Raw genomic sequence first — 72089 nt, forward strand, 5'->3', positions numbered from 1 at the left:
AGGCATTTTCAACCATAGCCAAAAATTATTTGGTACACATAAAAACTTGCTTTAAACGGATATGCCCATGCATGCATTCAGTAGGTGTTGCGATTGTTAAAAAAGAAAGTATGAGCCAAATCAAAGAAGATGCTTCGCAAGGAGATGCACGAAGCAAGAAATAAAATCGGGAGGATTCTCGTTTCTGGCATCGAAGCAAGCATTGAGCCGGAGAGGGTGAGTAGGTGCAGGAGGCGACAGGCGGACAACAATGCTCAAGGACGATGGATAAAGGCGCATGCGTGTACAATTGTGGATGTGAGCTTTTTTTAGATTTGTTATGCTTACCAACTGCAGTAGCACCGCGTGGATGGTTGAATGATTGCAAGGGTTGCCATTAGTCGTTGGCTTTTATCCATGTATGTTCGACCCTCCTAACACTTTTAGAGGTGGGAGGAGTGAGTTCCTAGGTAGTTGTTAAAGGCAAAGATTCAGGGAATCTCTTGAAGAATTGAACAAAAATAGAGGAGAGCGAGTGGGGGCTAGTAGAAGTAATCATCGATGAAAGTCACGAAGTAAAGGTAATTGCCTAAGGACGGAGTTTGCATGGCCCACAAACATCACTATGTACAAGCTGCAACCTATTGACAAAACCATCCACTAAAAGAATCCTTTCCTCAAAAAGGTCCATTTCATAAAATTGTTTTATTAATTCATATGCTTATTAGACCTACCTTTTCTTGTGGAAGTATTAAGATATTCTTTTCTTTTAGTTTGTCAATGGATCATTCTATTTTATTTGTTTTATTTTATTTTCTTTTTATTTTGTTTTGTTTTAAATCGTTAATGATTGAGCACCTTCCAACCTATTTAAGTAGGGCCCTTGGTAACACATATGTGATTATGCGTTGTAAAATGGACAATACAAAAATGATGTGATTGTAAATGCTAATTTAAACCTTCTTCCAGCAACTATCAACCCCCCTTAACTTTTAGATGCTTTGGTGACTCCTCTCCTAGAAAGCTTCTTTTGTTTTGAAACTCTAGTTGACGAATGGGTCTCTTCATTTTGTAGTCTCAGTTTGTCAATGGGTCTCTTCATTTCATTGCCTTGTTATTTTAATGTTTTAAAGCAGGGTTGCTGGAGCGAGGGCTCTCTGTCGCCTTGCAACATGCGAGGCCTTAAGAGAGGGAGGTTCACAGAAGGTGCTGCGACAAGAAGGGGAACCTTGATTGGCACACCGCCTGCAGACAATGGCCACTTCCTTTTCTTAGACTTTCTTTGTTTTAGAATGCTTACTTAGGTACCCCCCACACGTAGGGAGGTAATTTGCAGCTGCAAGTTTTGCGGGTGACAAAATTTGCGAGGGGGGTAGCATGTGGTTCCTGACAACGGGTTACCCCCTCCCCTGTGGATGTACCCCTTAAACTTGTGCTCGATGCTAAGTTGAGGCACACTTTTCTTGAACACGGCTTGGATTTAAAATGAAAGGATAATTTGCAATTAAAAATATTCCATTTTAATTCAAGAACAATAAGCATTAAATCGCAAAAAATACCAGTTATTTTGAAAAATGTTAATCAACTCACCAGAATGATCATGGTTTGTTTCCATGCTACTCCGAGAGCTTTCTTGAGTGCGACTCTTACAGAGAAATGGTTGCAATATTGCCATCATCGGCAACATCTGGAGTGAGCTCCTACGCTTCATTTAAGCTACAGCTCCATTGGTTTACCAGTAATTGTTTCAAAAGTCTTCCTTCAAGAGGCCCTTCAAGCCGAATTAACAATGTAAGGTGGTTCAAAGGAAATTCAACCTTGACAGCCCTAGGGTGTCTTTTGAGGGGAAATCTTGCGAGAAACAGAACACCTAAAGACACATGATCAAGGCAAGCAATACAAAGAGCAGCTTAAGAGTGGACCGAATGTTTATATGCACTTGCATACTCTTCCATATCCACCTGCTCTTCGTCGTTCTAAGGCTAAACAAATCATGTAGGAAGCTTGAAGCTATGACCAAAAGCTTTTGCCAAAGAAAGTAAGGCCAACACAAGTCAGGCATAGAATTTTGGGCTAGAGATGCAATTAATAAGCACTATTGCAGTCTGATAGTGGGCAAATTTCGGTACATTACCAACAGCCATTAGATTGCCCGAGGAAGACACCATCCAAGCCAAGAACCACATTCCTTAATAGGCTAATCCCCCATCAATCTGCCCAACCCAGGACGAGCTAGAATATACTTCACCTTCTAACATGGCAGTAAAGGATGCCCACCCAAAAAGGAACATTTTACAAACAGCCACAGAAGCTACTATGTAATTAAACGATCTGTCCGTAAAGATGAATGCCCTCCATCTTGAAAGGAGAAATCCTGCCTTAATGGGGAAGGAATTCCGAAGGCCTGGGGAGTTAGATCAGCACTAGTGGACTAGGGACAGACAGCTGCAATTATTCTTCCAAGATTGGCTATCTTAGTGGTACCAACCTTGATAAAGCATCACCTTCAAGAGCATTTTCCTCAACAAGATAAAGAACACTACACTTTTCCACGAGAGTTGGAACAAACAACACTCGGTGGACATTGCCGAGAAGTTGGCAACTCATTCACACAAAAAAAAGAGATGCAGCTAGGATACTTCAGAATACCTCCCTGCACAAAGAGGCTTTCTAAGAAAGAAAACAAAGGCAAGGTGAAAAGTAATCTACAAATGGCACATCACCACCATCCAGAGTGGCTTTCATAAACATGGAAACCTCAGAGTTCTCCTTTGGGTAGGATACAAATCTGCAGTTCGAGCCTAATTAGCCTATCCTTCTATAATAACTCCGGAAGTGGAGCCCAAAGGCTGACAGATCAACAAGGTCGCAAGGGTCCGAGTGACCATGTAAATATGAAGAGGACCGTGTAAATACCAACATGAAGTAGACGATGTAAACACCTAGCATAGTTTCTTCACACTTCAAACTCGAACAGGTACAGAAGTATGGATCAGACCACCCGGAAAATTTTATATGTCAGATTCCATACGGCACACAAAATAGTATACATACAACACTTAAAATAATATACAGGAGCACAAAACTATAGAATGCAGTGACACACCATAGAAACTTCAGAATCTAGCTCAATCAAAGACCACCCGGAGGATTCTATATGTCAGATTCCATACGGCACACAAAACAGTATACAGATAACACTTGGCATAATATACAGGAGCACAAAACTACAGAATGCATCCATTACCGTGGTACATACCAATGACCACCATGACCAAGTCTCATTGTAGGAAGTGGGTTTTGTTATCGCTGAGGGAAAAAAACCCCAACCATGCTTCAACAGGACTTGGGCACATCCAGTAGTATGGTCCCCCAGATAGACGAGTCTGAAAGGGGTTATGATAGCTAGATTTAAAGGTAAAAGAGAGCTTAACTTCCTGCACCTTCTTCTTCATCTCCTTGTCAGTGTTCTTTTCTCTGTTCAATTTCCCTTCTTCCTCTCATCTTTAAAAGTTCTAGCTATAGATGCACGGTTTTTTTAATCATTGGGGAAGTCCGAAAAACCCAATCATACTTCAATCACACTCGGGCCCATCTGCTAGTACGGTTCCCCATTCAGACAGATCCGGAAAAGATTATGAGACCTAGATTAAAAGTGGAGAGGTTAAACTGATCTACAAAAGGAAGTCCTAGTTATAAATGTATGGTAGTCATCCACAGGATGAATTGTTGACCACCGGATCCAAAATGTGCACTGTAGAATTAAACTGCAACATCCCCATTAACAGGCTCAATGCACATGGAGGGTGTAGGATGATGTGTCAATATATTTCCCCACATATACGGCCACTCCCATGCACACTCAAAAGGAACAAAACCAGTACATGTTATTGCACGGTCTAATTATGGAGTTTCTCACATGGCTCCAAAGACGGAAGGCCAATTCAGCTATACTAAAGGAAGATCACAATGTCTGCACAAAACTGCTATAACCCATAGGGCATCTGCAAAAAAGAATAGCATAGACACGGCTACAAATTCCAATCTGGTCCAAAACATACAATGTGTGATGTGCAAGTCCGCTAATACAACTATCTTACCCCCAGATGAATCCAGAAAAATACCAAATTCATCTTTGAAGGAAAGAAGACATTAGACAGGGTCTACTGATCCCAATTTGGTCCAAAACATACAATGTGAGATGTGCAAGTCCACTAATATGACTATCTTACCCCCAGATGAATCCAGGAAAAGACCAAATTCAACTTTGAAGGAAAGAAGACATGCACGGTATAGTGTTCATTCCAGGCTCCGACCAATCGTCCAGTATAGACTGCATTTGAGTGACGCTTAAAGGCCCCAGTACTAGCACGGATACAATCAAATCTGACAATAAGTTCCTGCGGATACATTTCCGTGGGGTTTGCTATATACTAATGTTAATTCACTTTCTACAAAACAAAAGCAACAGCAGAAAATGCTTTCAACGAGGTAAAAGGAAAACTAGCATTTGCTAGAGAGTGACGAGCATGCATCCGTTCCCAACGACCTCCATATCAGTCTATCAGGTACCTATTTACACGGGCACAGGTGATGCCGTTACAACCTCTGTAGTTTGTTTGCTCACTGCATATTTTTTCGTGATAAACCTGCAACCAAAACAGCTCAGGATCGGCGGAAAACTGTACTCTAGCTTTGGGATAGATTCAGAACAAGTCATTGACTGAAACAGGTAATAATCAATCTACCTCTTAAAATCTACTTGCAGGCATGCGCACACACACCCATACTCACATTGCATGATGCAGACGAACAGACAGTAATAAGAATAAGAAGCATCATATATGTAGACACTAAAAGAGATTGTCAAAAACAATGCAGAGATCAAAAAAACTATCTGAAAAACCAAACATAAGATTAACAAAATCCAAACATGGGTGGACACACACACACACACACACACACACACACACAGGCACATTGCAGACTAAAAAAGAAATGATAGTAGGAACCTAACACGACTTCAACAGATGAGTTTTTTTACCAATGACTTCCATACCTAAAGAAGTCTCGCCAAAGTAATTCAAACACCAGCCAGTTCAGCCCATTGTCACTTGAGACGGACGAACTCGATGCTGTAGCAGCAGACACCCTGCAACACGTTCACAAGACAAAACTCAACATAGCTGAAATGTCAGACTACTAAAACCCGTAAATCATATGAAAATCTGCAGCTCTAACAAACTCATTGATGATGCGCACTCACCATTATGAAAATTAGTCCAAACACATGCATTGAGTATCAGCATACCTCTTAACATTCTTCTGCAAATCTTCGAACATGCGCCGGGGGGAGAGACAACCCATTGCCAACCAAGGGGAGATTTTGCAGGAAAAGTTAGAACCATACAAGCTTTCCCCTGAGACAGTACTTTTGGAATTGCTTGTTGATGATTGACCCAAATGCTCAGCTGCAAAACTCTTCAGCCTTCTTAAAGCTTCCACTTCTCCCCCGATCAAGGCTGAATGGGCAACAGAAGATCCATCCTGCAAGAGGTTGCATATCAAATAATGTGCACCTTCACACCAAAACAGAACACGAGCCGAAATAGAAATGGAAAAAACCTTGATCAAATTGATTAAATTTCTGAAGCAGGAAGTGTGCATGTGTCGACTCAAATCATGACACACAAGCCACCAGCTTGTAGGAAAAAAAAATGGCTCAAGTAAAGAGTACAATATCATGTTGAAATAACACAATGGAATAGAAGAGAGAGAGAGAGAGAGAGAGAGAGAGAGAGAGAGAGAGAGAGAGAGAGCAAAGGAGGTGCGGCCAGCCATCCAGTAAGAAAAGAGGGAGGAAACCAGCCTGCTGCTATGAGCTTAGTGTTCACTGTTGAGTACATCAAGAAAGCCGGTCGGAGGTTCGATGGTCCAGAGGCCGCCAGCTAGGAGAGAGGTAAACGAGAAGAAAAGTAGAGTGGTCGATGAACCTGCTGGTAAGGGAAAGCCTTGAGCTACACCAGCCAGCCAGCCACTTTCCGACCAGGAAAGTGCTGGCCACATCATCCTACGCACCTGTCTTCGTCATTTTGAGCAGCTGGCCGGAGCCAATGTGCTAGATGTAAGAAAGAGCAGCCTTTAACCCATCTTTCATTGTGTGACCACAACAAGCTATTGATCACAAAACCTTGGGCACGCCATGTTCAGAGCTCGCTTTCCCCAAACAAGACACCTTCCAATCCTAGAAACATGAACACGTCTTGTTCCAAATCGCACACAAACCTCGTACAAACAGCACACAAACCTTGCAAAGACAGTGCACTACGAACAGAAGGAAGACCCATGAGCACATCAGGTAAAGAAACACGGGAAAAGGGAATGGCCTCTTACAGCCTGGAGCTGGAGGGAAGGGGACAGTCGGGGGCCAATGGGTCCCTCAGCCTGGCCAGCCATTGCAAGGCAACGGTAGGGAACGCGTCCCGAGAACGAGGATGGCAATGGGGAGAGGGAAAATGATTTTAAAAAGTCAATGGCCCTCATTTTTTTGGAGGGTTTAGCCATTGGGGCCATAAGCCATGGTGCATTGTCATGCCTAATTTAAACGTGGGCAATGGCTCCTCCAAGAGGCCAAAGTCTAGGCCACAAGCTCAAGCTCACATCACCGTGGAAAGGTACGTAAGGTACGGTACGTATTCAGTTCGTCCTGTTTTTCTTTTTTTATAAGCAAATAACATACAATATGGTCCGTACTCTCCCTGTGCAAGGCTCTGCAAGCAACTTCTTGTATCTGTTGCAAAGAAAGCTCTCCAGAAAGGTGCCCAAATAACCCAAAAGAAGGGCAAAAGCAAGCATTGGATAAGCCTAGCTGTTTTTGAAATTAAAAATTTTTAAAAAAACAAAGCTTAACAGTACGGATCCATACGGTACAGAACTGTACTGTAGGACGTACGATACCGTACGGATCGGTGCATGCGTCCGCATACAATCTTGGCTCACATTACAGATGTCATGACTCATTGTCAGTGTGAGGATTAGTGGTACTAATCCTATATTTAAGACTAAATCTTCCTACTTAAGATCAAATTGAGACTCAAGAGACTGAATGTGTGTTTGATTGATTGAATGAATGCTTCAAAACTGAGTACAATAGGATCCTTATATAGGAGACGAAGAGACACAAATGAAAAGACGCGTCTCATGGTGAAGAGACGAGACTTTAGACGTAAAGACACATCCTTTCGGCGAAGAGCTGCAACCATTGGACGAAGAGTCACAACCGTAGAGCGAAGGGGTGTGACCATTCGTCAAAGGAGTGTGGCTTTTGGCGAAGAGGCATGTCCCATGAGCAAAAGATCGTGACCATCCAAGCGTAGGGATCCTCCTTGGCATGGCACTTTGCGTATCTGCAACTAGGAGTGGATGTAATACTGTAACATAGACAATCGTGACATTCCCTCCCAAACTCTGAAAAAGCATTATCTTCGAAAATTTTCCAACTTTCAGTTATATAAAACCTTTGTCTTGAACCTTTGCTTCTTGCGAATCCTTTTTGCTTTGACTGCTAAATCCCATGTCATTGCATCGTTCAAAGACTTTTTAGAGGAATCTGGCATAATCAAGTTGACTGCAACAAGAGATTGATCTTCAAAATCCTTCGTGTGATGTAAGACTTCTCGTTCAAAATCTTCCAATAACTGTGAAATATTTGGTGAAGAGGAAATCTTCTCAAGGCATTCTTCGAAGGGGTTAACTTCATCTTTGCTAATCACTCCAAAGGATTTTAGATTGAGACTGCAATCATCTTGTCACGTGCACATATAACTCTGTGTACGTAAACAAGCTACTTCATGACATGGGTTCGGTTCAGTTCAGTCAATCTAGAATAGGAAATGATCTGGCACTTTTGTGAATCTGTTCGCAGATCGTGCATGTCCAAACACTTAAGAGTAGATGCATATCCTCTGGTTGCACACAGCATGATCATCAGATTTCTATCAGAACCCATCAGGAGACAGTGCATAGACCTATTTTCCCTATTCTAACCAATTTTCACTTATTATTTTTAAGTGAATTTTGTTGGAAACTAGGTAGGGCAAATTCATTAAGCAAGTACATAAGCAAACTAGCGCTAGCACTTTATGGCAAAAGAGGCAACAAGAACTCGGTTCAACAGGCACCTCTCAACAGGACCCCCAGCAGGCCTAGCGTTTTTGCATCAGAAGCAAGGACCTAGCGTTTTCATCACACAGACCAGCCTTGGCATTTTTGCACAACAAATCAGCCTTGGCGACAGCAACACAGCAGGTTCCCTAGCGTTAGCAGATTCCCACCACAGCAGACGATTTTCAGCCCTAGTGTTTTTGCATCAGCATAACACTTCTGCGTATTGCACATTCATCGCGACGGAATCCCAAGAAGCACCACCGTTTTCAATTCTCAGCACTTAGACATAGCAAAACAAGTCCCAGACCTCGTAGATCTCATCTTCCCGCAGCATATCCTGGCCGCACGGCCAGATCCAGCGCAGTTTGCAGTTTCAGCCCAGAAAACGCAGATTTCAGCATTGCGTTTTCAGCCAATCGTCATCGCATTGTCGCCATCGACATCGTGATCGACATAGAGTCTGAATTCAGCAGATAAAGATTTGCAGATTTCAGCCCTTAGCATTTTCAGATTTCAACCCGTCTCGTCGTCGTCGACATCGTCGGCAAGTCCAAGCATTGTAGAGATTTGTGTAATCAATAGTAGACCGCTCTCACCATAGACAGTGGAGCCTTCGAAGGAGGGTTTGACAACATGCTGGTGTCGTATTCTTCTCTCTCTATCTCTCAGTCTCAGCACCTTCATTCACAGTGTTTATCCACTTTGTTTGTGTCCATTGCACTCTCTCGCTAAAGGAAAGGAAGGCTCTCCCTTCTGTAAGTAAAAGGAACCTTGAGCACAATTCGGAGCACTCATCTTGAGCAAAGTTCAACATTCACTTCCGCTCCACCTTACATTGTTCTCAGTGTTGAGCGCAGGGAGTGTGTGAGAGCAGGAGGAGATGGGCACACACTGCAGGAAGTAGGATGCGCAGCAGATCAAAAGAGAGAGAGAGAGAGAGAGAGAGAGAGAGCTCAAGCGTAAGAACCCACGATTCTACATTTTGAGGGTTCTTTGTTTTATTTAAGTACACTTAGAAGTTGTCCGGCCAAAGTGGCCGGACACTTAGTAAAGAATGTGTGTACTCACTTATAAGTGAGTTTTAAGTATAAGTATGTGTACACTATACAAGAAAGAGGGCCACAGGGAGCCTTTACCCCCAACAACCTCCCACTTAAAGGCCCAATGTGGTACCTTTAAGCAACTCCCACTAAGCGTACGCAATGCTTATGTTGAGACTTTGCAAGACTTTTAGTGAGGACATCTGCAAGGTTGTCTTGTGTTTTGATCTTTGTCAATGAGACAAGACCATCATCCAAGACTTGTAGTATAAAGTGGTACCGCACATCTATGTGTTTGGTGCGAGCATGAAACATGGCATTCTTAGCCAGGCATACAGCACTCTTGACTATCACAACCAAGCACTGGAGCATGTGCACGAAGACCAAAATCCCTGACCAACCTGCCAAGCCATATGGCTTCCTTAGAAGCCTCTGTGGCTGAAATATATTCAGCCTCTGTAGTGCTCAGTGCGACAATCTTTTGCAACCTTGAACACCAAGAAATAGCACCTCCAACAAGTGTGAAGACATACCCACTGGTAGATTTCCTAGTGTCAAGATCACCTGCCATGTCCGAATCACAATAACCCCGCAGCGCAAGTGTACTCCCACCATAGCATATACATATGTCCTGTGTACCTTTCAAATATCTAAAGATGCATTTCACTGCCTCCCAATGTGGTTTGCCAGGGTTGGACATAAACCGGCTAACAACTCCCACTGCATGAGCAATGTCTGGACGTGTAGCAACCATGGCATACATCAAAGAACCACAGGCGGATGCATAAGGAATCCCTTTCATGACTTGTTTGGCAGCATCATCTTTTGGGCAATCAAGCTTGCTAAGCTTTGTGTGTGGCGGTAAAGGCACACCAAGAGGCTTAGCATCAGCCATATGAAAACGTTCAAGTATCTTCTTGATGTACTTGTCCTGTGAGAGAAACAACAATCGTTTCTTTCTATCTCGCTTAATGCGCATGCCCAAAATATTTTCAGGTGCACCCAAATCTTTCATAGAAAAGGCTGAATTCAGCTCTTTCTTCAATGCATCTAATGTCGCTCTATGCTTTCCTGTAAGTAGCATATCATCCACATAAAGGACCAACACAATAAGGCTTCCATCCTCGGCCTTTTTAGTGTAAAGACAGTGATCTGCATGACTGCGTTTGAACCCATGGTTGAGCACAAAAGTATCAAACTTCTTGTACCACTGTCTAGGGGATTGTTTCAACCCATACAAGCTACGTTTCAATTTGCATACCAAATGCTCTTTCCCTAGACTGACAAAACCCTCAGGCTGCTGCATATACAGCTCCTCATTCAAGTCACCATGTAAGAAAGCAGTGATCACATCCATTTGATCCAGCTCCAAATCCAAGATAGCACATAAAGCAAACACCACATGGAGAGTGGACATCTTCACCACAGGTGAAAAAATCTCCTGGAAATCAATGCCTTCCTTCTGTGCATAACCCTTAGCAACTAGACGTGCTTTGTACTTGGGTTTGTCATCAACACATTTGACCTTATAAACCCACTTGTTAGGAATAGCTTTCCTTCCTTTGGGCAAAGGCACAAGCTCCCATGTATTATTTGCATACAATGATTGCATCTCAGATTTCATAGCAAGCTCCCACTTACTCTTATCTTCACATGACTGAGCCTCTTTGTATGTAAGAGGCTCTCCCTCATCCGTCAACAAGACACAATCCAAAGAGGGCTCAAACCTCTCTGGTTGTCTTCTTACACGTGTAGACTGCCTCATCCAATGATCTACATTAACCGGCAAGGGTTCTACATCATGCGGAACATTAACCCCATCAATTAGAGGCTGATTTTCAGCATTTATACCCTGCTGTAATTGATTTTCAGCATGCTGATTTTGACCCTCATGCTGAATTTCAGCATCCCCTTGCTGTCCATTATCATCTGGCTCAATGATAACACGCTGACCCTCATGACCAGCATCAAAAGGAGCTGAATTTTCAGTAGAAAATGGCTGTGAAAGTGACTGATCGTGCTGAAATTTCACCTTTTTCTTATCAAAGTCACTGGATGTGGCATTTTTCAGCAGCTTAGGTTCATTAAATACCACATCCGGGCTGCGAATTACCTTATGTGACCCCGGAATCCAAACTCTATATCCCATTTTACCTTAACCCAAGAAGATGCCTTTCAAGGATTTCATATCGGGTTTGGTCCTCAAGTCAACAGGCATATGTACATAGCATTCACAACCAAAGACTTTCAAGTGGTCATATGAAGCCGGTTTGCCAGACCAAACCTCTTCAGAGATGGCACCATCAAGTGCACGATGTGGAGATTGGTTGCATATATGCACCGCGGTTTTATGTGCCTCTCCCCAAAACAATTGCGAGAGATTAGCTGTAGACAGCATGCACCGAATCTTCTCACATAACGTGCGATTCATACGCTCAGCCACACCATTTGAAGATGGATTATAAGGGGTAGTGAGCTCCCTTTTAATCCCATTCTCATCACAAAAAACATTAAAATCTTTAGAAACATACTCCCCCCCATTATCTGTACGTATGCATTTAAGTTTCAAACCCTTTTGAGTACAAACAAGGGCATAAAACTTTTTAAAAGCATTTAAAATCTCACTCTTGTCCTTGAGCAAATAAACCCATAGCTTACGTGAACAATCATCAATGAAAGACACAAAGTAACGAGAACCACCATGAGTTTTTATTGACATTGTGCATACATCAAAATGTACAAGATCCAAAATACTAGCCTTTTTAGAGGCTCCATGAGGGTAAGAAGCTTTTACATGCTTCCCAAGTACACAATCATCACAAAAATCAAGTTTAGAGCTTTTTACATCAATCCTACCAAGGGAGGAAAGAGTCTGCAGCCCCTTATGACTCATATGTCCAAGACGCTTATGCCAAAGCTCCATGTGTGATTGCACTTCTGCAATTGCAACAAAACGACCAAGTAATGCCTTGCAATGCAGATAGTATAAAGTACCCTTCTTACTGCCTCTAGTCACAAGCATAGATCCCTTTTGGATCTTCCACATGCCACCACCAAATGTAGTGAAGAAGCCTCTGCTATCCAACTGCCCAACTGAAAGCAAACTCTTCTTGATACCAGGCACATATCTAACATCATGAAGAGTGAGTTCCTGGGCATTATCAAGTGCCAAGTGTATGGTGCCAACTCCCTCAATGTCACAAGCATAGTTATTGCCCAAATACACTTTTCCAAGGTTTCCTGCAGTGTATGAGGCAAAACACTCCAAAGAGGGAGTTACATGAAAAGAGGCACCACTGTCAACAATCCAAGATTGTGACAGGCCATCATGAGTAGAAAGCAAAGCATCTATCACATCATGCTTAGTGATATGTATATCCTCAACAGTCATGAAGTGTGGATCTAAAGATGCAACATAAAGATCACTAGTGTCTTCATTTTCATCAATCTCTTTAATGACAACACTAGAGATCACATTTGCCTTTTCAGGCTCACTATCCTTAGGGATAGAGCTGCCCTCTTTTGTCATTTTTCTTGCCTTTTGCATTCATTTGCTTCTTGCGCTCCTGCTCTTTCTTAAAATACCTGCAATCGGGCTTTTTATGCCCCTTTCTTCCGCATTGATAGCAAGTGATGTCTTGCTGTTTTTCCTTGCTTTTGCTGCGATTTCTTTGCTTATTTGCAACATTTTGCCTTTTTTCATTGCGTCCACGCACATTATAGGCTGATCCACTGCCACTCCCACTTGACTTGCGTCTAATCTCCTCATTGAGGATAGAACCACGCACACCATCATAGGTCAAGTTGGAGTTGTTACTCAAAGAAACAACCAATGCTTCCCAAGACTCTGGCAATGTCATAAGTAGAAAGATAGCCTTGAGCTTATCATCCTCAAAAGCCTGCAAACCTGAATCACTCAACTGACTCAAAATGCCACCAAAGGCATTCAAGTGATCGGAGACAGATTTGGACCCATCAAGCTCTAAGCTTACAAGCTTCCTCATGAGATGGACCTGATTTACAGGAGTCGTATTCTCATAAGTTGCTTTAAGCTTATCCCACACAGCCATAGCTGTGTCAAGTCCCTTGATGTCAACAAGGATATCATCAATCACAGCCATCTTGATGTAAGTAATGGCTTTCATGTTAAGCTTAGTCCAATCTGCATCTGACATACCCTCTGGCTTATTTGCAGACAATCCATCATCACACTCTTTCAAGAAAAGAATGCCCTGTATGCGATCCTTCCACAAATCAAAACCTGTACCATCAAACCTATGGATCTCAAAGAGGCTCTTAGAGTCCGAGGATGACGAAGTGTTAGCCATAATGAGGCAAAACAAAAACTGATAAATTTCAGCCAAGAAGTACAATCACTGTACCGCAAAAGCAAATGCAAATATACACTGTAAAAGTGTCTGCAAGAGCAAATATAATGCTGTAATTTACTTCAAAAGTAGCAAGATGACATATTGAGCATGCCAAACTCAACGCATAGAACAACCTCACATCAAGTACACATCACCAAATGCATTTGCAATGACCCCAATGTTGTACATGCCACAGTTTCAATGCATAAAGTACATTTGGCAATACACATAAGAGGTGAAAGTTGCTCAAATAATCGAATAAACACCTGTAGGCTCCACAAGCCTCAATCTCTCTGCTCAAATTGACCACAAATGTAAGTACATAAGTGAAATTTTCCCGAATTTTTCAAAATTCAGCAAAAACCCCAAATTCTCACTGCTCAATTCTCCACTGTAGCTTTGCCACCTGCACCTGTAAGGAGTAAACTTGGTAGTTTTCGCTGAAATTAGCAAAAGCCCCAAGTTTTGTCGCGAATAATTGCTGAAATTTGACAAATTTCAGCAAAGTGGTAGAAAATCCCAATTCCAAACGTGAAATTGGGTTCCCAAAGTGCCCTGTGACAACTGTAAACTTGTTTTTGTTGTTTTTACACCTGAATATGCAGAAAATGGCCTGTTTTTAGCCAAAAACAGCCCCAAAACACCTGTTTTGGACCTGTAATTCCCTGTTTTCAGCGTGTAAGCAACGGTAGTCGACGTACCGTACTTGGAGAAGAGAGAGAAAGCTGCTGCGCTGCTGTTTCTAGAGAGAGAAAATCTACGCAGGAGAGAGAAACTCCTTCCTACACGCGAGAGATTCACCCAAGGCACGTAACCTTGCTCTGAGACCAGTTTGTTGAGCGCAGGGAGTGTGTGAGAGCAGGAGGAGATGGGCACACACTGCAAGAAGTAGGATGCGCAGCAAATCGAAAGAGAGAGAGAGAGAGAGAGAGAGAGCTCAAGCGTAAGAAACCGACGATTCTACATTTTGAGGGTTCTTTGTTTTATTTAAGTACACTTATAAGTTGTCCGGCCAAAGTGGCCGGACACTTAATAAAAAATGTGTGTACTCACTTATAAGTGAGTTTTAAGTATAAGTATGTGTACACTATACAAGAAAGAGGGCCACAGGGGGCCTTTACCCCCAACACTCAGAGCTTTGGCAGTGTTCTGTATCACTTAAGGAAAGAACCACAGAAAATTTTTTTGCTGGTTGGGGTCGCACGTAACCCAAGTTCACTTGGGAGTGTCGATTCCTAATCGTGTTGTTGAAGAGTGACAGGAAACCCAAGAAAGAAGGGCTTGTCCAGCCTCCCCTTGTTTCTCTTTTCACGCATTGAGCGGATCGTGCACTTAGCGGCCGGCCAATCGGCGTGAGGTGAGAAAAAGCAACCTTGGTGTGAGCGCAAGGCGGCCAAGGGGTATGCCCACGGAAAAGAGTAGAACTCGCGTGAAGAGAAGATCCTTCTCTAACACAGATTGCAAGCTAAAGAAGAACCTCAAGACCCTCAAGACTCTCAAGAACCTCAAGAACTCAAGAACCCAAGACCCACAAGAACTCAAGTTCCTCGTGAACTTAAGAACCCAAGACTTCAGTGTATGGTTATTACCCGAAGCGGAATGGATACTTCGCATGAAGGTGATGCGCATGGCAGTGGCGAAGAAGAATTTTCCCCACCAGGAGGTTTTTTCGACCCTCCCCCTTCCCCATCTACGACAAGGATTGCACTAACTCCTATGGAGGCTTTCGACAAGATGATGATGGACAGGAAGCTAGAAAGCGAAGAAAGAATAGCAGCCATAGAGCGTAAGTACCAAGAAAGAATGGCAGCCATAGCACGTGAGCGCGAGCAAGCACGCTCGGAAGCCAAAGTAAGGCAAGCCGAATTGGATCGTGAGCGCGAAGAAAGACAAGCAGAAAGCAAAGCAGAATTTGATCGCGATAACAAAGCAAGAAAAGCGATGAACGACCGACACATGAAAGAGATGTTGCGACTCTTTTCTCAAGTGCAGGCACAGATGCAAGAGATTCGGGAAAAGGACACTCTCTCCTTCTCTTCTTCTCCCAAGCATGACACACATGATTTGCATGATTATGATAAGCATGATGATTTGAATGATAATGATAAGCATGATGAATTGCATGATCAAGATGTGATTATTCACAAGCATGATGATTTGCAGGAAAAAGATGTGATTGTTCACAGGGATCATGGGTAATCATGATGATTTGCAGGAAAAAGATGTGATTGTTCACAGGGATCATGATTTAGTTGATACTTGTTTTAGTAAAGCTAACCTCATTGCAGATTCGATCAATCACAAAGAACCGATCTTGGCTCTCGAGTCGAGGTCCATAGAACCCCCACAGGAAGATTCGATCAATCACGAAGAACCGATCTTGGCTCTCGAGCCTAGGTCCAAAGAACCCCCACAGGAAGTACTATGTGCGGATTTTCCGGGCCAGTTTTTCCGGCCAGCTAGGGTGCATGTGTATTTGCTGCCCATAGTTTCCACGACCGTGACACGTCACCAATTTGTGACATACCCCCCTCTTGAAAGCATTGTAATCGCCCTCGATTACACCTGCAAAACAGACAAAGGTCATAAATTGTCTTAGTAGACACTGACTATTAGTACCGATGCACTAGGAACATACATCTAGCACATGTACCAATCGACAATCACATCACAGGACAGATAACATTCAACAATTATTCCAATCTCACGCCATGATTAATCGGCAACATATTTAGCAATCGCATCTAGATCCAGTCAGGACCTCTCAAATGCTCGATTGACTAATCCATATTACAATCATTTCTATAGAGATTTATCAGACCGAAATGCTGCAATCATTTCGTCTATCAGTTCCTACACTTAAACAAGTAGTTCTTAAAGTCATTACAACATAATACTGTCACCTCACAATATCCCTGAAACTCAAAAGAAACATCAGTGACCTTAGTATCAAAAATCGCGTCAATCTGTTGACAAAGGAGTGGAGCGACTCCCCTCTTGTGCATACCCAGTGCACCAAATTCCGCCCAAGCTGAGTTCGAGCTTCTATCGGAATAGACTATGCTAAATCGAATGCTTGGAGGTAAAGGTTCACAAATTTTGAAGAGTATCTGCAAGGTCCCTCCATCCACTTTGCATCCAATGCGGGATAGTTCTTGAATTTAACCAAGAACCGCCTTATCACTTTACCTTTGATCTTCCTATCTTTATGTACCAGTATCTGTTCTGGAACGAGTATCTCTTGATTTCCTCCACTTCGGGTTGCTCATCTGGCTCCCCATCATTGGACACATCACCTTTAAGAGGCTTCAAGAGACTCACATGAAAGGCATTGTGAATCCTCCAAGTATCGGGTAACTTCAATCTAAAGGAGACATAATTTATCTTTCGGAAATCTGGAAAGGTCCATAGTATCTCGTGCTAAGCTTTGGAAAGACGCTCCTTTCCCTTTTTCTTTCTCAGGCATGCCTTCTCAACACGTAACAGCACCCAATCGTTCTCCTTTGATTTCAAATCGCGATGATGTCGATCTGCTGCCTTTTAGTGTCTTTCTTGAGATTTCTGCAAAGCCTCCCGAACCTTGGCAAAAGCCGTGTCCAAGTCCCGTGGGTACTCGTCCTCTTCAAAAATCTTATCTTTCGTGCTTAGGAAGGGAGGAACTTTCGTAGCACCTTCAATAATCTCAAATGGCGCCTTCCCCGTCGAAGAGTAAATCGTTTTATTGTAGGCAAATTCCACCAAGGGCAAATACTTTATATATACCTAGATGAATCCAGGATAGGCCCAGATTCACCCTTAAAAGGAAAGTGCAAGGTACAGACCCATGGTAGTCACCCACAAGACAATATAACCATCAGCTCCATCATGCATAGTATTGACTAAATACCACGACATCCCCACTAACGTCGTCAGCGCCCAATAGTGGGTGTAGAACTAGGTACTAACATATGCTCCCAAACACAACACACCACACACACACACACACATAAGCATACATCAACACAAAGTTCAGCGTACTGAGTTTCTGTCATGACTCCGGAGATCAAGGGCAAACTCAGCCATAATGAAGCCTAGCACTAAAAGAGCATTAAATCGAAAAAATTAGCACAAAAATGAGGTAGTTGATAGGGCATACGCACCCCAAAAGATTAAAAGAATTAGCACAATAACAACTGGTCGTAACTCGGACGAAAACTTCACAATGTGAAGTCTGTATGTCCGCTATACGACTAAAAAATATACCTAGATGAATCCAGGATAGGCCCAGATTTACCCTTAAAAGGAAAGTGCAAGGTACAGACCCATGGTAGTCACCCACAAGACAATATAACCATCAGCTCCATCATGCATAGTATTGACTCAATACCACGACATCCCCACTAACGTCGTCAGTGCCCAATAGTGGGTGTAGAACTAGGTACTAACATATGCTGCCAAACACAACACCACACACACACACACACACACATGAGCATACATCAACACAAAGTTCATCGTACTGAGTTTCTATCATGACTCCGGAGATCAAGGGAAAACTCAGCCATAATGAAGCCTAGCACTAAAAGAAGCATTAAATCGAAAAAATTAGCACAAAAATGAGGTAGTTGATAGGGCATACGCATCGCAAAAGATTGAAAGAATTAGCACAATATCAACTGGTCGTAACTCGGACGAAAACTTCACAATGTGAAGCCTGCATGTCCGCTATACGACTAAAAAATATACCTGGATGAATCCAAGATAGGCCCAGATTCACCCTTAAAAGGAAAGTGCAAGGTACAGACCCATGGTAGTCACCCACAAGACAATATAACCATCAGCTCCATCATGCATAGTATTGAGTCTTCTGATCCGAGAAGTAAGACTTCAATAAGCCCAGTACGACTGAATTTGCAATCTCTGATTGCCCATCTTTCTGCGGGTGGAAAGATGACAAGAACTGCAACAATGTGCCAATGTTCTCCCAAATAGCCTTCCAAAACAAACTTGTGAATTGAGGATCTCTATGAGAGACAATTGCCTCCGACATGCCCATTGAGTCTTCTGATCCGAGAAGTAAGACTTCAATAAGCCCAGTACGATTGAATTTGCAATCTCTGATTGCCCATCTGTCTGCGGGTGGAAAGCTGACAAGAACTGCAACAGTGTGCCAATGTTCTCCCAAATAGCCTTCCAAAACAAACTTGTGAATTGGGAATCTCTGTAAGAGACAATTGCCTCAGACATGCCATGTAATCTGAAGATCTGGGCAATGAACAGTCTCGCTAAGTCATCCGGCTTGACTGTTTTCTTCGCTGGAATGAAATGAGCTTGCTTGCTAAATCTGTCAATAACAGTCCAGATACCATCGTGCCCACTCTGTGTCTTCGGATATAAAAAATGAATCCATTGCAATACTTTCCCAGGGGCGGGTGGATATGGGTAAAGGCTGTAACAATCCCTGTGCTTTATGCCTATCAAACTTGACCTTCTGGCATACCAAGCAAATGCGTATAAAATCGTCCACGTCCTTCTTGAGTCTCGGCCAAGAGAAGTATCTCTCCACACCTTTCAGAGTGGTAGCAATGTCGCGTTGACCCATAAATGGTGGACAGTCGCATTCGGTTAAAACCTTTTCCTTGAACGGCTGTGTAATGCACAACATCGTTTTCTTCATCAAGTAGTCATCCCGAATAGAATATCCCGCTACAACATCCCCATTCTGTATTCGACCGAATATAGCTGCAAAATCTGGATCTGTGACATACTGATCGACCAAATCCTCAAAGCTTCTATGGTGTATTGCGGAAATAGTCAGACCTAACGCCTTCCGGGACAAAGCATATGCCACCAAGTTCTTTTGTCCCTGCACATGGACAAACTAGAAGTGAAACTGTGACAAGATGTTCGCCCACCGCATCTACTATTCCGATAGCTGCTTTTGTGACAAGAAGTAGCATAAACTCTGGTGATCTGTGAAAACCATAAAATCGGCTCAAATAGGTAATATCGCCACTGCGTACGAGCATGGATAACCACCAAAAGCTCTTTCTCATATATCTGTGCTGTCAATTCTGGCCTTGAGAACAATTGGCACTCTTAGGCAATGACATGGTCTTCTTGCATTAAGACCGCACCCACACTACGACCAAAAGTATCACATATACTTCGAATGACTTCTGCAAATCCGGCAAAGTCAAAACTGGTCCTGTAGTCAATTTCTCTTTCAATGTCTGAAAAGTAGTTACCACTGTGGGTCCCCACGAGAAAGGGACTCCTTTCTGTGTCACAATATGCAAAGGGATAACAACCTCTGCAAACTTTCTAATGAACCGTTGGTAGTAAGAACATAAGTCCAAGAAGCTTCTAACTTCATGAACATTCTTCAAATCGGGCCAATCACGGATAGTCTCTATCTTGGCAGGGTCCATCTGCACTCCTGCTGCTGAGACGATGTGTCCCAGATTGGATGCCAAGGACAGGGAGGCCAACAAGGATACCTACAGGTTACATGGCACGAGAAAAGAATAGAAAGGTAAGCTAGGTTCATCGGATACTTTTTGGCCCTCGATGCAAAGTGGATGGAGGAAGTGAACCTCGCAAATTCTTTTTTGAGAGAGCTGTACCTTGAATCTTTTGGGCTATTAGGAGTGTCTATGGCCAAAGTTACCGATGAATCAGTAGGTTGAATCCAGTGTGGTGCGGACTGCACAAGAGGGGAGCGACTCCACTGCTTTATCACGGATTGCCTAGATTGAATAAAGTCACTAATTTCTCTTTGAGATTTTCGGGTACTGACGGTCTGGCAATATTTTGCGGAATGACTTTATGAATTGTGTACACTGAATTGGAATTTTCCTTGATTGAAGTGTAAATATGTGCTCTTTCATCAGTGTATTGTTAAGACACATGTAGAGAAAGATAAAATGTTTGCAACATTTTCTCTAACAAATGATTAGAACTTAGTGCATCTAAACATCTGTTAGAGCTAAGTAAGATCCGGATGTGATGGCTAAGTGAATGAAGAATGAATGTGACCTAGTGCATATAGACATTTGTTACAGATTGGTGAGATCTAGATGTAATACCTAAGTGAATGTCAACTGAATGAGATTCCAGTACATCAAGATGTCTATCTGGATGAGATGACTGGATATTGGTGTGAATGCATCAAGAGTTTCGGATGGATGAGATGGCTGCACAGTGATCTAGGTGTATCAAGAGTTCTGGACGGAATGAGATGGCTAGATTGAATGATTGAATCTGTCACAAAGTGATGACGTGGCGGATAGCAAAAACCCTAATTTCTGCCAGAAACCCTAATTTCCGAAAATCACGGAGGCAAAAAATATATATATATATATTGAAATGATGAGCGACGCGAATTTTGCTTTTTTTTATATAAAAAAAGAAAAGACTCTCTAAAGAGAGAGAGAGGACTATTGCTTTTGATTTTAAAAGCTTTTGGGGCTCTGCTTTTGGGCATCCCTTGTAACCTTTAAATAAGTGGTGAGGGTCTCACTTCTGGGAGCATCTGGAGGCAGAGTCTGAGAGTGAAACCCTAACCGCTCTCTTGTACTTTGATGATTGATTAATACAAAAAGAAATACCGAAAGGGGCGCCAATCTTTGGGGCCAATATCTCTAGGCACGGAACTCCGTCGGGCCAGTGCAAATCTATTGTGATCTGTAAATTGTTTTGAAGTGGTTATTTGGTCATGTCGCGGTTGATTCTTGACTTGGAGTGTCCAAGCCTGTTACAGTGGTATCAGAGCACGGCCGATTTCTCTTCTACGGGAAATCCGATCCCCGAATTTTTTTTTCCGCGGCACCTATGGCTTCAGGCAATGATCAGTCGACTCCCTCTGCATCTGGAGATGCGGGCTGGGATCACAACGAAGATTCAGGCAGAGAGTATGGCCCGCCTCGGCCTACTTAGGCGTAGCAAAAAGAGATGTCGTCAGTTCATCGGCGATGCAACAAAGATGATGCTCAATTTTGCCAAGGACCCAAAGATGGCAAAATATATGAACCAGACCTCTTTGGAAGAGGTACAGATGGAGTGGCAGAGAACCACAACACCACTCCCGAAACCCGCTCTCAAGAAACCTTCTGCCTCCAAGAAAATATACGGAGAAGAAACTGGAGAACGTGGTTGATGCACGGATTGCTCAGCTTTTTGACGCGTAAAAGAAAGCCAAACAGCACGGCAAAAAGTAGAAGAAAAGCACAGACTTCCCGGAATATTTGGGTCGTCAGTCGACATTTAACAAGGCAAAGAAACAGAAGAAGCGTGTTCGATTTGAAGGAGTACCCAGTTCTTCTTCTTCTTCTTCTTCTTCTTCTGACAGTTCTTCTAGCTCTTCAGATTCGAGCGAAGAAAACAGAAAAGGTAAAAAGCGAAGCAAGAAACAAAGCTTCGGAAAGGGCAAGAAGAAGGCTACATCTCGCCCAGAGACTGACAGTTCTACTGAGGACTTGTCTACAGACAGCTCAGATTCTGATCATGGAAACTTTTATGCGAACAATAAGAATTTTTACAAAGCCAACCAGTATGACTTTCTCAAAGATGAAAGCAAGAAAGTCCGAGAGTTTAAGGAAGGTGGCCACTCGATCAAGTTTGATACTTTTTCAGGATACTTAGATGCTTCCAAGGCTGTCTTTTATACAGCAGTTTGACATCGCTTTCGCGGGAGGACGCTATTCAGAGCACTCCAAGATTCGGAGAGCTGCCTCTTACTTTAAGGGGAATGCTCGTACTTGGTGTTCCACGCTTCTTTTAAACAAGACTGCGCCAGTTACATGGCTGAAATTTAAGAGGCTTTTTATTTCTTCTTGGTTGACGCAAGAGTATGAACGAGATATACGAGCTGCTTGGAACCATCTTCGGATGACCAAGAAAGATACAATCAATGCTTATTGTGAAAGATTCTGGAGCTCTTTTCTACCCGCCTCTTCATTCAAGAAGATCTTGTTCAGAGAACAGATTGAGCGGTTTACCTTGGGTCTACCTACAGAGATCCGAGATCACTGCTTGGAATAGAAGTCAGCTTCTATTCAGGAGTTGACGAGTCATGCGAAGCGGGGCTTTGCCATTCAATCTGGCAATCTGACCTACCCCACAGATGAGGCCATGACACAACAAACCGAACAGACTTCTGGGAATGAAAGTAGAAAGAAAAAAGAGCAACCAAGAGAAAAATGATGCACGACCCAAGCTTACTCCTGAGGAGAGAGCTCGCTTCATCGGAGAGGGGAAGTGCTTTGGATGCGGGGAACATGGACATATCTCCGCGAAGTGCCCTAAAAAGGCACAAAAAGAACAGAATGATAAAGATGACCACAGGTCTGAGAGTTAGAGAGCAGCTGAGGAACGTGGCAGAAAAGGCAGATAGAAAAGCAGAACTGGTACCACATGGCGTGGGACTTGCACCGAATCAAATGAATGAAAGTACAAACTTTATTCGTTTTTGGGGCAAAGTGAAGGATCAGGAAGCTCTTTTGAAGGAGCCAAGGCCAACTTCTTTTCACTTGGAATTGGCGGCTCGATTTGGAATTACGCCCGACAGACTAATGCCACAAGCGAAGGTAGTTCGACTGGCACCCGGATGGGATGCTGCCGTTACACCGAGCATTGGCAAACTTCGTTTGCAATGACAAGGGTGTTCAGGGCACGCGAGTGACGTTCTACTCAGGATCCCTTGGTACCACAAGAACTATGCCGCGGTTGACTACCGGGCCGAGAAAGCGACTTTGATAAATGAAGGGCTTAGAGATTGTACTTGATGAACTTCAGTTTCTTACTCATTCTTTTGGAAGAGAATTGAACGATGGATAAAGGTTGAATATGTTTTGACCTGATCTAAAGAACGCCAAGATTTTTCTCCACACTCATGCCGATTGCTTTTCAGAGGACCTGAAGATCATTGATCTGATACCTGGAAGCACCTCACCGAACCGGCCACCCTACCGTGTGAGCCGAGCACAGAATGAAGAGATTATGAACCTAGTGAAAGATCTCTTGGAAAAGGGTCTTGTCCAGCCTAGTACTTCACAGTATTGCTCTCCAATGTTGTTGGTTTTGAAGAAAGACGGATCTTGGAGAATGTGCATCGATTATAGCACTCTCAACGAAATCACCATCAAGAACAGATTTCCGATTCCCAGGATCGATGATATACTCGACAAGTTACAGGGATCCTTGTGCTTTAACAGGATTGACTTGAAGAGTGGATATCATCAGATCAGGATAGCGCCTGGAGATGTCTACAAGACTGTTTTTCGGACGACTTTTGGGTTATTTGAGTTTTTGGTAAGCCTTTTGGCTTAACCAATGCTCCTGCGACATTTAACCGGATGATGGACGCGATTTTTCGAGAGTACAGGCTATTTGTTGGCACTTTCTTTGACGACATCATTGTTTTCTCCAAGAATGAGGCAGAACACAGAGATCATCTGCTTCAAGTCTTTCAGGCATTACGAGATCACACGTTAGTGATTAATGCAAAGAAAAGTGAATTTTTCCTACCAGAGATACACTTTTTTGGGACACATTGTGTCAGCAACAGCAGGAGTGCAAATGGACCCGGCCAAGATAGAGACTATCCGTGATTGGCCCGATTTGAGGAATGTCCATGAAGTTAGAAGCTTCTTGGGACTGTACAGGCGGTTCATAGAAAGTTTGCAGAGGTTGCTTCCCCTTTGCATACCTTGACACAGAAAGGAGTACCTTTTTCGTGGGGACCCACAGAGGTGACTGCCTTTCGGACATTGAAAGAGAAATTGACTACGGGACCTATTTTGACTTTGCCGGACTTACATTTTGACTTTGCCGGACTTACAGAAGTCATTTGAAGTATATTGTGATGCTTGTGGTCGTAGTCTGGGTGCGGTCTTGATGCCAGAAGGCCATGTCATAGCTTACGAGAGCCATTTGTTCTCTAGGCCGGAGATGACAGCACAGATCTATGAGAAAGAGCTTCTGGCGGTTATCCATGCTCTTACTCAGTGGCGGCATTACCTACTCGGAGCGGATTTTACTGTCTTTACAGACCATCAGAGTTTGCGCTACTTCTTGTCACAGAAGCAGCTTTCAGAAAAGCAGATGCGGTGGGCGAGCATCTTGTCACAGTTTCACTTCCAGATTAACCATGTGCAGGGACAAAAGAATGTGGTGGCAGATGCTTTGTCTCGGAAACCGTTGGTTCTGGCTGTTTCCGCGATACATCATAGGAGCTTCGAGGATATGGTCGATCAGTATGCCACAGATACAGATTTTGCAGATATTTTCACACGGATACGGGATGGGGAGACAGTAGCTGGATACTCCCTTCGGGAAGGCTACTTGATGAAAAACACTATGTTGTGCGTTACACAGCCATTGAGGGAAAAGGTTATGACTGAATGCCACTGTCCACCTTTTACGGGTCACCGTGGCATTGCTACCACCATGAAGGGGGTAGAGAGATAATTCTTTGGGCCGAGACTCAAAAAGGATGTGGAAGAGTTTGTGCACAGTTGCTTGGTATGCCAAAAGGTCAAGTTTGACAGGCATAAGGCACAGGGATTGTTACAGCCTTTACCCATACCCACCCACCCCTGGGAAAATATTGAAATGGATTTCATTTTTGATCTCCCGAGAACACAGAATGATCATGATGATTTTCCGATTACATGGCACGCCTGAGACGATTGTCTCCGACAGAGACCCCAGATTTATGAGTTTGTTTTGGAAGGCAATTTGGGAGAACATTGGCACGTGGTTGCAGTTCTCGTCATCGTTCCACTTGCAGACTGACGGGCAATTTGAGATTGCCAATTCAGTGATTTTAGATTTGTTGAAGTCTTGTATCTCGGATCAGAAGACTCAATGGGAAAAGAACCTATCTTTGGTGGAATTTGCCTACAGTAACACGATACACTCTTCGACGGGGAAGACGCCATGTGAGATTGTTGAAAGTGTTGCGAAGGTTCCATCCTTCCTGAGCACGAAAGATTAGATATTGGAAGCGGATGAATATTCGCAAGGATTTGGATACGGCTTTTGCCAAGGTTCGCGAGACTTTGCAGAAGTCTCAAGAATGACAGAAAAAGGTAGCGGATCGCCATCGTCGCGACTTGAAACTGAAGGAGGATGATTGGGTGCTCTTACTTTTGAGAAGGCACGCCTAAGAAAGAAAAAGGGAAAGGAGAGGCTTTTTCCAAAGCTTAGTATGCGATACTACGGACCTTTCCAGATTACTGAAAAGATGAATGATGTCTCCTTCCGATTGAAACTGCCAGATACTTGGAGGATTCACAATGCATTGCATGTGAGTCTCGTGAACCCTCTTAAGGGTGATGTGCCTGATGATGGGGAGCTTGATGAGCAACCCACAGTGGAAGAAAACGAGGAGATCCTTGTTCCTGAACAGATTTTGGCACATAATGATACGAAGAAAGGTACAGTCCGAAGGCGGTTCTTGGTTTAGTTCAAGAACTTTTCTTGCATTTGATGCGAAGTGGATGGAGGAGAAGGACCTAGCAGATACTCCTCGGATTGTGAAACTTTACCTCGATGTTTTGGTTTAGCATAGTCTACTCCAAACGGAACCCAGAAACTCAGCTTGGCCGAAGATCTGGTGCAGTGGGATGCACAAGAGGGGAGTTACTCCACTCCTTTGTCAACAGATGCCTCGATTTTGATACTAAAGTCACTGATGTCTCTTTGAGCTTCAGGGATATTGGGAGCTGACAGTATTCTGCTAGATGACTTTATGAAATGGAATTCCTGATTATGATACTGATTTGTTCTTGACTTCTTGTGAGTGCACGAACTGATAGACGAAATGATTGCAGCATTTTGGTCTGATTGATCTCGAATAGACATGGTTGCAATAGGGGTTAGTCAATCGGACATCGATGAGGTCCCGATTGGACCTAGATGTGATTGCTAGCTACATTGACGATAAATCATGGTCGAAGATCCGAATGAATGTTGAATGTCATGTGATGTCTTGTGATGTCTGGTGATGTCCTGTGATGTCGTGTGATGTGACTGTCAATTTCGTACATGTGCTAGATGTGTGTTCCTAGTACGTAGATACTAACAGTCAGTGTCTACTAAGACGGTTTATGGCTTTTGTCGGTTTTGCAGGCGTAATCGCGGTCAATTACAATGTTTTCAAGAGGGGGTTATGTCACAAAGTGATGACGTGGCGGACAACAGAAACCCTAATTTCTGCCAAAAACCCTAAAATTCTTGCAAACCCTAATTTCTGCTAGAAACCCTAATTTCCGAAAATCGTGGAGGCTGGAAAAAAAAAATTAAATGATGAGCGACGCAAATTTTGCTTTTTTTTATATAAAAAAAGAAAAGACTCTCTAAAGAGAGAGAGAGAGAGGACTACTGCTTTTGATTTTAAAAGCTTTTGGGGCTCTGCTTTTGGGCATCCCTTGTAACCTTTAAATAAGTGGTGAGGGTCTCACTTCTGGGAGCATCTGGACGCAGAGTCTGAAAGTGAAACCCTAACCGCTCTCTTGTACTTTGATGATTGATTAATACAAAAAGAAATACCGAAAGGGGCGCCAGTCTTTGGGGCCAATATCTCTAGGCACGGAACTCCGCCGGGCCAGTGCAAATCTATTGTGATCTGTGGATTGTTTTGAAGTGGTTATTTGGTGCTGTCGCGGTTGATTCTTGACTTGGAGTGTCCAAGTCTGTTACAGAATCACAAGTGTTTGTGTGAAAAGTAAGTGTTTGATTTTGTGATTTGCATGCTATGTGGATGTAATGTCTTGTGAGGATAGTCATGGGCATGGTTTGTTTGATTGAAATGTGAAATAAAAAGATACAATAGTAACAAGATTTAGTCAATCACGACATATCGGTGAGACCTGGATGTGATTGCTAAATACTTTATGATGATCACATTCTCATCTAAGATCTTGAGGGGAATAGTGATGTGAATGTCATGTGAATTTTCAGGGACTCGTCTATGTGCAAGTACTAAAAATGTGTTGTCTAGTGCGTCGGTACTTAGAGTCAGTGTATACTGAACTGGTTTCTAGACTATGTTGGTTTTGCAGGCGTAATCGAGGGCAATTACATTTCTTTCAAGAGGGGGGTATGTCACGATGATCACGTGGCATGAGCTAAAGGACGGACTCCAGACAAAGAGGGGTCGGAGCCCTTTTGAAAGATGCAGAAGAAGTTGTATCAACTTGCAAAATCAATCTGAGAGGCCAAAAATGGAAGGACACCAATTTTTACAAGTTGTACCAACTTATGGGGTCCTGTCCAATGAGACCCAAGGACATAAATCTAAATGAAGCGTGGAAGGGTTGATGACGTGACAGTTGTACGAAACTCGGAATTGTGTTGCTGACGTGGTAGACCGTATGGACCTCCGCGATTTGCGCTGTTGGTGTGACACTTGTACGGATTTCCACAAAACACGTTGGTAGTCCCTAGCGCTAGCTTTTGGGTCAGGATGCTTTTGAACGTGATGCTTTTGGGCATCCCTTGTACTTTTTATAAGGACCCTTGGGGCCTCACTCTACAGAGCATCTGGACGTAGAGTCTGGGAGTAGAGGATCCTCGGGAGTTGTACTTTGCAGTGAGCAATAATAAAGAAATCCGTAAGGGGCGCCAGTCTTTGGGGCCAATGCTTCTGCGCGCGGAACTCCACCGTGCTGTGTCGACTCCCTCTCTCTCTCTTAAAGTTTATTGTTTTTGGAAGTTTCTATTCGTGTGTTGGTAATAATTTCTCACTTAGAGGGTCCAAGCCTGTAACAGAAAGAGAGAAAAGAGGAGAATGACACTTGATGGGGTTTCAACCAACCCTCTCAAGGGTCCCCCCCCCCACACCATTGCTGATGTGGTATTTGCTTTTGATTGCATAAATGGAATGTATACATATGCAATACCTCTATGTCGACTCTACCTCAATGCAGACTCTATTGATTCGAATGAGTAATGTCGTTGCGGTAACTCTTCAAAATGAAGCACCTCGGGGGCTGATTTGATGCGTCTTTCGATCCGTCTCGATGACGGGTTGCTGATGGCCACCAAGGGGTAGATCTAGGACTGATTTACGTTCCGATGCTAGAGGAATGAAGGGACTGAAAACTGGCTGCAAAAACGTAGATTTGACGCGTAAAGTAGGGCTGAAAACACAGATGACGATGGAGCCGATAATGGACAGCAATAGGAGCACAGGCCAAGAAGAGGCTCAATGGGCTGTTGAAGGTCCGGGCTGCAGCAGGGAAAGTAGCGTTAGCAGATCCAAGCAATCTGTGGCAGAAAACTGAAAACGCTGGTTGCTAAGGCTGATCCCGCTCGAAGGTGGCTCATGATGGTATCAAGAACGCCAAGGGCTGATCTGTAGAAAACGTTGGGGCTGATTGCTGCAAAACATTGGAGCAAATTTGGCGCTAGCTGATGTGATGGCAAAACGCTGGGCTCTTGCTCCTTTTATAGGGGAGGATATCGTTTTTTAGGACTTAGGTAGGGCAAAACTTTAGTCAAAAGTTTATTAAAATAATCATAAATTGACTTATTAATACACTTGAGGGCTAAAAATTGTTGTACATTTGCCTTCTCGGGAATTCGATTGACGCAGGGAATGGCTTCTTAGATTTTCCTCTAACCTAAAACTACATGCACATCATACCAGATGCCCACCGTAGTGTAACATCTGCCAAAACGCTTTGTACAATCCATTTATGCAAGAGGCTTCCAAAATTGGAAAACCTAATCTAATGGACTTGTCCGGACATGCAAGTCCTGTGAATGGGCTCACAAAATTGCTAGTACTCCTATCTAGGGGTAGGTGCAAAATTGGTTGTGGAAGTTGATAAAGCAGTTCCACGTGGCACACATAGCCATGTGCACGTGACATCCCCTCTTGCTTAAGGTGAGGTATTGGTACCAAACTCCATGCATGCCATAATATGACCTCGTACGGATGGCCATCTAGATGATGTCCCCCACGGCTACTGTTGAGAGAGAGGCTCCCCTACGCGATGTGGAAATGTCCAATAGACAGGGATGGTGATGATACATCTGCTTGCAAAAAATGGACTGCCTCCTTGATCAACGATTCCCTTGTTGGTTAGCGGCTAGTCTTTGTTGGCCCAATACGAATGGTGTGAACCAAATTGCAAACCGCATGGACGCGTGTAGAGCGAATGGCTGGATATGCAAACACTAATGCCTACGAAGGTTACCGGCCAGCCTATGTTGCCCCTACGCGGGAAGATTGGTGAGAGCAACACCGAATGGTAGATATAGATCGGTATGTCTTTTGAAATGCCCACGAACCATGGCAAGTCCTCTATATGATGTCTCATGAAACCACCAAATAACTCCTCAAAGGTAGATCTTCTTTTGGGGCTTCGACTAGATTGCCGTACAATGGAAACACTAGATGAATCCTCATCTTTGGAATGAATGTGGCTGCGAATGTAGGCTCATGATGCTTGGAAACTCCCGTCGTGGTTGCCTCGGATTGGAACCCTTTGGCTCCGGATTGATGGCCACTGATTGCTAAGAAGAGGCAGATGGCGATATGCTGCCAAAGATGTGTACATACAGATGATGATGCAATGTCTCTTCTGGAATGATGGAATTCTCCAAGTAGATAAAAGAGATGGTTGCTCAAACAATGGGAAGACTCCAAAACTAATACGCTGATCTAGATGGCGTCTTCCTCTGTCGTTATAGGCCGCGAACAAATCTTGGTACTCGCAATCAACATCGTCATGTTTCTAGTGCATGTCTTCAATGATGCAATCTGTCATGCCGAAGAATTTATGACTGCAAAAATCCATGCTAGGATTTCTTTATGTCGTGGTGGTGGAGAGCGCATACCAAGTCAACTACCCTCTTTGTCACAAACTGCTGATGTATCAAGCCACTGAAGACTTAAGACGACTTGCAGATCTCGGCCAAGGGGCCTAAAAGAATCAGAAGAAGCAAAAGTTCACGCCAACTTACAGATCCTTGCCGAGTGGGACCAATTATTTAAGAGTGCACCTATCTAGGGATAGGTGCAAAGTTGGCTTTGGAAGTCTTTGAAGCATGTCCACATGGCACACAGAGCCATGTGCACATGACAAAGGAAGGGAGCATTGAGCAATTTGCAAAGTGGCTGTCACGATTGTGACTATGTTACAATATTACAATCACTCCTAGTTGCAGATATGCAAACCAAGGAGGACCCCTACGCTTGGATGGTCACGACCTTTCGCTCAAGAGACATGCCTCTTCGCCAAGAGCCACACTCCTTCGACGATTGATCGCACCCCTTCACTCTACAGTTGCGACTCTTCGTCCAATGGTTGCAGCTCTTCGTCGAAAGGATGTGTCTTTACGTCTAAAGTCGCGTCACTTCACCATGAGACGTATCTTTTCATTCGTCTCTTCGTCTCCTATATAAGGAGCCTATTGTACTCAGTTTTGAAGCATTTATTCAATCAATCAAACAGACATTCTTGAGTCTAATCTACTCTTAAGTATGAATTTTTAGTCTTAAATATAGGATTAGTATCAGTAATCCTCACAGTGGTATCAGAGCAAATTTTTTTCCCGAGCCTCTGGACTTTGCGTCTACCTACCCTCTCCGTTACCGGCCACCTTACCGTGTGAGTGGAGCCCAGAATGAAGAGATTATGAACTAAGTGAAAGACCTCTTGAAAAAGGGTCTTATCCAACCGAGTTCTTCACCTTACTGCTCTTCGGTGTTGTAGGTTTTGAAGAAAGACGGATGTTGGAGAATGTGCATCGACTATAGAGCTCTCAACAAAATCACCATCAAGAACAGATTTCCGATTCCTAGGATCAATGATATTCGAGACCAACTACAGGGATCCTCTTGTTTCAGCATGATCGATTTGAAGAGCGGATATCATCAGATCCAAATTGCGCCGGGAGATGTCTACAAGACATGTTTTCGGACGACCTTCGGTTTGTTCGAGTTTTTGGTGATGCCTTTTGGGCTTACCAATGCTCCAGCGACCTTTAACTGAATCATGGACAGGACTTTCAGAGAGTACAGATCTTTTGTTGGCACTTTCTTTGATGACATTATTGTCTTCTCCAAAGATGAGGCATGGAATTCTTTGATCTACCACCTAATTCCCTTTAATATCTTTCCTTGTGTCTTGAAATCTGTGGGTAGCCTTGCTAGCTACCCATGTCCATTGGCAACTCGGTCTCAATCGTCAGGATCCCGAAACGCATTATCATCTAATACCTTTCACTTTCCTTTCCTTGTGAGCCACGACTTATTCTGGAATGAGAGTTTCCTCTATCTCTTCCACTTTGGGCTCGTCCTCTGGCTCCCTCCTGTCCACACGCACCTCACCTTTGAAAGGTCTCAATAGACTCACATGAAATGCATTGGAATCTTCCAAGTATCTGGTAACTTCATTCTGAAGGATACATCATTTATCTTCTCTTGAATCTGGAAAGGGTCATAGTATCGTATACTCAACTTTAAAAAAATCGCTCCTTAACCCTTTCATCTCCGTAGGCATGTCTTCTCAAATTGTAAAAGCACCCAATCATCCTCCTTCAGCTACAAGTCACGTCAATGCTTGTCTTTTGCCTTCTTATGCCATGCTTAAGACTTCTCAAGAGCCTCCCGCACCTTTGTAAAAGCAGTCTCCAAATCCTAAACATACTGATCTACTATAAAAATCTCATCCTTGGTGCCTTCTTAACACCCTCGATGATCTCAAATGGCGCCTTCCCCGTATGCACTGTGTTGTTGTAGGCAAACTCCACCAAGGCAAATAATTCGCCCACTGAGCCTTCTAATCAGAGATGCAGGACTTCAGTAAGTCCAGAACCATTAAATTCGCAATCTCCGACTACCCATCTGTTTGCGGGGTGAACACAGGACGAGAATTCTAACCGAGTACCAATATTCTTTCAGATTGCCCTATTAGAACAAACCAATAAAACAAGGATCTCTATCTGAAACTATACATTGAGACATGCCATGTAGTCGAAATATCTACGCGACAAATAGTTTAGCCAAATAATCTAGCTTAGCCGTCTTTTTAACTGGAATAAAATGAGCATGCTTGCTAAATCTGTCCATGACTGCACGACAAACAATTTAGCCAAATAATCTGGCTTAGCCATCTTCTTGATCGGAATAAAATGAGCCAAATTGCTAAATATGTCGATGACTGTCTAGATGCCATCATGCCCACTCCGAGTCTCAAAAAGATCAAAAATAAAATCCAAGGTCTGCTAGGTATAGATAAAGGTTTGCAAAAGACCTAGAGCCTTATGCATGTCAAACTTGTCCTTCTGACATATCAAACAACTGTGAACAAACTCATCCACATCCTCTTTGAGCCTCAACCAACAGGAAAACGGTTCCACACCTTTCAAATTGGTGTTGTCACATGACACATCCAACCCTATGTGTCCATGGACAAGCTACAGCATGACGAGGGTTCAGTTCAGTCAAGCCAGTTTAGAATTGGAAGTGAACTGGCACTTTTGTGAGTCTGTTCACAGACCGTGCATGTCCAGACACTTAGAGTAGATGCATATCCTCTGGTTGTACACAGTATGATCATCAAATTTCCATCAAAACACATCAGGAGCATTTTTACAATGCATAGACCTATTTTCCCTATTTTTGACATTTTTCACTTATTATTTTTAAGTGACTTTTGTTGGGAACTACGTAGGGCAATTTGACTAGCCTATTACATAAGAAAACCCTAACGCTAGCACTTTCTGGTAAAAGAGGAAGCAGGAGCACTTGCTCAACAAGTAACTTCTCAACAAGACCAACCCCGCAACTGACCTGGCGTTTTCAGCCCATCTGAGAAGCTAGCGTTTTTGCATTGCAAAGCAGCCAGCAACAGCAAGGCAGCAGAAACACTAGCATTTTTGCAACAGAAGACAGATCAGCCCTAGCGTTTTTGCAACAGAACACAGTTAGCCTAGCGTTTTTGGATCAGCAAAGCAATTCAGCGTTTTGCAGTTCCAAATCACAACAAGATCCACAGTAGCATCAGCGTTTTCAGTTTTCAGTAGTCAAACATCGCAAAACAAGTCCCGAACTTCGCACATCTCACCTTTCTGCAGCAGATCCTCGCCACACGGTTAGATCCCGCAAAGTTTACAGTTTCAGCCTGGAAAACGCAGATTTCAGCATCTGCGTTTTCAACGCGTCATCGTCGTACCTTCGTCATCGACATCGTCACCGACATAGAGTCAGAATTCAGCAAATAAAGATTTGCAGATTTCAGCCCCTTAGCGTTTTCAGATTTCAGCCCGTCTCGTCGTCGACATCGTCGGCAAGTCTAAGCATTGGAGAGATTTGTGCAATCATAAGTAGACCGCTCTCGCCATAGAGAGTGGGGCCTTCGAAGGAGGGTTTGACAAATTCTGGTATCGTAATCTCTTCTCTCTCTATCTCTCAGTCTCAGCACCTTCATTCACAGTGTTCACCACTTTGTTTGTGTCCATTGCACTCTCTCACTAAAGGAACGGAAGGCTCTTCCTTTCCAAGTAAAGGAACCTTGAGCACAATTCGGAGCACTCATCTTGAGCAAAGTTCAACATTCACTTCCGCTGCACCTTACATTGGTATCGGAGCTTTGGCAATGTTCTGTATCCCTCAAGGAAAGAACCACATAAATTTTTTTTTGCTTGTTGCAGTCGCACGTAACCCAAGACCTCTTCGGCGTGTCGATTCCTAATCGTGTTTTTGTAGAGTGATAGGAAACCCAAGAAAGAAGGGCTTGTCCAGCCTCCCCTTGTGCCTCTTTTCACTCATTGCGAGCGGACCATGCACTTAGCGGCCGGCCAATCGACGTGAGGTGGGAAAAAGCAACCTTGGTGTGAGCGCAAGGCCGCCAAGGGGTGCGCCCGCAGAAAAGAGTAGAACATGGGTGAAGAGAAGATCCTTCTCTAACACAGATTGCAAGCTAAAGAAGAACCTCAAGACCCTCAAGAACCTCAAGACTCCAGAACCTCAAGAACCTCAAGAACCCAAGAACCAAGACCCACAAGAACCAAGTTCCTCGTGAACTTAAGAACCCAAGACTTCAGTGGATGGTCATCACCCGACGCGGAATGGATACTTTGCATGAAGGTGATGAGCACGAGGGTGGTGAAGAAGAAATTTCCCCACCAAGATATTTTTCCGACCCTCCCCCTTCCCCATCTATGCCAAGGATTGCACTAACTCCTGTGGAGGAGTTGGAGCAGATGTTTATGGACAGCAAATTAGAACGCGAAGCAAGGAAGTTAGGACGCGAAGCAAGAAAAGCAGAAATTGAGCGTAAATATGAAGACAGAATGACAGCTATAGAGCATGAGCACAACGAAAGGAAAGACGCCTTAGATTCTTTTCTCAAGTGCAGGCACAGATGCAAGAGATTCGTGTCACAAAGTGATGATGTGGCGGACGCAAGAAACCCTAATTTCTGCCAAAAACCCTAATTTCTGAAAATCGCGGAGGTGAAAAAAAAAATTGGGATATTTTTGAGCGACGGAAATCTCAGCTTTTGCTCTCATTTTGAGAGAGAGAGACAGAGAGAGAGAGAGAGAGAGAGAGAGAGAGAGAGAGAGAGAGAGAGAGAGAGAGAGAGAGAGAATTTGCTTTTGCTTTCAGAAGCTCTCTGTGAGAGAGGGAAAAGAGCTTTTGCTTTCAGGCTTTGCTTTCAAGCTTTTGGGGCTCTGCTTTTGGCATCCCTTGTAAACCTTTAAATAAGTGACTTGGGCCCTCACTTCTCAAAGCATCTGGACGCAGAGTCTGAGAGTGAAACCCGAGCCACTCTCTTGTGCTTTGAACTGAGTAATACAAAAAGAAATACAGAACAAGGCGCCAGTCTTTGGGGCCAATATCTCTAGGCACGGAACTCCGCCGGGCCAGTGCAAATCTATTGTGATCTGTGAATTGTTTTGAAGTGGTTATTTGGTGCTGTCGCGATTGATTCTTGACTTGGAGTGTCCAAGTCTGTTACAGTGGTATCAGAGCACGGCCGGTGGCTCTTCTACGGGAAATCCGATCCCCATTTTTTTTTTCCGCGGCACGTAGGGCTTCACGCAAGGATCAGTCGACTCCCTCTGCATCTGGAGATGCGAGCAGGGATCACAATGAAGATTCAGACAGAGTATGGCCCGCCTCGGCCTACTCAAGCGGAGCAAAGAGAGATCAAGCGTCGTCAAATCGGCGATGCAACAAAGATGATGCTCAGTTTTGCGAAGGATCCGAAATTGGCAAAATATATGAGCGAGACTTCTTTTCAGGGAGTGCATGCGCAGTGGCAGAAAACCACTACACCACCCCTGAAACCCACTCTCAAGAAATCTTCTAATCACAAACAGTATTCAGAGAAGGAATTACAAGAGGTGGTTGATGCACGGATTGCTCAGCTTTTTGACGCGCAAAAGAAAGCCAAAAAGCACGGCCAAAAGCAAAAGAAAGTCATTGATTTCCCGGGATATTTGGGTCGTCAGTCGACATTTGACAAGGCAAAGAAACAGAAGAAGCGTGTTCTCAATTTGAAGGAGTACCCAGTTCTTCTTCTTCTTCTTCTTCTTCTTCTTCTTACAATTCTTCTAGCTCTTCAGATTCGAGCGAAGAAGACAGAAAAGGTAAAAAGCGAAGCAAGAAACAAAGCTTCGGAAAGGGCAAGAAAAAGGCAAAGAAGACTAAATCTCGCCCAGAGACTGATAGTTCTATTGAGGACTCGTCTACAAACAGCTCAGATTCCGATGATGGAAACTTTTATGCGCACAAGAAGAATTTTTACAAAGCCAACTAGTATGACTTTCTCGAAGATAAAAGCAAGAAAGTCCGAGAGTTTAAGGAAGGTGGCCACTCGATCAAGTTTGATACTTTTTCAGGATACTCAGATGCTTCGAAGGCTTTGTCTTTTATACAGCAGTTTGACATCGCTTTCGCGGGAGGACGCTATTCAGAGCACTCCAAGATTCGGAGAGCTACCTCTTACTTTAAGGGGAATGCTCGTACTTGGTGGGCCACGCTTCTTTTAAACAAGAAAGCGCCAGTTAAATGGCTGAAATTTAAGAAGCTTTTAATTTCTTCTTGGTTGACGCAAGAATATGAACGAGATGTACGAGCTGCTTGGAACCATCTTCGGATGACTAAGCAAGATAACATCAATGCAAAGAAAGCGCCAGTTAAATGGCTGAAATTTAAGAAGCTTTTAATTTCTTCTTGGTTGACGCAAGAATATGAACGAGATGTACGAGTTGCTTGGAACCATCTTCGGATGACTAAGCAAGATAACATCAATGCTTATTGTGAAAGATTCTAGAGCTCTTTTCTACCCACCTCTTCATTCAAGAAGATCTTGTTCAGAGAACAGATTGAGCGGGTCACCTTGGGTCTACCTACAGAGATCCGAGATCACTGCTTGGAACAGAAGTCAGCTTCTATTTAGGAGTTGATGAGTCATGCGAAGCGGGGCTTTGCCATTCACTCTAGCAGTCTGACCTACCCCACAGACGAGGCCATGACACCAAGGTTGATGTGTACGTACTGTACGTTCTGTATATGTACGTACTGTACGTTGTTTCGTATAGGAAAATTTTTTATGTACGTAAAAATACGTACCATTGGTAAAAAATAGGACATTCAACACTTTTCTACATTTAAGAGACCTCAAACATTCAAGAACCAAAACAAACCACTTTGCATGTACTAATTTCAAAACACACATCAGATACATCATACTTGACACAAATTATAAATCCGAGCATTGAGCGGCAAGCGGCAATACTAAAAGCACATTGTACCATATGGCATACTGCGAGAAAAGATGGATCATGGTCCACATACAAAACTGTGTCAACCAAAAAAGGCTCATACTAGAGCATACAAGTAACAAATGTCTGATGTCAAGACTCAAAAGTAACAAAGACTAAGCAATAACAAACTGTCTGGAATCTAGACTCAGGACTCTACTCTCTGAATCTCAAAACTCCTCATCAGATGAGGATGATGACTCTGCTGAAGAGAGCAAGTCCCCATCTATCAGGACATTGCCCTCTTCATCATACTCTTGCTCTGCCATCATACTCTGCTGTCCTGGATCATCATCCTCCGTAGGCTGAATGAGAGAAACAGCCTCATTTGCCCGTCTCCGAGGAGTACGGACAGGAAGCTTTCCTCGACGAATGGTCTCTCGTCGTACAATCTCTGGATCTGCATCTCGCCCGACTAACGGAAGACTGAGAACTCGTGCACGTGACCTCGTCACACATCGATCCACACTCTCCAGCTCTCTGTGTAGCATGCGAATAATCTCCTCCTGCTCGTTCCTCACAAGCTGCTGCTGCTGCTGCTCAGTCTCATCTACACTCTCCTCTGATACCAAGTGCAATTTTGATGGATCTGCCTGTTAAATAACAAAATACAATTCGTATTATTAACAACGTAGAAAGTAGTAATTACGAATATTCGCGTATACAAACGCGTTATGCTAGCCCAAAGTTTCAACTTTCAAACCTACTTGGGTGTCCCCAAAGCGTGGTAATCTCGCACAAGCTTCATATTTGCTCGGCAATAGACCAATCTCTCTAGTTGTGTAGTGCTGAGTCGATTGCGGATCTTCGTGTGAATAAGCGAATAAGCGCTCCAATTGCGCTCGCATGCACCAGCAGAGCAATCCTGCATGTGGCATGTGTCAATGGTGACAAATTACAATGGACATGGTCATAGACAATGCACAATGAACCATGTACGCAAAATGTAACGAATCACGATAGAAAACTTTACCTGTGAGAGGAGACGTAAAGCGATACGAGTGAGCTTCGAAAGACCTTGTCTTCCATAACTCTGCCACCATGTAAGAGAGAATTTCGTTGCCTCTGGCCTCAACACCACAGCTCTATTAAATGATGGCCCTAAATTATTCTCATAGCTAGCGATCTCTGCATCAATGTCCAGCTGATCATCTTCCTCAAACATTCTACCAATGTACTCATCCTTGCCTTTTAGCAGACTCCTCTCATTAAAGAGTTCTGGCTTCTTGTAGAAAGGATGAAGCAATGCAGCCATCGCATGAATGGGCCTACTCATAAATGTCCATCGCTTATCTACAATAGCCAAGATCTCTTCTCGGCTGTAACTCAACAATGAACATTAGTTAATAGGCTGAATTTTGAGTCTTGACACTATGGAATCAACAAGGTGCAATACATTATAGTATTACACTATATAGATTAATCATTAATCATTACGGAAACAAGTACAATGTACATAGTAGTAAGTACATACCGATCCAGCGCCAATGATCTACAGCCTCTGATGTGTGTCTTCATCTCATCGAAGAGATGATAGACTAGGCCCATGGTGGAGCCCTCCATGTCTGTGACGCGTAGCAACACATAAACTGGCTGCAATGCTGCGATCAAACCCTGCACCTCCATCCAGAAGGACTCATCAAGCACCCGCCGCTGTATGTATCTAGTGGACTCCTCCTGCGCGTGACGCATATCTCTCCACTTCGGGTCCACTACTGTCTGTAGAAGTGGATCCCTCAATGCATAGAGTCTCTGCAACACAAGATACATATATGCAAATCTAGTCTTTGAGGGCCGCACCATGTCAAGTGTACTGTGACTCCTAAAGATAGCCAATGCCTGGTGCTTTTTGCGGAAAAACATAGTCATTTTTGTGGCATCAGAAACAATAGGCGACACCCATGTTAACTTCCCTATGTCCTCCATCAACAAGTCAAGACAATGAGCTGCACATGGAGTCCAGACAATGTTGTTAAACTCGGCCTCAATCATCTCACCCATAGCCTTGCAATTGGAGGCATTGTCAGTAACAACCTGCACCACATTCTCTGGGCCAACCTCAAGTATAGCCTGCCGGATGTGCTTATAGATAAACTCACCTGTAATCCGCTCTCCAGCCTTTCCTGCATCAACAGCACGCAAGAAGTATGTGCCAAGGCAAGACGACACAAGAATATTAATGATGTGTCGCCTACGAATGTCACTCCAGCCATCTGAAATGATGGTGCACCCAAACTGTCCCCAACCTGCCTTCACTGGTACCAATGCCTTATCTATCAATGCTTTCTGCTCATCAAGCATAGTAGTCCGCATCTTAGTGTATTCCAATCCCGACCAAGATTCTGTGTGTCCAACCTGGGCTATGGCTCTGATCATCCTCTTCCACTGCTCAGTCCTCAAGACATGAAAGGAGATGTTGCACTCAATGAGAGTGCGAGCAATCTCCATTTCAGCCACTTTCTAGCGCTCCTTTACCCAAGAAAGAGAGGCCACTCGAGAAGGCAAGGTAGTCTGACTCTGCCTCGGTGCATGCATCTCTTCATCATCCTCCACATCGACATGCATGGTACGAGCCCTCTTTCTATTGCCAGAGAGCTGCTCCTCCTGAACCTGTGAAGAGGAACCACCCAAGTCTCCCACAAGAGCATCATGGAGAGCATCCTGTGTCTTCTGACTACCTTTCACCTTTTCCGCTGCAAACATTGCTGGAAAACATTCAGCAATCAACTTATCCTTAATGTCCTTTGGTACTTCCTTGCACCCTCCACAGTTATTGGTTGTGCCAATGCTTGTCAAGTGCTTAACCACACGAGAAATGGTACTGGTGAGCTGAAAGTTACAGTACTTGCATTGCCATCGTCGCGTACCACTCCCAGCTTGCCCTGGCGTGTTGATGATGCGGATGACATTGGTGTGCTCCTTCCAATACGGGTTGCATGGCTTAGGCATGTTGGCTCCTAAGATTTCTGTCTGCACATTGCAAGTGCGCAATACATATGAAAAAAAATAAGCATGAAGGTCTCGCGTGACGCGGAGAGAGAGAATAGGGAGGGAGAGAGCGAGAGAGAAAGAGAGAGAGGGGTGCTCAGTCTTTACCTTGCGTGTTGCAGCTTACTCCTGCGTTGCTCTGCGTTTTCCTGCTCTCTGTTTTTCGCTCTCTGAAATCGTGTGTTTTTCGCTCTCTGTAATCTGTAATCTTTGGGACTTTAATATTAGCCAAACATCAAATGGCCAGGCCCATCATATAGGCGCCCTAAAAAAATACACTCGTCGGCTGGCGAATTCCCGAAAACCAGGAAAAAAAAAATACTCACGCACGGATTGATCCGTACGATACGGATCCGTACAGTACGGCCGTACGGTACGGATCGGATCCGTACGTACGTATACATCAACCCTGCACGACACAACGAGCCGAACAGACTTCTGGGAATGAAAGTAGAAAGAAAAGAGCAACCCAGAGAAAAAGGATGTACGACCCAAGCTTACTCCTGAGGAGAGAGCTCGCTTCATCAGAGAGGGGAAGTGCTTTGGATGCGGGGAACAGGGACATATCTCCGCGAAGTGCCCCAAGAAAGGCACAATAAGAACAGAATGATAAAGACGACGACAGGCCTGAGAGTTCGAGAGCAGTTGAGGAACGTGGCAGAAAAGGCAGATAGAAAAGCAGAACTGATACCACATGGCGTGGAACCTGCACCGAATCTAATGAATGAAAGTACAAACTTTGCCGCTTTTGGGGCAAAGTGAAGGATCACGAAGCTCTTTTGATGGAGCCAAGGCCAACTTCTTTTCACTTGGAATTGGCGGCTCGATTTGGAAATTACGCCCGACAGACTGACGCCACAGGCGGAGGTAGTTCGACTGGCACCCGGATGGGATGTTGCCATTATACCGAGCATTGGCAAACTTCGTTTGCAATGACAGGGGTGTTAAGGGCACGCGAGTGACGTTCTACTCAGGATCCCTTGGTACCACAAGAACTACGCCGTGGTTGACTACCAGGCCGAGAAAGTGACTTTGATACATGAAGGGCTTAGAGATTGTACTTGATGAACTTCAGTTTCTTACACATTCTTTTGGGAGAGAACTGAACAATGCATAAAGGCTGAATATGTTTTGACCTGATCAAAAGAACACCAAGATTTTTCTCCACACTCATGCCGATAGTTTTTCAGAGGGCCTGAAGATCAACCCATTGATTTGATACCTGCAAGCATGCCACCGAACCGGCCACCGAACCGTGTGAGCCGAGCACAGAATGAAGAGATTATGAACCCAGTGAAAGACCTCTTAGAAAAGAGTCTTGTCCAGCATAGTACGTCACCGAATTGCTCTCCATTGTTGTTGGATTTGAAGAAAGACGGATCTTGGAGAATGTGCATCGATTATAGCGCTCTCAACAAAATCACCATCAACAACAGATTTCCGATTCCTAGGATCGATGATATACTCGCCAGGTTACAGGGATCCTCGTGCTTTAGCAGGATTGACTTGAAGAGTGGATATCATCAGATCCGAATCGCGTCGGGAGACGTCTACAAGACAACCTTTCGGACGACTTTTGGGTTATTTGAGTTTTTGGTGATGCCTTTTGGCTTAACCAATGCTCCTGCGACATTTAACCAGATGATGGACAGGATTTTCCAAGAGTACAGGCTATTTGTTGGCACTTTCTTTGATGATATCATTGTTTTCTCCAAGAATGAAGCAGAACACAGAGATCATATGCTTTAGAGATACTTTTTTTCTTTGGGACACATTGTCTCAGCAACAGGAGTGCAAATGGATCCGGCCAAGATAGACACTCTCCGTGATTGGCCCGATTTGAAGAATGTCCATGAAGTTGAAAGCTTCTTGGGACTGTGTTCGTACTACAGATGGTTCATTCGAAAGTTTGCAGAGGTTGCTTCCCCTTTGCATAACTTGATACAGAAAGGAGTCCCTTTCTCGTGGGGATCCACAGAGGTGACTGCCTTTCAGACATTGAAATAGAAATTGACTACAGGACAAGATTTGACTTTGCCGGACTTGCAGAAGTCATTTGAAGTATTTTGTGATGCTTATGGTCGTAGTCTGGGTGCGGTCTTGATGCAAGAAGGCCATGTCATTGCTTACGAGAGCCGATTGTTCTCTAGGCCGGAGATGACAGCAAAGATTTATGAGAAAGAGCTTTTGGTGGTTATCCATGCTCTTACTCAGTGGCGGCATTACCTACTCAGAGCGGATTTTACTATCTTTACAGACCATCAAAGTTTGCGCTACTTCTTGCCACAGAAGCAGCTTTCGGAAGAGCAGATCCAGTGGGCGAACATCTTGTCACAGTTTCACTTCCAGATTGTCCATGTGCAGGGACAAAAGGATGTAGTGGCAGATGCTTTGTCTCGGAGGCCGTTGGTTCTGGCTATTTCCGCGATACATCATAAGAGCTTCGAGGATATGGTCGATCAGTATGCCACAGATACAGATTTTGCAGATATTTTCACACGGATACAGGATGGGGAGACAGTACTGGATACTCCCTTCGGGAAGGCTACTTGATGAGAAAGACTATGTTGTGCGTTACACAGCCGTTGCAGGAAAAGGTTATGACTGAATGCCACTGTCCATCTTTTACGGGTCACCGCGGCATTGCTACCACCATGAAGGGGTAGAGAGATACTTCTTTTGGCCGAGACTCAAAAAGGATGTGGAAGAGTTTGTGCGCAGTATGCCAGAAGGTCAAGTTTGACAGGCATAAGGCACAGGAATTGTTACAGCCTTTACCCATACTTACCCGCCCCTGGGGAAATATTGAAATGGATTTCAATTTTGATCTCCCGAGAACACAGAATGATCACGATGATTTTCTGATTACATGGCACGTCTGAGACAATTGTCTCCAACAGAAACCCCAGATATATGAGTTTGTTTTGGAAGGCAATTTGGGAGAACATTGGCACGCGGTTGCAGTTCTCGTCATCGTTCCACTTGCAGACTGACCGGTAATCTGAGATTGCCAATTCAGTGGTTTTAGATTTATTGAAGTCTTGTATCTCGGATCAAAAGACTCAATGGGAAAAGAACTTACCTTTGGTGGAATTTGCCTACAATAACAAGATACACTCTTCGACGGGGAAGACGCCATTTGAGATTGTTGAAAGTGTTGCGAAGGTTCCATCCTTCCTGAGGACGAAAGATTAGATATTTGAAGCGGATGAATATTCGCGAGATTTGGATACGGCTTTCGCCAAGGTTCGCGGTACTTTGCAGGAGTCTCAAGAACAATAGAAAAAGGCAGCGGATCACCATCGTCGCGACTTGAAATTGAAGGAGGATGATTGGGTGCTCTTACGTTTTGAGAAGGCACGCCTAAGAAAGAACAAGGGAAAGGAGAGGCTTTTTCCAAAGCTTAGTATGCGATACTACGAACCTTACCAGATTACTGAAAAGCTAAATGATGTCTCCTTTCGATTGGAACTGCAAGATACTTGGAGGATTCACAATGCATTGCATGTGAGTCTCTTGAAACCTGTTAAGGGTGATGTGCCTGATGATGGGGAGCAACCCACAGTGGAAGAAAACGAGGAGACCCTTGTTCCTGAACAGATTTTGGCGCATACGGATACGAAGAAAGGTAAAGTCCGAAGGCGGTTCTTGGTTAAGTTCAAGAACTTTCCTGCATTTGATGCGAAGTGGATGGAGGAGGAGGACCTAGCACTGGTCCTCGGATTGTGAAACTTTACCTCGATGTTTTGGTTTAGCATAGTTTACTCCCAAACGGAACCCAGAAAATTCAACTTGGCCGAAGATCTGGTGCAATGGGATGCACAAGAGGGGAGTTACTCCGCTCCTTTGTCAACAGATGCCTTGATTTTGATACTAAAGTCACTGATGTCTATTTGAGCTTCAGGGATACTGAGAGCTGACAATATTCTGCTGGATGACTTTATGAAATGGAATTCCTGATAAAGATACTGATTTGTTTTTGACTTCTTTTGAGTGCAGGAACTGATAGACAAAATGACTGCAGCATTTGGGTCTGATTGATCTCGAATGACATGGTTGCAATAGGGGTTAGTCAATCGAACATCGATGAGGTCCCGATTGGACCTAGATGTGATTGCTAGCTACATTGCCGATAAATCATGGTCTAAGATCCGAATGAATGTTGAATGTCATGTGATGTCCTGTGATGGCTCGTGATGTCTTGTGTCATGAGATGTGACTATCGATTTTGTACATGTGCTAGATGTGTGTTCCTAGTACATAGGTACTAACAGTCAGTGTCTGGTAAGACGGTTTATGGCTTTTGTCGGTTTTGCAAGCGTGATCGCGGTCGATTACAATGCTTTCAAGAGGGGGGTATGTCACAAACTCATGACGTGGCAGACAGCAGAAACCCTAATTTCTGCCAAAAAGCCTAATTTTCGAAAAATCGCGGAGGTGGAAAAAGAAATCCTAATTTTCGAAAAACCCTAATTTCCAAAAATCTCAGCTTTTGCTCTCATTGTGAGAGAGAGAGAGAGAATTTGCTTTTGCTTTCAGAAGCTCTCTGTGAGAGAGGGAAAAGAGCTTTTGCTTTCAAGCTTTTTGGGCTCTGCTTTTGGCATCCCTTGTAAACCTTTAAATAAGTGGCTTGGGCTCTCACTTCTCAGAGCATCTGGACGCAAAGTCTGAGAGTGAAACCCGAGCCACTCTCTTGTACTTTGAACTGATTAATACAAAAAGAAATACCGAAAGGGGCGCCAGTCTTTGGGGTCAATATCTCTAGGCACGGAACTCCACCGGGCCAGTGCAAATCTATTGTGATCTATGAATTGTTTTGAAGTGGTTATTTGGTGTTGTCGCGATTGATTCTTGACTTGGAGTGTCCAAGTCTGTTACAATTCGGGAAAAGGAGACTCTCTCAGTCTCTTCTGTTTCAAAGCATGACACACAAGATTTGCATGATGATAAGCATGAAGAATTGCATGACAATGACAAGCATGATGCTTTGCATGATCAAGATATGATTTGTCACGAGCATGATGATTTGTATGATCACGATGTGATCGCTCACAAGGATGATGGGTTAGTTGATGCTTATTCTAGTGAAGCTAACCTCATTGCAGATTCGATCAATTACAAAGAACTGATCTCGGCTCTCAAGTCAAGGTCCACAGAACCCCCACAGGAAGATTCGATCAAACACGAAGAACCGATCTTGGCTCTCGAGCCTAGGTCCAAAGAACCCCCACAGGAAGTACTATGTGTTCGCATGATTAGTCAACAGGCATTGTTCGAGTGTTTCATTCGTGATCGTTTCCTGTATTTTAGTCAGCGTCCTTAGGTGATCCCTTTTCCTAGGCATGACATATTGTACGTTGAGCATGATTCACTCATGAATGAGCATGGATGTATGTGGATTTCTCATAGAAAGCTGAAAAGTATGCATTCAAGGAAGTCACAGTCCATGTCTCTTTCTTCGCTTTACACATTTTCCGAAAGAGCACAAGAAAGATTGAGCATCAAGCATCGGCATTCCCATTATGGTTTACCACAGTTCATTGATTTAGATCAGCAACCCAAGATTCGATCTCATTGTTTGCGTGTGTTTGATGAACGGTTTGGCACTCTGTCTTTATGTTCATCTACATTGCATGCACAGTCTTTAGAGAAGACAAGAGCTTTTCCAGTCACTTTACATGGAATGGGTATGTTCATGTTTTTGTGTTGGAAGTGGTTTAAGGAATTTTCATCCTCTAAGATTCTTGAAGAAGGTAAACGCATGACTATAGACGAAGTGGAAGCATTGAAGATAACTTTGTGTCGCTTTCGGCGCGACCCAAAGAAGCAAGCGTTGCAGACCTTTATGAAGTTCAAGTATCGCACGACCCACACCTCAAAGTGGGCCGGCGAAGAGTCCTTTCGAGGATTCCGGATGTTGTTGGCGATCTCCCTCGAGGCCATACAATTCGGTACAGTACCTCACTTTGAAAAGGAGGGGATGTCACATGACACATCCAACCCTATGTGTCCGTGGACAAGCTACAGCATGACCAGGGTTCAATTTAGAAGAGGAAGTGATCTGACACTTTTGTGAGTGTTCGCAGACCGTCCATGTCCAGACATAGTAGATGCATATCCTCTGGTTGCACACAGCATGATCATCAGATTTCCATCAAAGCCATCAGGAGCATTTTTACAGTGCATAGACCTATTTTCCCTATTTTTGACATTTTTCACTTATTATTTTTAAGTGACTTTTGTTGGGAACTGGGTAGGGCAATTTGACTAGCCTAGTACATAAGAAAACCCTAGCACTTTCTGGCAGAAGAGACAGCAGGAGCACTTGCTCAACAGGTAACTTCTCAGCAAGACCAACCCCGCAACTAACCTAGCGTTTTCAGCCCATTTGAGAAGCTAGCGTTTTTGCAAGACAGATCAGCCCTGCGTTTTTGCATTTCAGAGCAACCGACAACAGCAAGACAGCAGAAACACTAGCATTTTTGCAACAGAAGACGGATCAGCCCTAGCGTTTTTGGAGCAGAACACACTTTTAGCCTAGAGTTTTTGGATTAGCATAGCAATTCAGCGTTTTGCAGTTCCAAATCGGGACAAGATCCACAGTAGCATCAGCGTTTTCAGTTTTCAGCAGTCAGACATCGCAGATCAAGTCCCGAACCTCGCACATCTCACCTTCCCGCAGCAGATCCTCGCCACACGATATCCCGTAAAGTTTACAATTTCAGCCCGGAAAACGCAGATTTCAGCATCTGCGTTTTCAGCGTGTCATCGTCGTACCATCGTCATCAACATCGTCACCGAAATAGAGTCAGAATTCAGCAGATAAAGATTTGCAGATTTCAGCCCCTTAGCGTTTTCAGATTTCAGCCAAAGTCTCGTCGTCGTCCGCATCGTCGGCAAGTCCAAGCATTGTAGAGATTTGTGCAATCATAAGTAGACCGCTCCCGTCATAGAGAGTGGGGCCTTCGGAGGAGGGTTTGACAACATTCTGGTTTCGTAATCTCGTCTCTCTCTATCTCTCAGTCTCAGCACCTTCATTCACAGTGTTCAGCACTTTGTTTGTGTCTATTGCACTCTCTCACTAAAGGAACGGAAGGCTCTCCCTTCCGTAAGTAAAAGGAACCTTGAGCACAGTTCGGAGCACTCATCTTGAGCAAAGTTCAACATTCACTTCCACTACACCTTACATTGGTATCAAAGCTTTGCTAGTGTTCTATACCACTCAAGGAAGGAACCACAAGAACCACAAATTTTTTTTTGCTTGTTGCGGTCGCACGTAACCCAAGAGCTCTTGGGCGTGTCGATTCCTAATCGTGTTTTTGAAAAGTGACAGGAAACCAAGAAAGAAGGGCTTGTCCAGCCTCCCCTTGTGCCTCTTTTCACTCATTGAGAGCGAACCGTGCACTTAGCGGCCAGCCAATTGACGTGAGGTGGGAAAAAGCAACCTTGGTGTGAGCGCAAGGCCGCCAAGGGATGCGCCCGCGGAAAACAGCAGAACATGGGAGAAGAGAAGATCCTTCTCTAACACAGATTGCAAGCTAAAGAAGAACCTCAAGAACCTCAAGAACCCAAGAACCAAGACCCACAAGAACCAAGACCCACAAGAACCAAGTTCCTCGTGAACTTAAGAACCCAAGACTTCAGTGGATGGTCATCACCCGACACGGAATGGATACTTTGCATGAAGGTGATGAGCATGAGGGTGGTGAAGAAGAATTTTCCCACCAAGAGGTTTTTCCGACCCTCCCCCTTCCCCATCTACGCCAAGGATCGCACTAACTCCTATAAAGGAGTTGGAGCAGATGTTTATGGACAGCAAGTTAGAACGCGAAGCAAGGAAGTTAAGACACGAAGCAAGAAAAGCAGAAATTGAGCGTAAATACGAAGACAGAACGGCAGCCATAGAGCATGAGCACAACGAAAGAAAAGACGCCTTGTTCCGATTCTTTTCTCAAGTGCAAGCACAAATGCAAGAGATTCGGGAAAAGGAGACTCTCTCAGTCTCTTCTTTTCCAAAGCATGACACACAGGATTTGCATGATGATAAGCATGAAGAATTGCATGACAATGACAAGCATGATGATTTGCATGATCAAGATGTGATTTCTCATGAGCGTGATGATTTGTATGATCACAATGTGATTGTTCACAAGGATGATGGGTTAGTTGATGCTTATTCTAGTGAAGCTAACCTCATTGCAGATTCGATCAATCACGAAGAACCGATCTTGGCTCTGGAGTCAAGGTCCACAGAACCCCCACAAGAAGATTCGATCAAACACGAAGAACCGATCTTGGCTCTCAAGCCTAGGTCCAAAGAACCCCCACAGGAAGTACTATGTGTTCGCATGATTAGTCAGCAGACATTGTTCGAGTGTTTCATTCGTGATCGTTTCCTGTATTTTAGTCAGCGTCCTTACGTGATCCCTTTTCCTAGGCATGACATATTGTACGTTGAGCATGATTCACTCATGAATGAGCACGGATGTATGCAGATTTCTCATGGAAAGCTGAAAAGTATGCATTCAAGGAAGTCACATTCCATGTCTCTTCCTTGGCTTTACATATTTTCCGGAAGAGCACAAGAAAGATTGAGCATCAAGCATCGGCATTTCCATTATGGTTTGCCACAGTTGATTGATTTAGATCAGCAACCCAAGATTCGATCTCAATGTTTGCGTGTGTTTCATGAACGGTTTGACACTCCGTCTTTATGTTCATCTACATTGCATGCACAGTCTTTAGAGAAGACGAGCTTTTCCAGTCACTTTACATGGAACGGGTATGTTCATGTTGTGTTGTTCAAAGTGGTTTAAGGAATTTTCATCCTCGGAGATTCTTGAAGAAGGTAGACGCATGACTATAGACGAAGTGGAAGCATTGAAGATAACTTTGTGTCGCTTTCGCCGCGGCCCATAGAAGAAAGCGTTTTATGAAGTTCAAGTATCGCACGACCCACACCTCAGAGTGGGCCGGCGAAGAGTCCTGAGGTGTGCCGGTGAAGAGTCCTTTCCAGGATTCCGGATGTTGTTGGCGATCTCCCTCGACGCCATACAGTTGGGTACCAGTACCTCACTTTGAAAAGGAGGGGATGTCACAGGACACATCCAACCCTGTGTGTCCGTGGACAAGCTACAGCATGACCAGGGTTCAGTTCAGACAAGTCAGTCTAGAATCGGAAGTGATCTGGCACTTTTGTGAGTCTGTTCGCAGACCGTGCATGTCCACACTTAAGAGTAGATGCATATCCTCTAGTTGCACACAGCATGATCATCAGATTTCCATCAAAACCCATCAGGAGCATTTTTACAATGCATAGACCTATTTTCCCTTTTCATTTATTATTTTTAAGTGACTTGTTGGGGACTGGGTAGGGCAATTTTACTAGCCTAGTACATAAGAAAACCCTAGCGCTAGCACTTTCTGGCAGAAGAGACAGCAGGAGCACTTGCTCAACAGGCAACTTCTCAACAAGACCAACCCCGCAACTGACCTAGCGTTTTCAGCCCATCTGAGAAGCTAGCGTTTTTGCATTGCAGAGAAGCCGGCAACAGCAAGACAATAGAAACACTAGCGTTTTTGCAATAGAAGACGGATCAGCCCTAGCGTTTTTGCAGCGGAACACAGTTTCAGCGTAGCGTTTTTGGATCAGCATAGCAATTCAGCGTTTTGCAAATCCATCACGAGAAGATCCACAGCAGCATCAGCGTTTTCAGTTTTCAACAATCAGACATCGCAGAACAAGTCCCGAACCTCGCACATCTCACCTTCTTGCAGCAGATCCTCGCCGCACGGTCAGATCCCACGAAGTTTAGAGTTTCAGCCCGGAAAACGCAGATTTCAGCATCTGCGTTTTCAGCGCGTCGTCGTCGTACCATCGTCACCGACATAGAGTCAGAATTCAGCAGATAAAGATTTGCAGATTTCAGCCCCTTCGCGTTTTCATATTTCAGCCCGTCTCGTCGTCGTCCTCATCGTCGTCGACATCGTCGGCAAGTCCAAGCATTGTAGAGATTTGTGCAATCATAAGTAGACCGCTCTCGCCATAGAGAGTGGGGCCTTCGGAGGAGGGTTTGACAACATTCTGGTGTCGTAATCTCTTCTCTCTCTATCTCTCAGTCTCAGCACCTTCATTCACAGTGTTCACTTTGTTTGTGTCCATTGCACTCTCTCACTATAGGAACGGAAGGCTCCCCTTCCGTAAGTAAAAGGAATCTTGAGCACAGTTCGGAGCACTCATCTTGAGCAAAGTTCAACACACTTTTGCTGCACCTTACAGGGGTACATGCCAGAGTGGCCCGAAAAAGGTGGACAGTGACACTCTGTCAAAACCTTATTTCTCAGCGCTTGTGTAACACACAAGTTCTTCCGCATCAAAATAGCCTTCCTTGAGCGAATAGCTCGCAAGTACTTCCCTACTCTGCAATCGATCAAAGATGTCTGCAAAATCCGGATCTATGGCCTAATCTACCATATCCTCGAAGCTATGATGATGAACTGCTGAAATAGCCAAAACCAAAGGCTTACGAGACAATGCATCTGCCACCACATTCTTTTGTCCCTGAACATGCACAATTTGAAAGTGAATTGTGGCAAAATGTTTGCCCACCGCATCTGCTTGTCCGAAGGCTGTTTTTGGGACAAGAAATAGCGTAAACTCTGGTGATCAGTGAACACTGTAAAATCGGCTCCGAGTAGAAAGTGTCGCCACCGAGTAAGAGCATGGATTAACCGCCAACAGCTCCTCATAAATCTGTGCAACCCGTTCCGGTCTAGGAAACATTCTGCTCTCATAAGCTACAACATTCTCATAAATCTATGCAATCCGTTCACGTCTAGAAAACAATCTACTCTCATAAGCTACAACATGGCCTTCTTGCATCAAGACTGCTCCCAAACTGCAACCACACACATCACAGTATACCTCAAATGGCTTTTGCAAGTCTGGCAAAACCAACACTCAGCCAGTTACAAACTTCCCCTTATCCTTAAGAGTCTTGAAGGCTGCAATCTCACATGGTCCCCAAATGAAAGGAAACCCTTTCTGTGTCAAAGCATCCAGAGAAGAAGCAATCTCCTCAAACTTTTGAATGAACCGCCGATAGTAAAAGCACAAATCCAAAAAGCTTCGCATCTCATCAACATTCTTCAAATTGGGCCAATCTCTGATAGTCTCAACCTTGGTCGGTTCCACCCTCCGCACAGACAATGTGTCCCAAAAAGTGGATCTCAAGTAAGAAAAATTCACCCTTCTTCCCCTTCACCACCAACCAATGTTGCCCGAGTGCCTAGAAAACCTGTAGCAAGTGGTGTCAATGCTCTACCTCATTCATGGAGAATACGATGATATCTTCGAAAAAGGTGCACAAGTGACCTATACTCTTTGAAAAATCCTGGCCATCATCCTGTTAAATGTTGTACTAGCATTCATGAGACCAAAAGGCATCACCAAATACTTGTACAATCCAAAAGACGTCCTTAATGCTATCTTATAGACATTCCCAAGAGAAATTCGGATCTGATGATAACCACTCGTCAAGTCAATTCTATTGAAACAAGTGAATCATGAAGTCTGTCTAGTATATTATCGATCTTGGGAATTGGAAACTTATTCTTGATGGTGAATTTGTTGAAAGCCCTATAGTCAATGCATATTCTCCAAGATTTATCTTTCTTTAAAACCAACAACACTAGCGAACAATAAGGTGATCCATTGGGTTGAATGAGACCCTTCTCTAGAAGCTCTTTCACTAGGTTCATAATTTCCTCTTTCTTCTTCGCAATCCTCTGATGATCTATCATCCGGTTCCCCTAATTCATTCTCTTCATTGGAAGACTCTTGCCTTGTTGAGGTGCATATTGTCATGTCCATAGGATAAGTCAGTGAGCCGGCATGCATCCCAACAATACAGCCAGACTTCTTTTCTAGACAATACTCTCGAATCTCTTTTGGCAAACCACAACAAAACCGCTCAATTTGGTCCCTAAAAGTGACCTTCCGAAACAAAGACACTGGCAAATAAGTATCCAAAAACCCTCTCGTCATAGTCATCCAATGTATCTTTCTTAGCCAAGCCGTGATGACATCTCTTCATATTCATTTGATATCAAGGTCAACGTGAAAATTTTCTTGAATTCTAACCACGTCGCACGTGCTTCTCTGCATAACAACAAAGTAGACCACCATGTCTATGCATTTCCTTTCAAGTAAGATACCACCCTTCGCACCTTGGACTGAGCCGTGAACCAACCTCCAGAGAAGGCAACATCAAACTGCTGTACAAACTCAAGGGCTCGATGGGTGTCCCAATGCCTTAAAACATATGAAGCTTGACGGCTTGACCCCCTTCCTTAAACTCCTTGGTTTTCTTGCTCATTTGTTCATTGTCAAAAGAGGACGAGCTCTCCTCCTCTGAATTGCTAGATGGCTTCCCATGCCTCCTAGACTTTTTCACAAATCTTCTTTTCTTGCTCTCTCCGCTTCTTCCGCCTTTTCTCATCCTCTCTCGGACTAGAGGATGGCGAAATGTCGGAACTCTCTAAAGACGAAGAAAATCTGAGTCCTTCTCCAAGCGAGCATGCTTCTTGGATCTGCTTGCCACCTCGAAACTCGCCTTCTGCCCAAATAACCGGAGAAATCCACCGATTTCCTCTTCTTCCGAGAGTGATTCAAGCCTTTCATTATCTGGTTCATCTTCTTTTCAAGAGCTCTGTCCAGCTCTTTCAACCTTATTTGCTTTCACCCATTTAATTTGTCGCCCACTTTACCTGTACTTTCAAGACACAACAAAGGGGAAAGGGATACACGCTGCTAGACTGCACCTGTATGAGAAGACCGACACCAGACTGGCCCCTAAATTAGGGAATAAAAGTTGTGGTTCCCTACAAGCTGCCCCGCACAGTCTTGGCTGAATTTCAACTGTTCTGGCCCAATTTCGGCAGCATAACTATACTAGGACCCTTCACATTCAGTATCCCCACGCATTGGATGACTTTCCCGACGCATTTGGACACTTTACAAAACCTGGCGAGAATCTGAAGCGCGCTGAATTCTCTGTTTTCTCCCCCGAAAATGCACCAGATCACTTGTACAGCGATCCCCTCACGTCCCCGAACCTCCTAGGGGTATTAGGGTTCGTTTAGGGCCAAAACCCTAAACCTGCAAAAATACACAGCAGGCTGTAATTCACTGTTTCGGGCTCCGTTTTGCGTGCCAATCGCATCCGTAGCAAGTCCTCAAGCTCCCGCACCTGTAGGGCTACTTGCCCTTTGAATCGGGCGAGATTTCGCACGTGAAACCTCTCCGAATCACCTGTACCTGCGGAGGATTAGCCGCTAGCTAATCCAGTACATGTGCAAGAGGCTCTTGCCTCGGGAATCGCGCATGAACCCACACAACTGTACATTGGTCAATTGAAAAGCCCACTAGAGGGGCATAACATATTGCCATAGGGGAGAGAGAGGGCAGTGCGTAGCGTGCAGGGCATCACTCCTGGCACCGCACTGTACATAAGAGGTAAGCAAGCACTCCATTGAAGCTCTCAACCTGTGAAGATAACGATAGTAGCAGAGTTGTTAGCATTAGAAGAGGAGAGAGAAAATTGTGAAAGTAATTAGAAAACTCAAGAAGATCATGAGAGAGTAATAGAGAAAAAAATGACAGGCTGAAAATGAGCCCTCTCCTCTCTAAAATCAGCGCCCCCTCTTCATGCATGAGGAAAGTGCACAGAAATGTGCCACTTGGCGCATTTACAAGCATTTTCCCGTTTCGGGTTCGCCGCTCAAAAATATCCTGACCGGTTGCCCAGTTGACTTCACGGCAAAGTAATAAAATGTTCCCCTTGTCCTTCCGGAGGTAATGACGCGAACACATTTTTAGGTCCAAAATAGCAGTTCCCTAAATTTTAGGAGATGCTACCATTGTATCTTTCTAGATCATCTGACCCTCTTTGTATTGTACACTGCAGCCACACCGAGAACTGAAATGTAGCTTCTGTAGCAAAGGATTCCACTTTGGCTAGTCAATGACCCCACTTTGGCTAACCATAGTCCTTGTCCAACCTTAGTGCTCTCTTGCCCTCAGGCCTGGACTCCCTCTGAACAGTTCCACACTAGCTATGCAATGCAGGGCAGTTAGATTTCCCGAGGGGTGTTTCCGAAAAGTGAAAATGAATAAATAATAAGAAAGAAATCGACAAAAAGGATAGATAGTAGTCACACGCTAGTGACACTTTCAACGAGTACAGCTTCCGTTTTTTTTTCACTTGTTTGTTTCAACTTCCTTCCCGACCTAAGAGGAGAATCGTTGGTCTCTCGCCATCTCGTGTGAATCTCATCCGTCGGGTAAGCCTTCAGATGTTTCGCAAATTTCAGGTCTCTAGAGTACACAATCAATCTTTCACACACTTGCAATTAACGTTTGTACTCCACTCTAGCAAACTTCTCCGTCGAAAATTTGCCCAATTCTTCATCAGTTCCCACGCCAGATTTCAACTTTTCTTTGCCTTCCTGCTGAGAGGAGTTATCTCTCTCAGATTCTCTGCAAGAACCCATGTGTGATCTTGTCAGAAACTGCTGACATGTCAAAGCCCTGAAGAATGGAGCCAACTTGCAGATCCCGGCCGAGGAGCCTAAACCCTAAGAAGAACAAGTAACAGAAGAAGAAGTCTTACTGTAACAAACTGTTGACGTGTCAAAGCCTAAACAATGGAGCCAACTTACAGATGTGGCCCTAAACTGTCACAAAGTGATGACGTGGCTGCCCGAAAGCACAAACCCTAACCCTAATTTCTGCCAAAAACCCTAACTGCTGAAACCCTAATTCTCAAAACCCTAACCCTAAAATCTACAAACCCTAATTTTGAAAACCCTAACCCTAAAATCTGCAAACCCTAATTCTGAAAACCCTAACCCTAAAACCTACAAACCCTAATTTTGCTGCCAAAAACCCTAAAACTGCAGAAACCCTAATCTTAACCCTAAGGGCAGCAGGGAGATTTCCACGTTTTGCGCTGGCTCATGAAGTGGCAAGCTGTACAGATTTCCGTGATTTACGCTGGCAGCTTTTTGGCTTTGCTTTTGGACCAAATGCTTTTAAGTTTGAAGGCTTTTCACTGTAATTGCTTTTTAGGCCAAGGGCCTTGCTAGGGTATATTCTCTGGCATGCTTCCTGGAGAAGGTGCAGAGTCTGGAGTACCGGCTTGTACTGTGTTGATGCAATATAAAGAAATACCGAAAGGGGCGCCAAGGTTTGGGGCCAATACTCTCTCGGGTGGAATTCGGCCACTCCGTGTTGCGTGTCGTCTCTCTCTTTCAGTTCAGTTGTTATTGAAGTGCTAAAAGTCTGTTCAGTCTGTTCTTTTCTATTGGCACGTGGTGCTCGTCTTGTGACACCTACCAACTTATGGGGACCCCGTTCGATGGGGCCCCTAGTGACATAAAGGATTAAAATAAAGCAGGACCCACACACACAAAGAAAGAATTGCGTAGAAATTGATGATGTGGCAGCTGTACGAAAAATCTGAAAATTGCGCTAACATGATGACGTGACAAACTGTACAGATTTCCGTGTTTGTGCTGACTGCTGTACAGAATTCCGTGATTTAAGCTGGCATCTTTTTTGGCATTGCTTTTGGACTAGATGCTTTTGAGTTTGAAGGCTTTTCATTGTAAACTGCTTTTGGGGCCTAGGGCCTTTAAATATGAGGCCATGAGCTCATTCTCTACATGCTTCCTGGAGAAGGTGCAGAGTCCGGAGTACCGGCTTGTATTGTGTTGATGCAATATAAAGAAATACCGAAAGGGGCGCCAAGGTTTGGGGCCAATACTCTCTGGGATGGAATTCCGCCACTCCATGTCGCGTGTCATCTCTCTCTTTCAGTTCCGTTGCTATTGAAGTGCTAAAAGCCTGTTCAGTCTGTTCTTTTTTTACCGGCACGTAGTGCCCGTTTTGTGACAGTGATATCAGAGCATCAGGCGTGTGCTTTTCTGAAAGCATATCGGTCCTACAAAAGAGCTGACAGAGCGATTCCGAAGTCCAGTGGAGATTTTAGCTTCGTGGTGCGAACCCGAACTTACTAGCCACTCCCACCCTTACTTCGAGCGCGCTCCCGTCTTCACCGCTCATGTCTTACAGGGCATAAGCCATAAAGATCGCTTACAAGAGAAGGATCCAAGATTTATTTCGAGCTGCTGTTTTTCTCAGAGGCAGTGCCATGCAGATGTTGATAGCTACCAAGCAACATACTCCAAGTACTTGGCAAGCTTTCAAGAAAAATTTTGCCCAACGTTATATGGTTTCTGACATCTTCCTTTGGAGTGCAACTTCTAGCAGAGTGGGGTATCCTGAAATGCTTGCCATGGAAACCTTAGCAGATTATAACTTGAAATTCCTCGACATTCCTCAGCAAGTGTCTCTCGTTGATAACCACGGAGGTTCAGTGTGACTGCTATCTTGAGACTACCATCGCCGCCAAAGAAAACAATGTCGGTCCCAAAGCCGATGGACCATGCTGTGCTTGGCTATGACCTTATGGAATGAACCTAACCCTAATTTTTGGTGCAGGTTTCAGAATGGAAAGTCGGTCGACTTTTCGAGCTCGACTGATGTCGAGATTGCTTTTTGAGTTTGAAATGGTGATCCTGTTGGAATTTGTTTAAAATGGATGGTATCTATTTTGAACCTGTTTTTGGTGCCGATTTGAAATGTTTGACTCTGGTTTTCATACTGGGTTCATTGATTGGTGATTTCACTCCCGGTGGAGAAGTGAGAAATATTGTTTTGGTATTGTTTGAACCTCGAAACGACGCAGGCCGATGCCTGAGGAGCATTTTGTTGTATGCAAGAAAACCTCCGAACGACGCAAGCCGATGCTTTGGGAGCGTTTGGTTGTATGCTTGTAAAATAATTGTTGTGACTCTCGGCCAGGACCTAGATGATTATACGGAAAGAGTATTAAGAAGTCTGACCAGTGATTACTCTCAGTACCTCCAAACGACGCAAGCTACGGTCTGGGGGACGTTTGATTGTAAAAAGCCTCTATATCTCCCGGCCCGGACCTTTTTAGGTTATGCGGGAGGAGTGATGAGGGAGTCGTTGTATATCTTGTAAGGTTATGCAGGAGGAGTGTTCATCGGCGGCTTTATGTTTCTATGTCTTGTAACATGCATATGTGAGCATTTGTGTTGCATTGGGATGTGCCAACCACTAAATATTCCTAATTGGATAAGATTGCCTGGGTATGTAATTTTAGTGCATCAAGACACCCGTGGAAGAACAGTGCGGTCTGGGTGTGATGGCTAATTTTACTTTGCCGAAATACGAAAGGAGAAGCCAACTCCTTGATCAAAAGAGCCGAAAGGAGAAGCTAACTCCTTTCTATTTCCTCTCGGGTGGTCCATACCTTTTGAAAGTAACCAACTGTCAACAAATAAAAATACTCGAAAAGTGAGATTCAATGATTCCACCGAGACCCTCGCATCCCCCAAAACAAAAGCATTTATGGACTGAATTGTGTTCGCCAGGTATATGCAATAAACTTTGCTCAAATATTTCAGCTATCAAGAGAATCAAGCAATGTACAATTCAAAAAGTACCTGACGCTGTCCACTCATGGGTTTCAAGCCTAGCTCTTGAACGCTAGGAATGTCTCCGGGTTTCACACCTCCTCGAATAGGAAGCCCTTTGAGGCGCTTTGGAGCTTCTTCAGATTGCCTCACACTCACATTTTGAACCTTCTCTCTGAACCCACTGTATGTTATTGGCATTTCCTCAAGCTTAAATGGCAGGTCATCAACATGGAACAAAGTGCTTCCCCAGAAGTATTTCACATCCACTCCTTGCTCCTGCAATGCAGAAGACACCTTCTTCTCTGAAACCACTTCTTCACAGGACACCTCCTGGTGAGCATACAAAGCATCCGCCCCAATGCTCTTAGCTAGAGTGACCAAAACCTCTTCTGGCTTACCAACTCTCACAACAAGGTCTGATCCCCTCTCTCTGAGGTTCTCTCTCAGGTTAGAGACACATTCTAGAAGAAATTTGGCCCTATAAGGGCCCGTCTTGTCAAAGCCAGCTGAAGACTTGCCGTAATCCCGTGGGTCAAAGCAGTAGACAGGTAGAACAGATACGGACTCCTTGGTTGCAGCAGCAAGAGCTTCATTGTCATGGCAGCGAAGGTCATTTCTGAACCAAACTATGGAAGCTTTCCGCATTGCAGCACCATTGCTTGGGTCGCCAAAGCGATTGCTCTTGTCAGGAAGCCGCTGGTAGTCCGGGAAAGCTGTTGAGCTCCTTCTGGTCTTGGAAGAGGACGTGAAGAAGGGGGTCTCTGTTGCAAGCGCTGCAGCAGATATGGCAGGCATGAAGGGAGAGGGCAAGGCACATTTCTTCAAGGAAGGAGGGGGGAGGGCAGACTTGACAGAGGAGTACGGGTTAGGATTACGTGTCGGTGTAGGCGTAGAGGAGGGGAGAAGGGTGGGTGAGAAGGCCGGCGCGAAGGCAAGGGAAAGCATGGCAAAGGAATGGAGGGGGGTCGTCGAGGAAGTGGGCTGCGGCAGCACACCCACATCCTCAGGTTCAGCTTGCTCGGGCTCTGTGGGTGGAAATAAAAGGCTGCCTCCATCTTGCGCAGGCGGAGGAAGAGGACGAAAAGAGCGAGACCCTACTCTGCTTACATTATAGTCCATCAGAGCTTGAAGCTCTGCGAGGGGGTTCGCCATGGGAGTACTCTTCGACACTGTGAAGGATGTATCCTTAGCAGTTAGCACCTATTTTAGGCCCTTCCTTTTTTCCATGATGCCCATGGGCTCTCTGATACGTGGATTGCAAGGCGCCCACCTGAACCGCTCATTGATGAAAATTTGAAGCAACAATAAGCAACAATTGTAAAATGAAGAAAAGGTAAATTTTACAAGGTTTAGTGTAACACTAGTAAATCAAACTTCGACCTTGAATTGGGGAGAATTGGTAAGTGTGTCCTTTCTGGCAGGCAAACAGACCATTGAGTTGCCTTTCTTATTTTCTCGCTTAAAGTTTTTTTTATCACAAGAATTGAAAAATTTCGGGATCTATACTATATATTAAGGAGACTCGTTTTCCAGTGCCACGTGTCAAAGTTTGTTGCATCCGGTGAGTTCCGGTTTATATGAGTTGGTTAAGAAACATAGAGGATCTCTAAAATAAAATGTATCAGTTGGAAGATGCTCTTCAAAGATTCTCTACTCTCATTGCCTCGCCCTCACCTCCTCTTGCTTGCATCACCTCACCCTTACAAGTCCCCAAAACGTTCCCTTCTCCACAAAGGCTCGGCCTTGCAGTCTTAATGTATTTTGATCGGTCCCTAGTTGCTACTTTTCTCTTGCATTGCAACTCGACAATTTGTTACACTAGCTCTTTGAATACTCTCCCTGATGTTTCTTGCCACAGACGGTGAAGGCATCTGTGATTGCTTCCTTCAACGCATGCCCATGGCACAGACAAAAGTGAAAATTTGCAATTGTGCACAGAGAGAGAGAGAGAGATGTAGTGCGCACATGGGACGATCAGTCATGCGTCCAATGGCAGAATGAACGCATCCTACCAGTCATCACTTTGCGCACATAAGCTGCTTCAGCCAGCGATCATTGCCAGCTGACATATTGTTGATCTTCAAGGTGCAGAGCAGACAGTAATCAGCGAGCTCCACATAAGTCGGTAGAGAGAGAATCCGCTTTCCAAAACCACGCCCTCATAATTTCATCTTTTCCCTTTTTCTTTTAACAAGGTGAGGGATCACGAGGGCGTGCCAATGGAAGGATTCTAATTTTTGAAGCAGCAAGACCACTTATATACTACAACCTCCCTTCTCTTTCTCAACGTTCACCGAGTCTTAAAGCTAACCTACTATCAAATCTATTAAATGGATTTGACACATTTGGACACATGAAAGAAACATCAAATTCAAAGGGAGTAATAAACTAGTGGACAAGTGTACGGTTGGTGGTCTAGGGTTCCCACCATGCTCATGCGTTGAACATCATAGAAACAGTGAATGGACGAGCCTAAAATTTCCTCTTGACAAACTCAGTGGAAAGAAATTTGCATGCTCGAGGAAATGATTTTTCCCGAGCACTTGGAGGGAAAAGGATTTCCAAAAACCAGTGCTCATGGTAAATTGTGTCTCGTCTTAATAGCGTGCCGGTTTCAATCTCTACTTATACATGTAGATACTAACTCAACTTGCCTCTTGGTAGTGAAGGCCTCCTGCTTTATTACCAAACCCAAATTACAATCAAGAATCTCAACAAAGGTGGTCGTGTGTAGGTGTCTGGTGCAAGTTGTTTGTACTTGACTTAACAAAGAAGTAAAGTTTCATGATAATTCAATCGAGGCAAGACCCTTATGCTCCACATTACAAACCTAAAATATGAGCTTTTTCTACTATATGAAAGGTTTCTAATTGACTATATACGCGTATTGATGAACTTGCTCTACCCATCCAAGCTATGACATAAATAATCCGTGATAATAGTTGTGATACCTCTTGTCGAGATGAACTGTGAGACAAGATATAAACAACGATGTAGTACATTTATGATACCCCTTGAAGTGAAGAGGAATTGGAAGAGGATGTGCTACTGTGTGGAGAGCTATCGAGACTTGAAGCATGTCACTCCACCAATGTAGATATTGTACTCAAACAAGTATACACTTAACCTATGTCTTGGTAGCGAAGGCCTCTTGCTTTACTAATTAATACATGGATTTTCTCTATATATTCTACAAAAACTATAAACTAAACAAATGCATATATCAAGAGCTATCTACATAACTATAAAATTTTGGTGCATCCATGCAACGTGTTCAATTAAACAATGGTTATCTCTTTCTATATTAGATTGGCTTTTGGATATTATGTTCATGCTTGCATACATATTTATGTATGTATGTATGTGTAAATTTGTGCATTCATCTAGATCCACATGTTTACAATATATATATATATATATATATATAAATAACAAGAGCTTTGCCTTTTGTATGTAATATATCAATTCATGTCTTCATCTACACGTAAAATAAAAATATCTTTACCTATTCTAAATGGGCTTGATTTGCCCGTCTAAGGGTAGTTTCCATTCGTAGAAGACCATAGCTTAAGCTTGCTTCCGTGGAGAAAGGTAAATAGTCGCAATTGGAATGGAAAAAAATATTACACTGACCTATGAAATAGAAACACCTTGAAAAGAAACGTATATTATGTGCAAGTAAAGAAGCCAGTGCAAGTACCTACAAACAAAATACATGGCGCGGGGCAGTCCTCGAAAGAAACCTATGTTTAGTGTAATCCCACCTACAAATTACCTCTAAATTTTATATTTGAAGGTGAGAAAACCTACCGAATTTTGAAAAAATTAATGTAAATTTGGTGAAAAAACCTTCACATTTTGTCAATTTACCTCTATTCTCTTAACACCTACTGGCTCCTCTTTATATAAAACCAATCAATTTCCTTACAGATTCAAATTTCAAGGCTTACATTGCCTAACAATGCTTCAAAAAGCCACATCAGCAGCTACATGACCTGTCACGGTGATGAAAACAGCGAGACGGTAGGGGTAGTGAGAGACGGCAGGGATGGGATGCTCGCGCACACACAGAGAGAGAGAGAGAGAGAGAGAGAGAGAGAGAGAGAGAGAGAGAGGTGCATGCATGCACATTAGTAAGGATGAACTACACTTACTGAAGCCTGGCTACCGACTCCTTTAGCCTCTGCCTCATGCGCCTGCTAAAGCCTGGCTATCGACTACCTGTGTAGAAAGCCAGGAGATCCAAAAAACAATATATGGCATGCATGCATATCTCTCTCTGCACCCCCTTGGACCGTCGTGTCGACCCTGATAAGCAATTTCTCGTGAATTTTTAAACGCAAGGCAACATGCTGGTTCCCTTTCCATTCGGTGAAAGCGGCACATAGCTTCTTCTTGCCCAAACACCTTCCCTTTGCATCTAGTGTGTGTGTGTGTGTGTGTGTGTGTGTGTGTGTGTGTGTGTGTGAGAGAGAGAGAGAGAGAGAGAGAGAGAGAGAGAGAGAGAGAGAGAGCGAGAGAGAGAGAGAGAGAGAGAGAGAGAACGAACTCACGTATGTTAGGGATGAGAGACATGGCTGCTCGACTGTGATCCTTCAAAAACCAAAGATTTTGATGAGCTCTTTCACATATGTAGGTTTGCCAAGTTTTTGGAAAAAAGTTGTTTTCGAGCACTGTTTGAGGCCTCAGGACAGCGGCAGCTATGGAGAGTTCTCTCTTTGAGGTGATCGCAAGTTTGCAAGAGGAAGGTAAGGTGGAGGTACACCCAACAAGTCTCTCTCTCTCTCTCTCTCTCTCTCTCTCTCTCTCTCTCTCTCTCTCTCTCTCTCTCTCTCTCTCTCTCTCTCTCTCTCTCTCTCTCTCTCTCTCTCTCTCGCAGGCAATCGAGCGTCTGGACTCTGCACAAGCTGGCTACATTTATTAATGCGCAGTAGCCTCAAGATGACACGTGGACGTCTAGACAGGTGCAGAAAACCGAGGTGTGCTCAAGCTCGCAAGGAGTATTGCTGAAGCGCACCAGCCTTGGGTCGACGTCTTGACAGGTTGCACAAACCCAAGGTGTTGAAACTTCTGAGCACAATGAAGTTCGCACGTGCCAATGAAGCAGGGCGTCTTCTGTGTTCCGCCTCAAGCCCTCGTGACTCCAGAGTCCTCGTCAAGAAACTGCAACTGCAACTGCAGACGGCTCCAAGCACGTTTTTGCACGCCTTTCTAACCTCCAAAATAGCTGGCCGTCCACGTGGAGCACATCCGTGAAAGAACGCCTAAGGTCGCTCAACACTAAGGCCTTTCCTGCAGGCCAAAAATAATGAGACTTTTTTTTCAGTTGGTACTCCACTGGTTTAATTAAATGTTGGGTGGTACAGTTAAATGTTGGGTTCACTTACTCCCATAGGCCCCTTAAAGGGTCTTTGACTTAAAGTGCATGGAATTTAGTATTTAATTTTATGATGAAACCTATTTTGAGTGCCAAAGTATTTGGGACCCCTCTTTACACTTTAGTCCATGAGTGTCATGACCTTTATAGGTTGAGTTCTCACTAGATATATATAATGAAACCATATTGGCTTAGTGACAAAAATAACTAAAACATTGTGTAAATATAAATGGACGAGAGATTTTAATTGGCACCTTCTCCTCAATTCCCAGAACTCTAATCTACACAACATCAATCTCTGCTTGGAGACAGGGAGAACGGAAGCCTAAACTATTCAATTTTCTCACACAAACAACCATCAACCTCTCACCATCTCTCCCAAAACCCAAGTACACACAATTAAACAAGGACACCATACACACACACACACACACATAGAAGACACTTTATAGAGAAAGCATGTAAGAGAAGCAGATGTAGACATAATTTCTACACATATAACTTAGCATAAGAGTTAAGAAAGGAGAATATTGCACGAGAATGGTCTAAAATTATAGCCCCAAAACTCCACCAGCACCTCACCTCTTGTGAAGTTGAGTAAATTTTTTATGAAACTTATTTTAGGTGCCAAGTATTTGAGGCCTCTATACACTTTAGTCCGTGAGTGGTGGGTTATCACTTGTTATGTGATCCTTATAGGGTGAGTTCTCAATTGGTATATACAATGAAATCATATTGACTTATCGGCAAAAATAATTAAAACACTATGTAAATATAAATAAAGAGATATTATTTGGCGCCTTCTCTTCAGTTCCAAAAATTCATATTTACAGAGCATCAATCTCACTATTAGTAAAAATAAAAGGTAGCACCGCAATTAACCATTACATGCAAGCTATCCCAATTGTAATACTAACCACATACAATAGGAGGGTGCCCAAACTTGTAACATCCTCTCACCACGGATAACAATTGTCCTCAGTTTCTCAATAGAGAATCGACTAGACCGTGAGTGATGAAAAGTGTGGAGAAGATCTGGAAAGTGTGAAAAAAAAATAATGCATTCGTTTAGCATCTTCTCTAGGGTGGCTAAAAGATAACATTTGTAAATCATGCTAGTGTGTGTGGTGGTGGTCTCATGATCGACTATTCGTCAAGGATGAGTTGCTCTTCTTGATCTACAAGTTAAGGTGGATCTTCATAAATGTGATGTGTAGGTGGGGATCCTTGAAAGGGTTGTAAAGACTAACGTGAAATGCATTGTGAATGTGCCAATGAGAAGGTGATTCTAAATGAAATGAAACATCCTTTATTACAGCGAAAATCTTGAACGAACCATAAAAACGAGGAGAAAGCTTTACAAAAACATTTGTATCAATACTTTTAATTTTTCGCTTTTCAATTCGAAGCATAACATAATCACCTTTCTTAAACTCATGTGCTTTGTGTTGTTTATTAGCATACTTAGTGTAACATTCTTGTGAATTCTTAATAGCAGAATGAACACTTGCAGTAAAAGGAATCCGCATCACGCACAATGTTAGAAAGGCATGAAGCAAGAGTAAGAAGAGAGTGACCATATACAATCTCGAATGGAGATGTATATGTAGTATAATAAGTGGTATTGTATAAGCAAACTGTAAAATATAATCATCCCATTTCTTTGTTTTAAGAAGAAACGTAAGCTTTCAATAACTCAAGATGGTGTGATTAGTAACTTCCGTTAGACCATTAGACTAAGGATGAAATGCAGAAGTAAAATCAAGTGTAGTTTCAAGATTTTCAAAAACTATAATGCAAAAAGCACTACAAAATTTAGAATCTCTATCATATATAATTACTTTTGGCAAACCATGATGAGGAAAGAAAATTTTAAGAAAAGGATGTGCGGCTTGATGTGTTATGAGAGTTTTCTTACACGAATTAAACTATGCTTGCTTAGAAAAATGATCAATGTCAGATCACGCTTGTGAATAGTGAGTGGGAAGCCATTAACAAAATCCAAAGGAATGTATTCTCAAGGTCTTTCAAGAATGGGGAGAGAGTGTAAAAGGCCCAATTTCTTACATGTTGCCATTTTAATATTTTGGCAAATCAAAGTCACTTTTCATAGGATACCAATAAAAATCATGACGTAAATCTTGAAAAGTATCATCAAATCCTCTATGTTCATGGTGTGTGTAACTCTTCAATGAGTGAAAGAAAAAATGGATTTGTTACACACGATTTTTGTTTGAAATAAAGAAAAAAATAAATTGTATGGTGTATTCTAAAAATGTGTGCACGGAATTGTCAAGTATATGGTTTTGAAATCATCATTTCTAGAGCTACCTTGGTCAAAATCCAAGAAAAGGATGCTCACCACAAAGGATCTCCTCTATGCCATGCTTGGGGAAAGGTAAGAGAACGTGATGCTTTAATTCTCCTTGACCCTGGTTCTATTATGAGCACGTATAGAGCTAGAAGAGAGCAAGAGGAGGCGCTCACAATGTACAAGAACTTGGATTTGATGATAAGCTTAATATTGATTACAAGACTTAATACTTTATTAAGAGAGCTAGATACAAGACTTGGATTACATGACTTGAGTACAAGACAAGGCTTGATTGCAAGGACAAGACTTGAACATAAGAACTAGAAGAGGGATTTCCTCATAGGAGGCTCACAACTAGCATTGGCAAGACTAAGGGGCTTGTGGCCCAAGACCCCTATTTATACTAGTGCTTGAGGAGGTTAGGACTATCTAGGTTCTTCTTGAGGAGGTTAGAATCTTCTAGAACCTTCTAGATCCTTCTTCAACTTTCTAGAGCTTTCCAAAAACTTTTAGATTCTTCCGGAATATGCTCCAAGCTTCTAGAAACTTCTTGATCCTTCTAGTTCTTCTAGATCCTTCTTCAACTTTCTAGAGCTTTCCAGAAACTTCTAGATTCTTCCAGAATCTTCTCCATGCTTCTAGAAACTTCTAGAATCTCCTTGATACTTTTAGAACTTCTAGAATCTTCTAGATCCTTCTAGATTCTTCTAGAGCCTTCTAGCGATGATGTAGGCGATGATGCAGACAACGATTGACTCTTAAGCATCCATGACAGGTTCTACTCACAATTTCATATCCATAGAGTTGGCCACCAAGCTAGGCATCCAAGCCTATGAGATGGGAGATCTCCTACCCACCGATGGTGCTTTCAAGGGGCAAGAAGCCTCAATCACTCCCTTAATTGGAAAATTGAGGCTCCATGTCCAAAGCTATGTAGACAAGGAGGACTTCTTTATCTCTCCTCTCAAGCATGAGGATGTAATACTAGGGGCACCATGGTTTGATTGCATTGTTGCCAATGTTAAATTCCCTGAAAGGCAAATCTACTTTACTGCATTACCTCCTAAATGAGGCAATAATGACCATGCAATTGAACTTCTTCCAGGAAGTTCACCGCCTAATAAACTTCCTTATAGAGTTTCTCAAGCTTAACAAGAGGAGATTATGTGGCAAGTGCATGAGTTAGTTGAGAAGGGCATGGTTAGGCCTAGCTCATCTCCATTTTGTTCACCCGTGTTGTTAGTGCAAAAGAAAGACGGCACATATCGTATATGTGTCGACTATAGAGCATTAACTACGATCACTATCAAGGATAGGTTTCCCGTTCCACGGGTAGAAGACCTATTTGATAAGCTACAAGGGTCGACCTACTTTAGCAGGATTGACCTAAAAAGTGGCTACCATCAAATAAGGATATTTGATCAAGACATTGTAAAGACCACATTTTGCACTACATTTGGTCTTTACAAATACATCGTCATGCCTTTTGGCTTGACTAATGCACCAACCACATTTAACCGCTTGATGGAGAAGCTACTTAGACCTCACCAAACCTTTGCTAGAGTGTTCTTTGATGATATCATCATCTACTCTAATTCACTAGACGAACACAAGCAACACCTCCAGGTAATATTTCAAGTCCTACGAGAGAATAAACTTTACATTAATCGAAAGAAAAGTGAGTTTTCCTTACAAGAGATTCAACATTTAGGTCACATTATCTCTCAAGATGGCATCCAAATGGATCCATCAAAGCTAGAGGTAATAAAACGATGGCCTAATCCAAGGAATCTACATGAATTAAGAAGCTTTATAGGTATGTGTACATACTATAGACGCTTCATAGAAAAGTTCTCACAAATCACAGGACCATTACAATACCTAACAAAGAAAAACATTAGGTATACATGGTCTGCCAAGGAGAACAATACTTTGGAGAAGCTTAAAGAAAAGCTTATCTCTCAAAATGTGCTTACATTGTTGGATCTCTCAAAGCCATTCGAGGTCCAATGTGACGCTTGTGGTGATTTCCTTGGAGCTGTTTTGCTCCAAGAAGGGCACGCCATAGCCTACAAAAGTCAAAGGCTTGACCCTGTTGAGCAAGCTTTAGGCATATATGAAAAGGAATTCCTCGCAGTTCTACATGCCTTAGACTCGTGGAAGCACTATTTATTGGGGACTCCTTTCATTTTGCGGACGGATCACCAAAACCTTAAGTACTTCATGACGCAGACCAAGCTCTCCGACAAACAAATGAGGTGGGAAAATTTCATTTTCATATTGCTCACATTGTTGGCAAGCATAATCAAGTAGCCGATGCACTCTCAAGACGGCCGAGAGTGAATGCGGTTTCCATAGAAACTCACAATGATCTATCTTATATGATAAACGAGTACGCTATCGATCCCTATTTTAGAGATGTGTTTTCAGCCTTTGCACTAGGGAGGAAAGAGAAACCATTTACCTTACAAGATGGTTATCTTCTCTATGGAAAGAGACTATGCGTTACTAACTCACTACGTGAGAAAGTAATGTATGAATCTCATGCTCCTCCTTATGCGGGGCATAGAGGGATTCAGTTTATCTTAAAAGGGATAGAAACATATTTCTATTGGCCTGCCATGAAAGCAAACATACAAGAGTATGTTTCTAAATGTGTGATATGCCAAAAGACGAAGTTTGATAGAGGGAAGCAACCTGGATTGCTTCAACCTTTGCCAATCCCTAATTCACCATGAGAGAGCCTATCCATGGATCTTATCTTTGGATTGCCTAAGGTTATCCATGGGAATACGGGAATATGGACGATAGTAGACAGGTTCAGAAAACAAGCTCATTTTATACCTATCAAAAAGACTATCAAACCCCATCAAATGGCAACCCTCTTCATATGACAAATCTTCAAGTACCATGGCTTGCCAATGTACATACTGTCGGATAGAGATCCTAGAATGACCATTAATTTTTGGAAGGGTCTCTTTGAGAATTTATGGACAAGGCTAATCTTCTCTTCGGTTTATCACCCGCAAACGGATGGCCAAAGTGAAATAGCTAACCTGAAAATTCTTGATCTATTAAAAGCCTATGTAATGGAAGTAGATCAAAGGGGTCCCAATGGGAGAAGTACTTATTGTTAATGGAGTATGCCTACAATAACACTGTACATACCTCCACGGGGAAAGCACCTTTCGAGGTAATTGAGGGAAGATCTAAAAGTCCCCTGCTACTTAAGGTACACGGGAAGATCTTTGCTGCAGATGAATATAGCCGAGACCTACAAGAATCTTTCCAAAAGATTAGGGATGCTATCTCTATCTCACAGGAAAGGCAAAAGGCTGCTGCTAATAAGCACAAAAGAGGCCAAGCCTTTAAAGAAAATGATTGGGTCTTGCTAAAATTTCCCAAGGCTCGATTAAGGCACATTACTGGGCAAGAATCGTACGGGACACCAAAAGTATTATGCTAAATTAGCAAAAAGGTACTATGGTCCCTTCCAGATTCTAGACCAATCAATGAGATGGCCTATCAACTCAAATTGCCCAGCCATGGGCTCATACACAATGCTTTCCATGTGAGCCTACTAAAGCCTTACAAAGGAGAGCCACCTCAAGAACCAACTATGAAGACACACCGGAGATCGAGGACCAAGAAGAGGTGCTGCAGCCCGAGTCCATTCTCCAACATGAAGACAAGGTATTGAGAGGCGGTAAGATTATCCGACGGTATCTTTATTAAGTTTAAGAACTATCCTTTTGAAGATGCTAGATGGATGCAAGGCATACAATTAAAGGATAACCTAAACCTTGTTAATGCTTACAATGCTTCCCTAGAGTAAGCAAATGTAAAAATGTTTAAAATGAACAAAGTTTTTGTCTTATAAGACTCTCTTTTATTATTATTATTGTGCACAAATGTTAAGAAGTATGCATGCTTACGATCAAGTTTGTGGAGACAACGTCTTCCAAACACCAAGTAGAGCTTGTCACTCTACTCTGGAAGATTGATAGGACTAATGCGCAGACATGCTTGCGGTAGCTTAGGCTCTCAAGCGCCAAATGGATTAGTCATCCATTCTAGAATGATGTCGTAGGGTAAAATAGGGATCCTCTACCCGCTAGAAAAAGGACTAATGACTAGGCTTTATCTTCTCTACCCCATAGTCGAGGACGACTATGATTTTAAGAGAGAGGTAATGTCATAATAACTAGTATCTAATTCTCCTAAACAATTTTCTCATGTTAAACTGATCATTTAATGTGGGAAAGTACCAGGGGAGAAAAAGCTAGAATATTGGTTAGGCTGGCAGACTGGTCACAGTAGGGATCCAAAGGAGGGAAAATAGAGATCCAAAGGGGGGGCCATCAGCAAAAGAGCAATGTGCAACAATGGGCTTCAAAGACCCTAAGGTTCAACCCATTAAGACTTCCAAAATGCTAAGGTTCCAAAATTCAAAGGTTATGTCCAAAGGTCAAGCTTAGGGTAATTGGATGCTTGTGGAAAGACTCAAAAGTCTTCCCACATCCCTATCCTTGAGGGGACGAGCCCTTTTAGTAGGGGATGAGAGAGAAACACACACACACACACACACACACACACACACACACACACACTCTTGCAAGCTCCCTTTACACAAAGGGCATAGTGGACACATGTCAGCTCCCTAGCCCAGTTGCCCCCAAGGTGCATTCAAATCCTATTGGATGGCCATAGAGGTGGACCGATGAGAATTAGGCTACACTAAATTTAGTTTAATTCGTTTAAAAACACTTGATAAAAGAATCAATAGAAATTAAGCTCTCTAGAAGACTATTGGACAGTCTCCCAAAGGGTCCAATGAGCATTCAACAGCCCAATGGTTTGCCTGATTCCTATTGGCCAAAAGACTAAGGGGTCCAATGAGAGTTTAATTGAATTATTTAAATACCTAAAGCTCTCACAAAAGGGGAAAGGGGGACACATGTCACAAGGCTATCACTTATGCTTCTTAATTGTCATTGGCTAAGCTCGGCACGAGCCAATAGGATGTCAGCATGAGTAAAAAGCAAGAAGGGTCGACCAAGAGAGAGAGGGGACTGATTTTTGCAAGGAATTATCACTTACACACTCACACAAGCTCATGTGTGAAGTAAAGAAGACTCTCTCTCCTTCTCAAGTTTTAATGGAAAGCTCATCATCTACTCCAAGCTTGTGAGAAGGGAGGCCTACACCAACAACTCTTCGCTTTGTGATGCAAATCCAACCAAGAGCCAAGCTCCAATGCATGCTCGTCTCCTCTACCATGCTAATTACTAAGCTATTATGAGTGTTTATGTGAGGAGACATACTTCTTTCTCGTAAGAATACTCCTTCTTCCTCTCGATCTACTCTCATATCCCGCTAGATCTCACCATCTTCGAAGGTCTGTGAGGTCTTGGGTCTGAGACCGTGAGGGAATTAATGTCGTGTTTTACAAGTGTGAGCTTGGTGCTTGAACCTATAATAAAAAGCCTTTTGTAGGGGGGATCGGCTCCATGTATATCCGGTCCTCAACTGTTGTCAATAACTTAATTTCTCTCTCTTTTTGAAGTATTGTTCATGCCTATCTAACTAGGTGTTATGCTTTTTGTTGCTCTTTCCATCCAAGCACTCTTGCGATGCTCATTAGGAATCTATTCCAATGAAATGCTCACTATGTCTATGTTATTTTCCTCTACACACAAGTTACTAGACCATCAAATGTTAACTTTTCAAAGGCGAGTTGATGATCATCTTGCACAAGAATTGCACCAATACCTTTTCCACTAGGATTAGTGACTACAACAAAGAATGTTCCAATAGACTATCAAAATCAACCAATTGTAACACTTGTGCATTAGTTAAAGCATTCTTGAGTGCAATAAATGAGCTTTCTTGTAAATCAATCCACACATAAGGGGTGTTTTTCTTTTACAAAAGAGTCAAATAATGAGACTTATAAGCAAAATTACAAATAAATTCTTGCAATAACTACAAAGAGACCAATGAAAGAGTGTAGCTCATGTAGGTTTTTGGGTTTAGGCCACAACTGAATAGCTTTAATTTTCTTGAGATATACATGTATTCCCTTTCCCAATACAATGCGTGTTAAGTACTCAATTCCAGATTAGAAAAATGAAGGCTTTTTGGAATTTAGAAATAAATGGTTTTGTGAAAGAAAGCCAAACATGTGTTAAGTGTTCCTTACATTCTTGTTCAGATTTAATGAACACTAGGATATCATCAAAAAATACAATGACGAAAATCTTGATCGTCAATGAAAATTCTGCTCATCATACGAGTGAAGGTGGTTGATGCATTTGCCAAACCAAATGGCATGACAAGGAATTCATAGTGCCTCGGTTTGTGTTGTGAATTTAGTTTTGTAAACATATTCTTTAAACATTTTGACTAGGTGATACCTCGATTTAAGGTTGATTCTGATGAAAATGCTTGCCCCTTTTAGTTTATCTAGCAAATCATCAAGTCTGAAAATAGGAAACCTATTCTTAATGGTGATCTTG

General features: G+C 43.4%; 2 protein-coding genes across 2 annotated transcripts; both read right to left on the bottom strand.

The window, feature by feature from the left end:
* Positions 1-3996: 3996 nt before the first annotated feature.
* LOC147449778 (blue-light photoreceptor PHR2-like) lies at positions 3997-59098 on the bottom strand. Its single transcript, XM_086522134.1, has 4 exons — positions 57908-59098; positions 5291-5526; positions 5039-5131; positions 3997-4628 (listed from the first exon to the last, which is right to left on the bottom strand). Exons 1-4 carry the CDS (start codon positions 59030-59032, stop codon positions 4556-4558), a joined length of 1527 nt encoding a protein of 508 aa, XP_086378260.1. The 5' UTR covers positions 59033-59098; the 3' UTR covers positions 3997-4555.
* LOC147449779 (uncharacterized) lies at positions 37290-38180 on the bottom strand. The gene is made up of 2 exons (XM_086522135.1): positions 38032-38180; positions 37290-37917 (listed from the first exon to the last, which is right to left on the bottom strand). Exons 1-2 carry the CDS (start codon positions 38170-38172, stop codon positions 37495-37497), a joined length of 564 nt encoding a protein of 187 aa, XP_086378261.1. The 5' UTR covers positions 38173-38180; the 3' UTR covers positions 37290-37494.
* Positions 59099-72089: the final 12991 nt, after the last annotated feature.

Source organism: Adiantum capillus-veneris, chromosome 10, assembly GCF_014529385.1.
Source record: "Adiantum capillus-veneris isolate H3 chromosome 10, ASM1452938v2, whole genome shotgun sequence".
In the NCBI taxonomy this organism is placed as follows: Eukaryota; Viridiplantae; Streptophyta; class Polypodiopsida; order Polypodiales; family Pteridaceae; genus Adiantum; species Adiantum capillus-veneris.

Coding starts and splice junctions, on each gene's coding strand:
- LOC147449779 (XM_086522135.1), bottom strand. CDS start 38,172: ATGCGAGCGCAATTGGAGCGCTTATTCGCTTATTCACACGAAGATCCG. Junction 37,918..38,031: donor CACGCTTTGGGGACACCCAA/GTAGGTTTGAAA, acceptor GTTATTTAACAG/GCAGATCCATCAAAATTGCA.
- LOC147449778 (XM_086522134.1), bottom strand. CDS start 59,032: ATGGCGAACCCCCTCGCAGAGCTTCAAGCTCTGATGGACTATAATGTA. Junction 5,527..57,907: donor CCATGAGTGGACAGCGTCAG/GTACTTTTTGAA, acceptor AACCTCTTGCAG/GATGGATCTTCTGTTGCCCA. Junction 5,132..5,290: donor TTGCAGAAGAATGTTAAGAG/GTATGCTGATAC, acceptor AACGTGTTGCAG/GGTGTCTGCTGCTACAGCAT.